Genomic DNA, 51,551 nt, shown 5'->3' on the forward strand with positions numbered 1-51,551 from the left:
GGAAACAGCAGGAATTACCAACGATTGAAGAGTGGCAGACGAAGATGGTGGAATATGCAGAATTGGCGAAGCTGACCAGGAAAATCCGAAAGCAGTGTGATCAAGCTTTCCAAAAAGACTGGGCTAAATTGGTACAATATTTGAAGGACAATTGCAAACAATTAACAACCCTAGCAGGACTCATTTAAAAAGACTTGTAATGACTATGACTTATACCTTCTTATATTTATTTTAAAAATTGACCAAGAAAGATAAGGAGGAAAAGATACAAATGCTATGACATAGAAAGGAAATATGGTAACCACGAGGCAGGAGGGAGGGAAGTTGAACAGCTCATAAGAGCAAAAACTATTGTGAAGAACAAGGATGTATTTAAATATGATAAAATGGGAACTTAATAAAATATCATATATAAAAAGGGGGGAGAAAAAAATGGTTTTACCACATGGCTTCATGTGGACTGAGCCTTGGTTACGATGACTAACCTCTGCAGGGTTGTGCCCCTTTTATGTTTTGATTTCTTCTTCCTCATCAGTCATGCCATACACAATTGCATAAACTCATCCCTAGGAATCTGAGGAACAGAGTACAGGAGCAGGTAAAGTCACCACCAACAAGGGGTGAATAATATAGGAATGGCATAGAGCTGAAAGACCATGTCTAGGCATCCCAAAGGACAAGGCAGTTACTTCATAATATCAAACTATGCACAGAAACAGGATACAATCCTTGTATAACATCACTGGGAGGAGCAGACAGCTGGTTACAGGTGAGATTTGATACCAAACAGAACAAAATTTACTGAACTCAACAGTGCAACAAGGGGAAGCGAATGTTCTTGCAATGTCAACTCTGCCCCTCAGGGGATACATCTCAGGACATCACAACAATGACAATTTCACACAAAAGTCATTTGAGAATATTGCAAGGTTCCTATTAGTATTGCCATGAGTAGTTCTGGGGAACAAAAAAATACAGCCAGATGCAAGAAGAAAAGCCTGCTCCGAGGAGCTTTAAAGAGGGGAAGGGAGGCCTGCAAATGTAATGCACTAGGGAAAATGTCTTCAGAATGGGAGTTTGGCCAACATGAGCTGTTGCAAAGGATGCTTACGCTTTTGATAAAGATGCTCTGAGCTGCTTCAGTAACATTCTCAACACATCAACAAGTCAGGCTAAGAATAATGTTGTGACAAGTCTGAGAAAAAGGCAACATGAGGGCCTTGTAAAAGAATGATTCACCACTTAGAGGGGAAAATCAGCACAGGCTGAGCATTTCACAGCTTCCAGCACCTTGAACCATCGTGAACACCCTTCCCAGCAAGAGCTAGATTCAAGTCAGATCAAAATTGCTCCCTGCACAGATTCCTCTTAATCACTTCTTTGCTCTTGAAACACTTGTCATCTTCATCATCGGAAATGACAATTCCCCTGCAACAGGAATGATTCTCACCTCTCCAACTGAAATTGTTGTTCGTCCCAGCAATCAACAAGCATTGGCTCTCTTTAGCTTCCCAACTGCCGTGTTGCCATGCCTCTAGATAACCACTTGTAAGTATTCCAAGGCTGCTCATAAATTCAGTGTGAAAAGAAGGCAAAGGACAATTATATGCTTTAAAACTATCCACTATTAGCCCTACTCAGAGTAGACCCATTGAAGTTAATGGACCCAATATTATTGTGCCCATTAATTTTAATGGGCTGTATTCATAGGTGACTATGGGGTTGCGGCACTCATCTCACTTTCAGGCCAAGGGAGCCAGCATTTCCTTCCTTGACCCAAATAGGAAAGATGATAAGGTCCTATGATCCTGAGATGAAGAGAGAAATTTCTTTTTTATTAATTCTCTGTACATTATGATTTTGTAAGTTGTTTGTTTAATTATTTTTGGTCTGAAAGGGCTACCAATGCACTAAACAAGATGTATACTATAATAAAATGCAATAATAAAACTCAGCCTAAATTAAGTCCCTTTTACTTTCCCCACTCTCCACTAAAAATCTTTGATCTCTAGCCTTTCCTTGGGAAAGGTGCTTAAACTCCAGATGATAGTGAGCCCTTTCTGCATCTTTCTCAGCTCTGTCCCTTTTTGAGATGGGACAGCAATAACCTTAAATTACATTCTATAAAATGTTGTTCAGAAGGCACATAAGCAGAAATTTTGCTTTTTTTACTGCTGGTGTTCCAGAAGAATTGTTTCACCCTGTTTAATTGGAGAAGATGGTCTCAGCTACTGAGGCATCCTCAGCCTCAAGGCACACAATTTCTAGGCAACAAACCTGTTCAAGGTGCTATTCTCGGTGACTTTCGGCTGCTTATATGGTAAAAGTTGTGCCTTCTGCCTGCTTGTCCTCCCCTGCGATATGACAGACGAAGAAAAAGAAGAACGAGGTCTCACAAAATAATCATTCTTAGTGCTTAATGCATGTGTTGGAAGTGTGATCATGAGCTCTGGTTTCATCCTCTATAATAGTTACCCTCTGCTCCCACTCCTACACTTTGCCTCCTGTTTGCTATTGTGCTGCAGAAACATCGTGCTCAGCAAATGGGCTGTACAGAGAACCCTCCATTTTCCTTAGAGCTGAAATGCAATTGCTCCCGAAACTCTCTTCTCAAAGCTTCATTTGGTGAATTTAGATGCTGAATGTTCTACATAAAAAATGGTATCTGGCAAAAGGTCCAACTACCCCATAATCCTGTTTCCAAAAATAGTCAGATGTGCCACAAAGCCCATGAACAGGAAATAAAGGCACCCCTTTCTGTTTTTTACTCCCCAGTAATGGTAAACAGAGATATCGGTTTTTGAAGCTGGAAGTTTCATTTAGCTGTGAAGGCTATTAGTCATTGGTTCATCTACCCTCCATAATTTGACTTTTTAAAGCCATATTTTCTGAATGCCCTGGTATTTTCTGACTATTTGGTATCTGGTATCCTACAGGGATGTGGGTGGCGCTGTGGTCTAAACCACAGAGGCTAGGGCTTGCCAACCAGAAGGTTGGCGGTTCAAATCCCTGCAACGTAGTGAGCTCCCATTGCTCGGTCCCAGCTCCTGCCAACCTAGCAGTTCGAAAGCACATCAAAGTGCAAGTAGATAAATAGGTGGCAGGAAGGTAAACGGCATTCCCATGCGCTGCTCTGGTTCGCCAGAAGCGGCTTAGTTATGCTGGCCACATGACCCGGAGGCTGTATGCCGGCTCCCTCGGCCAGTAAAGCGAGATGAGCGCCACAACCCCAGAGTCATCTGCAACTGGACCTAACGGTCAGGGGTCCCTTGACCTTTATCCTACAGTTGCTGCTTCTAACATTTGACAATACGGTGACAATTGCTGAAGTGTCACAGCATATAGTATTTGATCTCATTATGAGATGCTTACCAAACAATCAAGCCAGGGTTAACTCAAGACATTTTGCTCCTTAGGATGAAGGGGGAAAATCACACACACTCTATGCAGAAGCCAACATGAGCAGCAATTGTACCTTTCTTCAACACTGGTTTCTTCACCACGCCCAAGGGCAGCAGGCTTAAGAAGTGCAAGGAGGGCCATTAAGCACACACCTTTGGTCCTTCAACATTTCTGTCTCTCAGCCTCCATGACCTGAGGCAGCTGCCTCACTTTACCTACTTAGCAGAGCCTACCTCTTCTTCAAGAGGTGCCAACAAGTCCCTCTTAGCTTCTGAGGCAAAATTTCACATTCAGCTTCACATTCACAAGACAAATTTTCATCTGAAACTTTACGTTGAAAAATCTGAATTGTGAATTTGGAAATTTCAGTGTCTTTCAAACAGCCATGTCTACGCACTTCAGCTCAGGTTTCCTGTTTTTCAAAGGTGTACTTGCCTCTCGTACCTAGTGAAATAATGTGCTTAGGGAGTGGACATTCCACTAGAGATAAGAGGGTTTAAAACAGTCATTCCACCTCTTCAGGGAACAATGGGGGAAATAGTTTTGCATTAGAGCAGTGATGGCGAACCTATGACACGCGTGTCAGACATGACACGCAGAGCCCTCACTGCTGGCACGCGCCCCATTGGCCCATTCGTGCTGCTGTTGTTGTCGTCCCCCCCATTTGTTCTCCCACTCCTCCTACAGCTTGTCTCCGCTACAGCTTGTCTCGTTGTTGCTGGTAGCCAGAGATTGTTTTTTAACCCTTTCTGTGCTTCTTTTCTGGCGCGTTGGCAGACTGTGTTTGGGTGTAACAGAGTTCGTTTTTTAACCCGTTCTGTGCTGGGTTTTTTGGTGCTTTGGCAGACTATGTCGTTGCTGCGTGTTAGTTCCAGCGAAGGTATTATTTGTCATTTATTTTTGTTCTCTTCCCCCCCCCAAAAAAAGTGCAGCAGCTTTGGGGCACCCCCCCAAAAGCAAAGCAATGTTTGCACACACCCCCAAGAAACCTCCAAAGGTTAGCAGCTCCCCCCAAAAAACTCAACAACTCTGGGCACTTTGTGATAAATAAGGGGTTTTTGGTTTAGTTTGGTTAAATAATTAGTTTTTGGTTTATTAAATACAGTTATATATTACAATTATACATTTTTGTTATTTAAGCTATAAATATCGTGAAATTGTTGTTGTTTTCTTGATGTGACACACCACCAGAATTATGCTCGGTTTTCTGGCAAATTTTGACACACCAAGCTGAAAAGGTTGCCCATCACTGCATTAGAGGGTAGGGATATAATAGCAGTTTTATATTCCATCACCAAATTACAGTTTCTAGAATTCCTTGAGGAAAGCCACAACAGCTGAACTGGTATAAAACGAATATACACTTGGAGTGTAGATGTACTCTCAGAGCATAGACACAGAAAAGTAGTACCCAAAATATGGAAACAAACACAGTGGCAGACCTCAACAAGTATTGTAAAACTATTAATGGTAGCCCTGGGCATTTTGAGGACATGTGATTTTCCACAGCGCCCTGAGCAAGTGCTCAAACTGTATTTTTGTGTGTCATGTTGCCTAAGGGCTGACTAGCAGATACAACAGCAGATACAGGTCTATGAGCCCCAGTCACTGAACTGCTGCAAAACCTATTAGGAGAGGTCATGATTTGCAGAGGAGAAAAGGTGAGGGGGCTTTTTCACCTTCTCCTGCCACCTCCCACCCACCTACAGGGCCAGAGTCACCACTGGACAGCATGAGGCAGATGCCTCAGGCAGATTTGGGGTGTCACGAGAGAGATGCAAATGGTTAGTTATTTAATCTGTTATAATTGTATTTTTACAGCCAGGGGAAGTGTTTGTGGGATTTTCTTTTTTCCCTCAGGTACCGAAATAACTTTGCTCGGGGTTATGCAACTTGACGTGGTGGGAGGGCAGGGAGCCATTTTTGGCTTCCCCTCAGGCATGTTTTGCGCCTGACCCAGTTTTATCTAATATTCCCATCCAGACACATTAGCCACACTGCAGGGTAGAGAGTCTGAGGGAGAGTTTCCAGGGAGGAAAGCAGTGGGTGCTACACCCCACACTTGCCACTTCCCATGAGCCAAGTTCCACCACACCACCATTTAGATGTTTGCTAACAATTGCAGTCCCAGATTTCAGTCTACTGTGAAACTTCTAGTTCAGCCCTGATCTGTTCTCTAACCCACTTTCTTTTGAGTAGAGAGACTCAGCCAAAACACCTTTTTGCATAAGTAATTGAGGAGACTGAGTAAAATCAGACAGCATTCAAATGAGTGATTATGCAACAGTGTCTACTTTTCTGCTCCTAAATTTAGTTTTCATAGCAGCATATAATTACATTACATCCCTCTCTGTAAAAAGCAAACCAAAACAGTAAGAACTTAATCATTGTTGCTTGGCTTATATCAGAAGCCTTATAACAAGGAGAGCATTTTAGATCTTTAATAGCTTCTTGCTAATTCATCCTTTCAAATAAAGAAAGACGGGGAAAACAAATGAACAGTAATGGGGAATGTACTAGTACCTACCTCAGCCTTCACCAGCCTTTGCAGTTTTAGACCACAGCTCCCATCCAGCCATGCTACCAGGGCAGATGGGAGTTGTAGTCCAAAACATCTGGATGGTGCCAGATGATTGAAAGCTGGCCTACATGACTTGCTTCATTCAAACATTGGCAAAGCAGTGTGGGAGCAACTTGGTCAATTCAAAGGCCTGGTTCATACATGCAAATGGATGTCATGAACTGGCAGGACAACAGGGAGGAGGAAGAGGATCCGGGCGAAGGGTGTAGCCGGGACTGGGACATACCTGGGCAAGCTGGGGATGGGGAAGGAGAGGTTGGTGTCAGAAGTACTCACAGGGTGATAGAGGATCACGAGGGGATGGGGAATCAGAGCAGCAGGACCTATGAACACGGCAGGGTCTGAGGCATAGGGAACAACAGGCAGGGTGCTCCAGAACTCTGAGGCAGGCAAGGGCCCACAGCCAGCTCACTAGCTCTGGGAGGAAGTGTGTGGTTTCTCTGCTGGAGTAGGCTTGAAACAGGTGAGGATCATATGTCTCATCAAGCCCAGATGCTGCAATCAGCATGCAAAGGATAAAGGGGCAGTAGAGTTGAGGTGTTGTGTCTGCACAGCTACCCATGTTGGTGGACCTCAGTTTGGCTGCAGCAGGATCTCTGTGGGACTGCTACGGTTTGGACTTTGGATATGTGGATTGTGGACTGGAGACTTTGGATATGTGGACCCTGGACTGGAGACTTGACATACTGACTTGCTGCCAGGTAGGCCAGGGGTTCAGGACAATAGATCACTTGTTTTCTCTAACCTCCATGAACAGCAGCAGAAGGTATGGAAGATACATGTGCACAAACAAAAGTACAGGCAGCAGTGCTGGTCCATTGAATCCAAGCACCCTTACCCCCACAATACATTGATAAGAACTATCTAAAAGTCACAATGTGCTGAGCTAGTTTTTGAGTTTCACAGAACTCTTCCTCAGGCTGGGTATAGGTAAAGGGCATGATACAACCACCATCTAAAGATTCAGAAAGGGAAAGATCTCAAGCTTTGTCAAAGCATGCTGAGATAAAGAATCTAAAAACAAACAAACAGTGAATTGTATCTCACAAAAAAAACCCAAAATATGTTGGAGATGACGTGAGATGGTATGAAAGGTCTACATGGGATGTTTTAACTGTGAAGACCTATTGATAAAGGTGATTTGCAGCATGTTACTGCCACCATGTGGTAAAAATGCAAGTGTGAACTAGCCCAGAAGTCATTGGGGGAAAGCTGGTTCTCCAAGCCATTAATGGTGACATCTCCCTGTCTCATTTTCCCTTCCCCAGTTTCCTTCCAGGATGAAGGCATGTCCCTTTCCATTCTTCTGGATAACAATTTTCTGTGAAACTTGGGGTAGGTGGGCAGGACACAGTCCAGTCCTATGCACCACTGCTCTAAGAAATAAGACCGGGCACAATTTCGCAACATGATCCAGAACATGGCGCTAGGTATTGTGGTGCTGTTACACCATAAAGTGCAAGTGTGTACCGTGAGGAATGGGGATTCGGTTTTAGACCCACACCCGATGTGATGTCTTTTCTTTTCAGTAAAGGTAAAGGTAAAGGTACCCCTGACTGTTAGATCCAGGCATGGATGACTCTGGGGTTGTGTGCTCATCTCGCTTTACTGGCCGAGGGAGCCGGCGTTTGTCCACAGAAAGTTTCCAGGTCATGTGGCCAGCCTGACTAACCAGAGCAGCACACAGAAACGCCGTTTTAACTTCCTGCCGGAGCGGTACCTATTTATCTACTTGCACTTTGATGTGCTTTTGAACTGCTAGGTGGGCAGGAGCTGGGACTGAACGGGAGCTCACCCCGTCGCGGGGATTCGAACCACCAACCTTCTGATCGGCAAGCCCTAGACTCTGTGGTTTAGACCACAGCACCACCCGCATCCTTTCAGTAACACGTCGCAAATAGTTGTGTGAGAAGAAAGCTCAACATACCGCTACTGAAAGGAAAAGACTTGGGGATGGGGTGAAGAATTCAGTCCTCCTCCTCAACTTAGATATGAGCAAGACATTAATAGGACTGTCAAATGAAGGTATGGACACACGCCCCCTAAAATGCATTGCATTTGATGTGATATGAGTCCATATAAAATTTCTACCAGAAGTGAACCACTTGTTCATGTGGCTCATCATCTGATGCCACAGCCATTGCCCAGTACCTGCATGTATAAACCAGCCCTCGTAGGAGGGCTGCTAGTCTCTGAGCAGCTGTGGCAATGATCTTCACAACTGATTTTTGACAGTGTGTAATATTTTTATGGAGATTGTTTGCCTACCACTGCTTCGCAAAGCATCTTGAGTTTCTTATTGGTATTCACAGCACTTGCACAATGATGTATGGTACAGAAGATGAGTTTATCGCTTGCACTTTACTCTGTCTTTACTCATAAACTCTGTATTTCATTCTGTTGCAGTCTTTTGCAAAGAGCAAATAGTTCTGTTTATACAGATTGCTCTGTACCTAACCCAGTCCTCTGTGTTGTCAATTCACCATAGTCAAGGGACTGTTATATTGCCCCCATATGTAAGTGGTGTGTCTCTTAAACCCAATTATTACTTGTTTTATGAGTACTTAGTAACTTATACAACTATAACTTGTTTATGAGTACTTAGACTACTTTATATTGTTTTCTTATCTTATAAACTGATCATATAGTTTTATTGTGCCTGTTGGTGTTTATTGTGCCTAGAAGTGCTTTCATTTGGGAAGGTTTTTCTAGGGCAAGGCATAGTGATGGATTATTTTGATCTGGGCAAAGTTTTGAAGGCCAGAGAAATCAGCAAACTAACATGCAGATTTTTTTTCCCAAGAGCTAGTAATCATGGTAGTTTCGTGTCATTATGATTAGCTTTCCAAGAATCATCAGGCTGGCATGTATTGGAAACAAAATACCACATTAGATAGACATTTGGTTATTGATGTCATTAGTGCAGAACCGTAGATGGATGTAAAGGCACCACTCAGAAGAATGGGCAGCTCCATGGGGTTTTTACACTAGCCACCTTTTTGAAAATAATTCTTCAAGCAATCACCCCTCCCGTTTTCTTTATATGGTGTTGTAATTAATCATTTCAAGAGTTTGAAGACTTGTCTGTCTGGCTTTCTGTTTTGAGCTACAGATCAGTACAATTACCTACAAATTGATTTAGGACAATCCAATCTCCTCTCTAGTTCTTTGTAGCGGCTCCCATCTGATCTGTACAGGGCCCAATTTGGCCCAAATCAGCCTCATTCCATTTGGGATTTGGCCAAATCTGGTGGACAGCCCTAATAAACAGCAAGTCACATTATACCAGGTCAGATTATTTGTCCAAGTAACCTCCTATTGTCTGTCTGACAGCAGCAGCACCCAAGGCTTTCAAGCAGAGAGAGATATCTCCCACCTCCAGCTGCCCACTCCTTCTTGGAGATGCCAAGAATGGCCCTTGGGATTGTTTGCAGGAGAGCAAGCAGATCTCCTTTAGCATGGAGTTAAGCAGCTTCAGCATGGCCAGAGAGGCCATCTCCCACATCATGATAAATCATGTCTCCAACACTGTCTGAAAAACCTTCTGTGAGTAACATAATGAGTAAGGGCCTGGAAATTAGTGCTTCATTCAGCAGATGGACAGCACCTCAGTGATGAGCTGTTCAGACTGAGCAGCCCAGTCAGAACCAGCAGCTTTTAAGATCATATGGGATCCTTCTGTTTCCTTGTTTCATCTGAATTGTGTTGTACTGGTAGTAGCAGTAGTTCACCTGCAAGCCATCACAGTAGCAAAATGGCCAAACTTACTGCTAAAGTCCTCAGCTCAAGACTGGCCACCTTTCATTCAAGGACACAAACAAACCAGGCAGATCATCATAAATGCTAATCATTACTGGGTATCAAAAGTCTGTAAGGGGCTTGAATTTTCCATTCCCACTGACCTGTACCCAGTGCTTTTTTTCTTTTCTTTTTTAAAAAAAGTTCAGCGGTGCTCTCATTTTGACTCAAGAAAATCACCATTTCATAGTTCAAATCGGAAAAAATAAATGCAGTAAATTGACAAAAGTACAAAAACCGTGCATTACACCGGGAAAGGAAATGAAGCTGCCATTGAAGATGGTAACAGCAAAACTGACCAAACACTGAGCCAGATTCCAGCTCCTACTTCACACATTAAACACTCGCTTCCATCTGAGACTCAGGAAATGAGGCCGCCATCAGGGGTAGCAAAGGAATTGATTATTTACCATGCTATTCGACGGAACTGACAGTTTACCGTTCTAGAGAAGAAACTTAAAATTTTAAAAATTTTAGTTTCTTCTCTCATTAGATTCACAAAATGTTTACCCGTGTACCCCCAGAAAAAAAGCACTGCCTGTATCTAGTTCAGTATTTTGCGATGAAGGAGGTTTACTGAATTCAACAGTTATATCATTCCCTTATGCAATCATTTTTTCATGACTGAGTTCAGTTGATGTAGATTCCTACCTGACATACCAAATGCTGGAGAACAATTCTGAAGGACATACTGCACAGCAGTGTGTTGTTTTTAATGGCCAAGCTCGGCTCAGGCTGCTCCGCTCCAAATGGCTCCCCTGTGCTAAGCCATGTATTAAGTTGAAGCCAAGGTGATTCTGAGCCGAACTTGAGCCACGCAGAATTGAATCTGTAGCGGCACTCTTAGATGCCTAGAAAGCCTTGACAATCCCAGAGATGAGAATTTGACAAAATGTAATCAAAATTGCCATGAAGCCACACATTGTGTTTTAGGGGTGGCTTTTTGTATGATAATTACTCCGATGTTTCCCTTTCTCTTAATGACATCTAAAGAGGAAACAGGCAGTGCTGGAGATTAAGTAATTAAGACGTATTAGAAGCATTTAAAGTACAGGGTCATAAGGGAGAGGGAAGAGGGAAGCTGTGGACTGACTGTATGTCTGCTGGAGAGTTATAAAATATTCTCCTTGCTCACAGCTTGGTAGCTGTTAAAGGGAGAGCTTCACAGACCGTGTGCTCTTTATTATCTCCAGTCTGGAAAACTGCAGCATCCATGGGTAAGTAAAACTCATGCTAAATTAAGAAAGCAAATTCGTATTTCATATATGAGAGACATATATAGATATAATGTAGGAACTGCAACAAATGATTATTAAGTGTGTGCATGTATTTTGAAGGGAACCATTTCTTATACATACCCTCCTATTATATGCAAGGACTGGCACATAGTGAATTGTTACTAGGTGATTAATCATCCATCTTTTAATTGCTTTAACTTTTAAAAGTTAGCTTTTACTGAATCTCTTTTTGAGAAATTGAACAAAATGCAAGATACCTTTCAAGCAAACAATTACCCCTTTATGTTGCTGGAAGGAAACGCAATCTGTAACATTTTCTTGTTCATTTCTATCTATAGTAGCACAGTGGAACCAAAATAGTTTCAAGCACGTATGTCCTTAACTTTCAGCCCCACCAATGAATCAATTAAAGCTGTAGCCGATTAATCTACTGATTAAAGCTTGCACCTGTACTTATCTCTGAGAATCTGTCACCTTCAAAAAGCAGAGTGCCTGGTAAAAACCCATTGCATTTTACAGAAAATTGCCTGCAAGTCCGGCAAATGTAATAGATCGTGCTATTTATAGAAGGCAAGCAACCTAGATGTTACATGCAGTATGTTGGGGAAACTAAGCATAGGAAGCTGTCTTATACTGAGTCAAACTATTGGTTCATCTAGCTCAGTTACTGCCTATACCATGGGTAGCAAACATGATGCTTCCCAGATGTTGTTGGACTACAAATTACATCATCCTTCATCATCCTTTGACCATGCTGGCTGTGGCTAAATGGGAGTTGGAGTCAGATATATAGAGAGCAAGCACCATGTTGGCTACACTGGCAACAGGTCTCCAGGATTTCAGACGGTGGGTTTCTCTTATACCTGCCTGGAGATGCCAGGAATCAAATCTGGAACCTTCTGCATCCAAAGTAGATGTTCTGCCACTGAGCTACAGCCTTTTCTATCCATTTGGAGGAGGGTCACATCAACAATCACAATGAAAAAGCTTGACTGACCTGTTGCAAGATATTTAAATACAGATGCTCACAATATTCCAGACTTGGAAACCTAACAAAAGCCAACCCTAGGACACTAGATGCAAAGCTCACACACAAAGAGAGAGCGTGCCCCAATACTCATTGCTTTAGCATGGAAAGTAACTTTGTTTTCTCTTCTGTCTTCAGCACTGTTTCATTTACATAACAGAATTCTCTCCATTGCCAAGTCTTAAAATTGGCTCCTTATTTCAAAATCCAACTGTGCCGCTGAAAAAGATATGTGAAAACATTCGTTTCCAGCAATTACAAGTTTCACTCTGCTTTGTATGTCAGTTATGGTAGAAAGAAACAGAGAATTGTAGAGTTGGAAGCCATCCTGAGGGTCATCTAGGCCAACCCCCTGTGATGCAGGAATATCCCCTGGACAATGAACCCCTGCCTTGGTTGCCAACCCAAGAGTTACACGTGGGTATATATTGTACATTTCCTGCAAGTGTGTAGGAGTTTTCAATACGTTGGGTAAGTATGTAAGAAGAATATGTTTGGAGTTGGCGGCCAGGAGTAGATGTGGCCCTTGGGGGTGAGGAAGGTTACCTAACCTTGACTTAAAATACTCTGTGAAGGATTGACCTCAAAAACTTCACAAGACTTTCTTCTGAAGAATCTCCAAGCTGATGTCATACATTGTGCATATTTTCAAGCTACTATTTTTCCATGCGCCACCTGGGTCAGCGGTTCGAATCCCTGTGACGGGGTGAGCTCCCGTTGCTTGGTCCCAGCTCCTGCCAACCTAGCATTTTGAAAGCACGTCAAAATGCAAGTAGATAAATAGGAACCACTACAGCGGGAAGATAAACCACTATTTGGGCCAGCACAAACCACTATTTGGGCCAGCATCGAAAGCACGTCAAAGTGCAAGTAGATAAATAGGTACCACTACAGCGGGAAGATAAACGGCATTTCCATGTGCTGCTCTTGTTCGCCAGAAGCGGCTTTGTCATGCTGGCCACATGACCTGGAAGCTGTACACCAGCTCCCTCGGCCAATAACACGAGATGAGCGCCGCAACCCCAGAGTCGGTCACAACTGGACCTAATGGTCAGGGGTCCCTTTACCTTTACCTATTTTTCCACATTCCAAAATGCTTCATCCACTTCTATCAGATGAGAGGTGTGATGCTATACTGCTGAATGACAGATCGGTATGGCATGTAGTGGAGATGGAGAGCACGTATGGTGCAGTGGTTCAAGTGCTGAACCTAAATCTGACATTGCAGGCTTCAAATCCACAGGCAGACATAAAGCTCATTGGGTGCACTATTTCCCAGCTTAGAGTACCTCATAAGGTTGTCATGAAGATCCAGGCCTTAACTATCAATGAACAATAACAAAATAAACTCCACAGGTGTGCTAATAATAGCTACCTCTGAATAGCTATTGATTCCTGTTAAGAACGATCTGAAAGAGTTGAAATGGATGCAATTTTCATATGAAGCTGGCCTTGCACTGCTTAATGATACTGTATTTGTAAGAACTGCTTAAACGGGGTTCCCTTTTACAAGGGTCACTGCAAAGTCATTATTGCTATAGAAATATATTTTTAGCCTCATTACACCAGATACGAGAGACTATCTTTTCCCCCCTTATTCCTCTGTCTGCCTATCTACAGCCTTCTGCTTTCACTGTACTGCAAACCACTTCAAAGTCCCATAGGCGACATCTTCTCATTATATTCTCCCTGTTCAGTCATAGTTTTAAAGGAGGGTCTGCAGTGTGATCATCCTAGGAGAATCCACATTCCAGTTGTCTCTCGTGAGCTGTTTGGTTTGCATTGCTCTGAATACATGACTATTGAAGGACATTCCTCTGCTCCAACGCTTGCCCCAGTGCTTCTCTTAATTCTCATTTTAGGTTAATGCTCATCCTCCTTTACCCTCTCTCTTGCCTCCAACTGGATACCTACTGGACCCAAACCCACCTGGGCTAGTCTGAAGCATTACTTTTGCATTCTACAAGATGCATATGATTGCCCTTCTCTTCAGCCAGGCACACATTGATTCTTTTTCATAAGGATCATTTCAATGTGGTGCCTGAATAATAATAATTTTATTATTTGTACCTCTGCCCATCTGACTGGGTAGCCTCTCCTCTATAGCATCTGAAAGCACTCAACACATGTATTGGACCTTCAAGTTGAGAACTCTGATATATGTGAACAAGAAGCATATAGTGTTTGAAGTTAACCCACGGATGCTCAGCAAATGAGGGTATTCTTAACTTGAGCATCCTGCTAAATATAGGATTCTTAACGTTTTGAAGATGCATCTATATAGCATTGGCTTGAAATGAAAGAACAAACCCTACATCTCATGTAGGAGACAAATAGTTTCCTATTTTATTATTGGAAATCCTACTTCCAATTTTCTACTCATAAATGTGAGTACAGTTTAAAATCTTTACATTTGGAGATACAGTATCCCCCTTCAATCAGCCTTCCCACCAACAATTATTCTTTTCTCTCCTGTATCTTAGTTTTAAATCATAACAAGCTGATCTTACATCTGGCCAATGTCTTTCAAAGACTTTGAAAGTCATTGTGCATATGGTGTTATTCCACTGAACCAATCACTAGGGAAATAACAACACCTGGATTTTTTTTCTTAAGCAAACGGTGTATAAACTGAATGATTAACTCAAGGTTCTTGCTATTTGTAAAACTACAACATTTGAATCAAGAGGATGGTTGCCTTGTATTTTCATAAAGAAGAAATGGTGTCTGAACCAGGTTTGGATCACAGATGGAGCAAAAATTATGCATGTTTGCTATATTTGTATAAAGTTATCATTTGCAGAAAATCTGGATTTGGTTAGCATAAAATTTAGACTTTTTTTAAAAAAATGCTCAACATATGTGTATACTCATATATTCCATACATCTTTACATTATTTTGTTTATGGTGAATTAGATGTTTCTGGGAAGGAGAGCAAATATGAGTAAAATTTGTGATTGGTCTTTAAATGACACACACGCACACACGCACGCACGCACGCACAAACACACACAAAACACCCTACACACAGTAACCTCCCATGCTTCTTTAATATATGGGTAACATCATAAACAAACAATAATCACTTATTTTTACCTTCTGAACAGAGTCCCTGAATCTACACCTGGAACATCTCAGATTTGATGGAGGGGACTCCGAAGGTGAAGAACAGATTTTCAAAAGTCTAGATGGAGTTCTTCAAGCTCTGGCTGAAGATAGTTAAGTATAATTGAAATACGTTTTATGCTGGTTCAGCCCAAGCCTTAGTGCTCAACACAGTAATATTTAATGACAACGTTATTAATATAAGCTTTTTCTTTTCAAATCTGAAGGCCAGCTAGATATTGCTGGGGTTCCCTGAGCTGCCCTGTGATTTGATGTCAGCAGCACACTGCCAAGTTTAGGATAATCATTGGCATTTCTGCTCCATACCGTCTCTTCTCTGCCTGTGTTCTCTCTCATTTCTCCCCGCCTCATATTCTGTTGCATCTGTGCCTACCAGCTTCCATTCTCCCCCACCTGCTATTTGCCCCTTGAGACACATGCTGAAAGCTGAAGTCCTGCAGTATCAGATGTGTCAGACAATGCCTGCCTCTGTTCGCTACTGTTGGCCGCACCTGCTTCCAATTGTGCCCTGTTGTCTGTCTCCTTCCAATTTCCCCTCTGTTGGGCACATGCTGAAAATGTGAGTGAGCTCTTCCATCATATATGGGTGTCAGGCCAGGGCTTGCTATTCTTCTGGCCACCTGCAACCTACCATCATCTCTATCAAACTATGCCAAGCTTTGGCTGACTCTGCAAATTGTCTTGCTATTGTATCTGGGCTGCTGCCAACATTAAGCCCCATTCCTGTACCAATCTTTAAGTTGTTGTGCTAAGCCGCTCTGGGGTATATCCTTATTGTAGAAGTCAGGGAATAATAACCTAGGGTGCCTACCTGCCAGCTCCCCTTGCCTGCTGCTTCTCTTATTGAATAAGAGAGATCCTGGTGGCCACTGTGCCCACATATGGCTGCTGTCCACCACAATTAAGAGAAATAAAGGCTGTGCCCATGGATTCCTGCTTGCCTTGGTGAGAGAGGTGCCCAAATGCTGTTGCCTGCTTGAGACAGTGAGAGAGAGACTGGTCATTGTGACATTGAGCTGATGTCACCTGCCTGCCAGGAGAGGAACTGGCCATTTGTGACATTGTGATGACAGTTATCTGCATCACTTTTCTGCCTACCAGGCATTTCTCTGAGTGGGAGTCATTAAAGCAGGCATCCCCAAACTTGGCCCTCCAGATGTTAAGGGACTACAGTTCCCATCCTCCCTGACCACTGGTCCTGTTAGCTAGGGATGATGGGAGTTGTAGGCCAAAAACATCTGGAGGGCCGAGTATGGGGGTGCCTGCACTAAAGAGCTAGGAGTCCTCATTGGAGGATGATAAAGCATTAGAGAACCAATGTAAGAAAAGTTGCAACTGTTACCACTGAGAGCAATGGGAAACTAAAATAAATTTGAAAATAAAAACATTACCATTTTTGTATTCCTAAAACAATCTTCTCCGACCTGCCCCCCCCTTCCAGATGCATTGGACTCCAACTCTCATCAGCCCCAGGCAGCATGGCCAATGGTCAGGGATGGTGGGCATTGTAGTAGTAGTAGTAGTAGTAATTATTATTATTATTATTATTATTATTATTATTTATTATTTTTACCCGACCCATCTGGCTGGGTTTCCCCAGCCACTCTGGGCGGCTTCCAACAGAAAAATAAAATAATCGATTAAATATTAAAAGCCTCCCTAAACAGGGCTGCCTTCAGATGTCTTCTAAAAATCTGGTAGCTGTTTTTCTCTTTGACATCTGATGGGAGGGCGCCGCCACTGAGAAGGCCCTCTGCCTTGTTCCCTGCAACTTGACTTGTCGCAACAAGGGAACCGCCAGAAGGCCCTCGGTACTGGACCTCAGTGTCCGGGCAAAACGATGGGGGTGTAGACCCTCCTTCAGTCCGACAATACCTGGAAGGTACTAGATTGGGGGAGGCCTTAAACATCTCATCCAGAATCTTTTCTGAAATGGAGAAATTCTGCAGGCAAACAGGTGTGAGGAGAATCTCCTGAAAGTAAAAAGTTTGAAAAGCACTGGCTTGTGGAAGTGTTGGGCCTTAGCTCAGTTACTTAACTCAAGAAGAAAAAGAGGTGATACATACACAGGCTCTCGACTCTAATTTCAGCACACATTAGCCTCAAATAAAACCCTTAATCATGTCAACTAATCTGACAGACACAATAACTGAGAATATCAGCCATCTTTTGGTAATTTGTATTTGTTCCCTGGGAAATAGAATACTATTGTATTGTATTGTATTGAATACTTCTTGGTAGTTAGGGAGGCTTAGCTGAGGCAGTTCAATTATTTATTGTTAACTGCTTCTTAACTTATGCTTCACTGAGGTGGCAGCAGCTTATTTCACTTGTCAGCCTTCGCCAAGCAGCTGTCACCTGCTCATCAGAGGAGGGAAGTGTTTTGTGTGGTTGCCATAACGACATAACCTGGCCTTAAGGGTGGCAAAGTGTGTGCAGCACGAGAGCAACCATTTGACAACTTTCATGTCAGAAAGTGCCACTCATAGCAGGCCTCAGCGTTAGCTGTACGGTGGACACATCATTCCTTCTTGCAGTGGAGCCAAAACAGGGGGGACACTGCCTCTTCCTAATGTCTAAAATTTCATGAATGTTTTCCTGCCCCTCATGTGGTTGGCACATGTTGATGATGTCATTAGTATGCACCCGTACTGCCAGCTGGAGGCTGCTGACAGTGTTGGATTTCAGGCATTTAGGACAGTTCAAAGTTAGTGCAAAGTGGTGACGTCATCGCTCCAGACTATGTTATGTATGCTTATGGCCTCAAATTCAAAAGCTTACCTAAATCCAGTGCCCAACAGTGGCCAGAAATGATCTATGATGTAATGGTAGAAGAATATAATTGCCACTATAAGGTATTTCTAATGTACTGTATTCATACAAATACCACCTGCAGTAGAGTATTGCCGCAAGGAGTGTTCTGTGTTTCAGCCAGCCAGGTGTGCCTCCTTAAAGGATACTCCATTCCATTCCACCTCCCCTTGGTTTTCCAATCGTCACACACCCCACCTCAACAACAGACAGACACTCAGGGTGCCTCTGGACTGTTTTGCAGGAGACTCAAAAGCCTACCAGCGAATTAAGATTTTCCAATTAAAGTGGATTTGGTGCCCATTTTCAACAAACCTGCTCCCCCCCCCAAAAAAAAAATAGCAAAGTGACGGGGAAAAGACACTGAAAAGTGTGAGGCAATAACTGCTTGACATTATCTTGTATTAACTGCCCAGTAAACGAATCAGAATGAATACTCACTACATAGCTAGCATTGTATAACCTATTATTGTGTTTTTTGGATATGCTGTAAGCCGCACAGAGTGGCTAGGGAAACCCAGCCAAATGGGCAGGGTATTATTATTATTATTATTATTATTATTATTATTATTAATTGTTGTGTGAAATGAGCATTCAATCTAATAAACAGGTTGTCTGAAATGACCACAACATTATGTGGCTACTGATCATAGTCCTCCTTGGGCTGTTTGGGGGGAGGGGTTTGCCAAATATTATTTCTATGTCTGCAAACCTTGGGGTTCCCCCGCCAAGGCTGCTGATGTCCACCCTTTATTTCTCAGGCCCACTTTGACTACAACCTAAGCAGCTGAGTTCAGTATTAGGACTGAGACATGTATGTCAGTGTTTCTGGCTTTAGCTGAACACCACCAGCGCCCTAGTCATCTCAATTTGCAGTTTCTTTTGAGGCACAGAGCTGCAGTGAAATGGAAAGAAAAGACAACCGGTATCTATCATGTTGATGGCCTCACTCAATCATGATGTGATGGTTACAGAGCAGTTACCACTTTAGGTGGCATTCCTGGGGATGGATTTTTCTGTGGGATACAGTGGCTGCGGTTGCCACCCAGTTCATCAACTAAGCACACACATGCTTAACTTACATATAATCCGATTGAGTCCTCATTTCTAGCTGAGCAAGCTCATATCTGGTAGAAGCTGTTTACTGCTTAACCAGCTGAAACTGATTGAAGGAAGCAGACGATGAGAGTAGCCCTTCCTAAGAGACAAAGGAGAGGGGTTTTGCTTTGTTTTTAAAGACAAGCCCACTCTTCTGAGTCAGCCTATCCAGGTTTGTGTCTGAATTCTCTGGGGGTTTCCACCATAACTGAATGCCATTTAGATTTGATAACGCAGCAGGAGCCAAGTCCTAATTGGGTATATTACAAACTCTTGCTGCTAACAGCATACACTCCAGCTGTCCCTGTTTACCAAGGACAAACCTTATTTCCTTGTCCATGGTGAATCACTGTCCCTATTTTGACGTTTAGAAATGCCTTAAAATATTCTGCTATGGTGGGTTGCTGTTCTTTAAGTTTAGATACGCCTTCCTCCGTCAAGGGATCCAGTCTCTAGTGCTTATGCATGTAAATATACACACATGAACGAATGTTGTGCACTGCTTGTCATTGGACATGTTTCAGCAACAGAGCTGCAGTTGGGATGGTTGATAAACTATTACAGAAAAATTATAGAGCTTTTCAGATGGTGGTGGGGAAGAAAGTAGAATTGCAACAGCTGGCTCCCTGATAGCCATGCATTGATTTGAAGATTCCTAACCCAAATTTATTCATTTGAGGGTCTGGATAGAGCCAACACATATACAACTGCATTGTTACCAAGATGTTTGCTTCAGCTGGAGCTATGTGGAATTTGGTAACCAGGGAAGGTCCCTATGGGGTTAACCTGCATGAATTTCTTCACATCCACAAGTAGCAAGTTATGATTGCCTAATTGATCCCCTGGAACCCAGTAGTATATCGAATGCAAGCAACATGCCCCTGCGACTTGATTTTATTCCTGTGTCATGAAACTAAATTGGCGTTGACTCAAAAACTCATCATCTATATCTTTTGATATATGATACTCATGACCATGCCAGGAATTTTCATGGAAAGGTCCTTTCAGATTCAGACTTGGATTGTATGATAGGGATAGGTGTTTCCTATAACTGGGTGTGTACATTTTCCTCAATTTCTTCTGCTTCTTAGAACCACTCCAGAAGGCTGTTCTCCACTGCTCTTTTTCAAACATGAACACCTGCAGGAGCTGTCTTCTCTAGAGTCCTTTCTTGCCTCCTTCTTTTCTTCCTCTTTGAGCCATGTTTGGTATTTTCTTCAGGATAAGTCAGAAATTTATGTAGAGAGGCACTTTCTAAAACAAGATGATTTTTATATGGTTAAACTAAGAGGGCTTGGAGCAGGTATTGCCAACCTGCAGCCCTCCAGATGTTTTGGCCTACAACTCCCATGATCCCTAGCTAACAGGACCAGTGGTCAGGGATGATGGGAATTGTAGTCCAAAACATCTGGAGGGCCAGAGGTTGGGGATGCCTGGCTTGGAGAAACCCAAAATAAAAGGCAACTAATTACAGCAAGGCATATTTGACTCAGCCGGCATAGGCAAACTCGGCCCTCCAGATGTTTTAGGACCACAACTCCCATCATCCCTGGCTAACAGGACCAGTGGTCAGGGATGATGGGAATTGTAGTCTAAAAACATCTGGAGGGCTGAATTTGCCTATGCCTGGACTAGGCTGTCCAAGGTCCTGGAGGCCGATTGGGTCCATAGGTAAGAAGACACCACTGACAGTTGTCTCCATCTGTATGCAGGGACTCTGCCATAACCAATAATGTGGCACCTAATGTATTTGTGAAAGTACTTCTCTAGGTTACAGAATTTCTTTGCTGCCACCAATTCCTGAGAGCTTCACAATTGCCTAGTAATTCACCAACCAACTCCTGTTTCCCTCTGTTGGTCCACAACTGTCTCCCCTTTAGTTCACCGTCCAAGTGATAGGATCCTCCAGCCAATCAGAGTCCAGTTTACCTGGTTCTAAGCCCCACCTACTGAATCTTAAATCAGCCTCTCTGCTAGAAGCTGCCACCTAGCAACCACCTCTAAACACATTTGTAATGTTATAACAATATAAGGTCTAATGGCCTTCACATAACTTATTGTATCTTCCTTTAAAACAATGTATGTGCAATTCTCTCCACATGTCAAGTGATGGTCCTATTTTAAATCACCTCTGCAAAAATAAAGTTCTTAATTTGGACTCAACACAAGCAATAAAATGGTAAAGAGGATTGGAGATCAGAGGTGGCAAGCCCCCTATACTCACCCTCCCAAGCACAGCTGAACAGGCTGTCACTCCCTTGCAAGATGAAGACTGACTCCCTTGCAAGGAGGGCTGCGATAAGCAGCTACAAGGTGCCGTTACTCCTTTTCCAGAAGGGCTGTGCCCATGGGAGAGGCAGCTACAAATTGGGAAAGCTCAGGGTCACAAACCCCTATGACATGCCACGCCTGAATAATACACGAAGCTTGTAGTGTAAGATAAGAAAGAAATACGTGCACAAAGGGGTGGGTACTAGGGTATAAAGGATTGGAGCACCTTTTCGTAGGTGTGCATTGCTGTGAACAATCACACATTCACCTTTTGCTCTGTCCGGCATTGCAAAATAAAACTCTTTTCTCTAGAAGACCCCAAGTGTCGTTTGACTCCTTCCCCTTTCCTTGGTGGCACGCTGGCTGGACCAGCACCCAAAAGGTGCTTCTGAGCACTCAAAGTGCTACAGTTCCTTCCTCCATTTTTATCCTCTCAACAACCCTGCGAGGTAGGCCCAAGATCACCTGGAGAGCTTCCTAGCTGAGTGGGCTTTTGAACACAGGCTTTCCAAAGCCATTATCGATCCACCCACAGGAGATGAAGAGGCCATAAAACCAACAGTACTAGCAACAGATTTCCGCCCCCCCCATTTACTGCATTGGTTGTGCAAAATTATTTCCTTATAATCCAAGTCAGAAAGCATTTTCAGTGGTGGTGGGAGCAGCATCAGCTACAGTTTAACCCAGGCATCCTCAAACTGCGGCCCTCCAGATGTTTTGGCCTACAACTCCCATGATCCCTGGCTAATAGGACCAGTGGTCGGGAAAGATGGGAATTGTAGTCCAAAACATCTGGAGGGCCGAAGTTTGGGGATGCCTGGTTTAACCTGAACGGACCCAGTTGGCAAGACTAAATGACCAGGACCAAGGCAGGGAGAAAGAGTTCGTTAGCACACACCTCCCTTAGCCAACTTGTTTCAATCCACAATCTATAATTATACCAGTTGGATCATACGGTGGTCATCGTTCCTCCAGGTTACGACCTGGCAGCCCGAGTTTCATATTGTTGAGAATCCCAGTTCCCCTGCCCTTTAACCTGGTCATGTTTTGTTTTTTTATCACAACAGAACACAGGACCTCCAGCCTGATTGCTGAAAGTGATGTTTTGCCAGCTTTTGCCAGACTTCTGCAGAGCAACCCACTTTGTGCAGCAAAGGCAGCTGAGGTGCTGGCAGAGATAGCTAAAAACGGTACATTGCATGATTTTTCAGATAGATTTATCTGTTTGGGATTCCTGGACACCTACAATGTCACAGTCTGTTCATTAGCACCACAACAGTGAAACTTACAGCTGCCTTTCAGAACTGCTTGCACTCCCTCATAGATGACAGGCTGCCATTAAAGGGAATCAAACTGCTTCTGGCATTGTTGTTTTTCCTTTAAAAGTATAGCTATTTATTTGCCATTTGCTTCTGGCCAACAGCAGCTCCCAATTTGAGCATGCCCCTGGCAAAGTGCCTTCCAGTGGGACCCCTGCTATGCGCATGACCCTCTCCAGAGTTCACTGCAGGGAAGGGGCTTATTCTGTAGCACAGAAGAGGAACAGGCTGTTCTCTGCTTTTTCTTCTTTAACTGGAAGAAGAAGAAGAAGAAGAAGAAGAAGAAGAAGAAGAAGAAGAAGAAGAAGAAGAAGAAGAAGAAGAAGAAGAAGAAGAAGAAGAAGCTTCCCCCCAAAGTCTCCTAGATGTTATGTCAGCCTGAGACATGGGTGTCTGTGTACAAAAACGCGGCAGGCACTATTGCACCTGCACAATGCTCTTAACTGACACAGCAGCTGCAGCATTGTGGGAAATCAAACTGAAGGCCACTAACTACTAACCTTGGACCTCAGTCCTCTCTAGAAGAGGCACGTGGGTGGGCAGGTGTCAGTGTGGAATGCCCTACCAAGGCACTATAACTCCTGAACCTGCCTGTGAATGGTGCCTGCTAATATGGGATCCATATATGGCTCGCCCAAGGATTGATGCTTTTGAATTATGGTGCTGGAGGAGACTCTTGAGCAGGCATCCCCAAACTTTGGCCCTCCAGATGTTTTGGACTACAATTCCCATCATCCCTGACTACTGGTCCTCTTAGCTAGGGATCATGGGAGTTGTAGGCCAAAACATCTGGAGGGCTGCAGTTTGGGGATGCCTGCTCTTGAGAGTACCATGGACTGCAAGAAGATCAAACCTCTCCATTCTGAAGGAAATCAGCCCTGAGTGCTCACTGGAAGGACGGATCCTGAAGCTGAGGCCACCTCATGAGAAGAGAAGACTCCCTGGAAAAGCCCCTGATGTTGGGAAAGATTGAGGGCACATGGAGAAGGGGACGACAGAGGACGAGATGGTTGGACAGTGTTCTCGAAGCTACCAACATGAGTCTGACCAAACTGTGGGAGGCAGTGGAAGACAGGAGTGCCTGGTGTGCTCTGGTCCATGGGGTCACGAAGAGTCGGACACGACTAAACGACTAAACAACAAATATGGTTCTGAACTGTGTCATGTAAAAAGTTGCAACCATGTTGGTTTCTTCTTAGAGATTTCCTGAAAAGACCAAGTTGCAGGATCAACTGAAGCTCTGGGTAAGGTCACACTTCCTGCATGTAGGTTACATCAGAGAGTGGACCACATTGCTGGATTTGGAAGATGATGCTCATTTCTTGAGAGGAGGAGAGGAACCCATTTTGAATTGCAGGCAAAACAGCCAATCCTTGAGAAGAGCCCACAAAGACATGAAATAGTTCAGCCCTCTTCACAAGCTTAAGAACATCAGTGGACGCTCAAAGCATCGTAGAGACTTCTTGACACTATGTGTCCCATCCCACTAATGCATTGGGTTCTCTCAACCAACTTACCAGTTCACACTATTTGAAGAGGGGGGCAGTTTTAAAAAAGAGAAAAGCCTAGTTTTACAACAGGGGCACATGTACGCTTATGCCTCTTTCAGTAGTAATTGAGTATGCTTAGGGGCCTGTCTGCTTTTTAAGTGAAACAAGAAAAATGAGATTAATGTTAAGATGTCCAAGAAATATCTGGGTAGTTAATCCAATTCTCTCAGATTAATTAAAAATTGCGTTCAGAGGGACACTTGTCACTTCTTAGCATATATTAATGAGCATAATATGAGTTTCACCAAATTAATCAAATTCAAAAGTATGGACTGCTTCCCCCCTTAAAACATAATATGGTGATGTGTTAGTGGGTTTGCTTTTATCATTCCCCAGAATTCCCATGTGAATGAGACCAAAATTAGAACATTTGTCCCAGTTCTCATGGCTTTGCTGTCATCATAGTCCTAACTGAAACCTCACTTCTTTCAATTTTACAATGCTTGCTTACAATATTGGAATGATAGGTGCATATAGCCTCTGTCTTCTGTTTGTGCAGAGGAGATGAAGACCCACTGTATAGATGCTGGCTTGGTGCCAATCCTGATCCCATTATTGGACAGCACAGACCAAGAAATGTTGCTTCATGTGGGCAGGGCCATTGGTCGTATCTGCTACGATAACAGTAAGTAAAAAGGTTTACGTTTATCAATAGAAAAGATGGGGGTGCGGAAGTGCTGTGAGATTTAAGCTCTTTATTCAAAGAAACCAAAGTAGTTCAGGCCTAGTGATCACAGCAACTCTTCCCAATGAGGCAGCTGTGAGGACTGAAAGTCCTTGCCTCTCCACTGCTCTCTAGGGCTCCTCCACCAGTTCCTTCCCCAGAAATCTGAGCTACTTTGTCTTGTTTCTCTTTGCTCTGACCTCTTCATTCCTCTCCATATTCGGAGAGGAGCTGGTCACAGCAGGAGGGGAAAACCCTCCAGCTTCTTCAGCATCCTGACTCATCTTTGCCTCTTGGACCTCCTCTCCACCCTCCTCTTCTGCCTCCGAGTCTGGACTGCTCTCTGCCCCAGCCTCTTCCTGCTCACTCAACCCTGTTGCCTCTTCAACTTCCGACACCTCCTCTTCTCCCTCTGACCACCCATCGTCATACCACCACGACTTCCCTGGCTCTGGGCCTTTTTCCCATGGCCGTTTGCTTGGGGCTTCCTCTGCTAGTGCCTCCCACTACTCCTTTGCATTCAACCCGACCATGACACATAGTCCAGCAACTCTACCTGTTAAGTATGTTCCTGATTGTGTCTTTCAAACTAGCTGCATTCAATGGAAATATTTTTTCCCCTTATGCATTGCCTGTTTTGCCCCTTGATTTATTTATTTTGAAATACCTGTCTCTTACCTTTTAGTCCAAAGGCCCTCGAGGCAGCTCACAACATCAGCTCAAACAGCATAATGTACACTCAGTAATAACGAGAAAGGGTCATAAAAAGAGTGCTCAGAAGGTATTAAGCCCCTCAAAGAGGTCGCTCCTAGTTCCTAATTTTTGCACTTGTCTTTTCCAGATGACCTTCAGGAGCAGCTGGTGGGGGCGGAGGTGATCACGTCACTGGTCAGGATAATGTCGGACTATCCCGATAATGAACCTCTTGTCCGTGTCAACCTGCTGGCCTTATCCAACCTTGCAGATATAGGTGACTCTTGCACTGCAATTTGCTTATGCTTGTATTATGCTTTTGTCTCACCTGAAAGGGCCTTGGCTTTAAGCCTCACCCAGCTCTGTTGCATATGTACTCAGAAGCCCAACATTTGTGGAGCCAAAGAAAGGAGTCTGTTGTCAACATGGCAACACAAATGTGATGTAGTCTGTCACCCACTGCACTATATACAAAATGTTTTAACAGATAGCTCCGTAAAATAACCCCCTTCTCCCCTTCATCTCTAAAGCTTTAAATGAGGGGTTGACCTTTTTTCTCTTGTTGACCTGGAGTCCACACAACTGGTAACATTTCAAGGAGGCACCTTGCAGAATCAACACAGTGATTTCTCATTTCTACTCAAATAGAACTTTCTTTCATACAGAGATGATGTGATTCACAGACATTTGATCTTTTATGCAGACACTGCTAAACAGGCCCTTAGCAAGACCAGAGTTGCAGAAAATTTGGTACGTCAGCTGCGGGCAGCAAACCACCACGAGAAGGTAGAAATCATCCTTGAGGTTCTTCAGACACTAGCAGAGAATGGTAAGCTACCTTGGGGTGGTTTCACATGCATTTATGCAGTTATCTAAGCTGTTTGTTTATTTAATCAGAGAGAGAGGGAAAGCATTTTGATTCAAAGGCATCTTTCAAGCAGAACTGTTCAGAACCCTGTCAACTTGTATGAGAACAAAATTATTTTTTCTTCCTTTCTTTTTAATTCAGCTGTTGATAGAAGCATTTGACCCACTATCCAGAAACTTAATAACCTCTAAGAGCATTTTAAGCAGGAAAGCCAGCTTCTGACATTCTCATCCTAGAAATCTGGGGACTGGGTCTGAGTGCAAAAACTTGAAAACCAACCACCAGACAGCCCAAAATGTATGTTTAACTGTGTATTTTTAGGGCTGGTTCACACATTGTATCTGGAAAACATGATATGTTGGTTTTAAAACATCAGTTTTTTAATGATTTTAATGTACATGGTATTTATTTTGTGATATTTGTGTAACCTGACCTGGGAGCAGGGTATAGGTACAGATAATAAATAAAATGATTGTAAGGAACAACTGCCAAGATGGATTTTCCCTGTGACATTTATCTGTGTTGCATACATGCCTTAACCGTGTTACATATTTGTCTTGTACAATGTGATGTCATGCTAAAAACATAATGTGAGGTGAAGCAGCAATGACAGTGAAGATAATGGAGGGATGCAAAAGAAACAGGTACCCAAACCGCAGCGTTCCTGTATCTTTGGATGCATAACCCAGTGCAGGTCCTCAGTTACTCGCATTATATATTAAAAGCTCCCAAAGCCTTTGTTTTGATGAGATCACAGTAGACATTAGCCATTGATTAATGCAGCATGGTCAACTTCAATTAACCAAATTTAGATTAATGAAATAACTTAAGGGAAATGTCACAGTTATTCATATCTGTAATTCCAAATGTTAGCCTGCCCACCAACTCCCTCCGTTTGTTCATTCATAATTAAATGGAAACTCTGTCCTGATTTCAACCAACAGTCTGCTTTTAAGTCTGTCTCAGTATTCAAGGCAGTCGAGATATTTTAGGGTGATTAAAAGCAAAAACATAAAACCCAGCTACAGTAGTAAGGTTGATAGTTGTCAACACAGTCATCCCCTTTACTCACACACAAGACAAATATGCAGAGGACCAAAAGGGCAACTTAGCATGTTGTAGTCTCAAATCTCAGAGTTGTGGGTTTGAGCCCCATGTTGGGCAAAATATTCCTGCAAGGGGTTGAACTAGACAATCCTTGTGGTCCCTTCCCACTCTACAATTCTGTGATTCTATATACCTGTCCGGACATTGATCCCACAAGAACTGGCATCAACTGAACCACCAAGCTTCTGGCCAAAGGAGGGAATTGCAAGCAGACCAGCTGCACCAGCAAGGAAGCTTTCCGAATAGGTCATAGTGACCCAGGTGATACTCCCTGAAGCTTTTGGGTCAAGATTGCTTATTGGTCTGAGCAACTAAGAGAATCTGCTCCTGCTGGTGACGGATCGCCTTTGCTTGTTTCACCTACCTTCGTTTCACCTCCAATTGAGTTAGGAGCAGGGCCAGGCGGTACCAAAACCATGTGGGCAGAGTCGGTTACAACCTCTTCATTTAATTGTCACCCAGTGGAAGGAATGGCTGGAAAAGACTCGCGTAATTGGTCCTACCCATGTAGTTCCAGTATGGACATATGCACTGCACCACAGCACTGTAGATAGATCTGAAGGATATTGCACTGTGGGAAATCCATGCTAAACAAACAAACAAACAAAATTATTTGTACCCTGCCCATCTGGCTGGGTTTCCCCAGCCACTCTGGGCGGCTCCCAACAGAATTAAAAGCACAATAAAACATCAAATATTAGAAACCTCCCTAAACAGGGCTGCCTTCAGATGTCTTCTAAATGTCAGATAGTTGTTTATTTCCTTGACATCTGGTGGGAGGTGTTCCACAGGGCAGGCGCCACCACCGAGAAGTCCCTCTGCCTGGTTCCCTGCAACCTCACTTCTCACAGGGAGGGAACCACCAGAAGGCCCTCGGAGCTGGACCTCAGTGTCCTTAGTGTCGTACATTTAAAATATATTCAATGCACGGCTAAAGCACATAGCTTCCCCACAAAGGATCCTGGGGGTTGTGGCTTGTTAAGAGTGCTGGGAAGTGTAGTTCTATGAGGGGGGAACTAAACTTCCCAGGGTTCTTTGGCGGAAGTCATTTAAGTGTTTTTTAAAGTGTGTTGAATATGCTTTTAATAATAATACTAATAATAATAATAATAATAATAATAATAATAATAATAAATTTTTATTTATACCCCGCCCTTCCCAGTCAAGACTGGGCTCAGGGCGGCTAACAACAAAGGCCAAGCTCTGTCTTGCAGCCCCTACAAAAAGATGACAACTCCCTCTGGGCCCTAGTCTCCTGAGAGACAGTGTTCCACCAGGTCGGGACTAGTACTGAGAAGGCCCTGGTCCTGGTCGAGGCCAGTCTAACCACCTTGTGACTCGGGATCTCCAGTATGTTATTATTTGTGGACCTTAATGTCTTCTGTGGGGCATACCTGGAGAGGCGGTCCCGCAGGTACGAGGGTCCTAGGTCCTAAGCCGCATAAGGCTTTAAAGGTCAAAACCTTAAAGGTCAAAAAAGGTCATGGTATGAGTCTGCCCTTATAAGTTGTTTGATGGTGGAGTGATAACAGGACGTGCAATAAAATTCAATATAACCATATCTAAACCAGAGGTAGACAACATGGTGACCTCCATATGTTGTTGAGCTTCAAGTCGCATTTGCCAGTGGTCAGGGATGGTGGCATTTCAACATCAGGAGAGCACCATATTGACTACCTATGGGCTAAGTGCAATGAAAAATCTGCAGCCTGAGATGGGAGACTTCACAATGCTTTTCTGACTGCTTTATTGCACAGTGTCTACCCAATGTTATTGGACAAGAGAACACAGAGATTCACTCAAAGTTTTTATTACACAAATCACACTTGTCTGAACAGGCCTTTGAGACCACCTACTGCTCTTCTAGGGTTCCCTCTCCCTTGTTTCCACATTTGCTTGGCACATGTGTCTCTGCTCATCTGAAAGTCACGTTCAGGGAATAAGCCTTCCTGGAACATGAATGCTATGGGGAATTCAGATGCACTGTTGGTGGGATCTCTTCCCTCCGTGGCTCTGGCTCTGTTACATTGGAGGACAAGCTGCTGTCACTCGAGTACAACTGACCCCAAAATAGCACTTTCTACCAAAATTCACTGGAGCACAGCATTAAACAGTGGAGTGACTGCCTAAGGGAGGGAGCAAGAGAGATGAGGTCTGGGCTTTTCCAGGAAAATGTGTTTGTACTGAGAAAGTAAAACAAAAGGTAATTTCAAGGTAAATTACTGGAGGCTTGTCCCAGAAGGAAGGGGGAGGATGAAAGATATGGAGGAGGGAAGGAGGGAGGGAGAGAGGAGGTGGGCATTGAGCCAAGAGCAACAGCATCCTGATGTTTCAGTGTCCAGAAGGAAAAGGAGGGGTGTTGAAATGGTGAATGCTGATAAGTTGGAGAGTCAGAGAGAGAAGAAATCAAGGGGACTGTAATTGTATACCTGTACTTCCTTATGATCTCTTTGAGAACTCTTCAAAGGGAGGGGGCGCGAGAGCTTTCAACATGAGGGAATCCAAATTAAGCCGAGCTTTTCTGAATAAGGGGTGCTTGACTCAAGATGGCAGCATTTTGATGCTAATTGGAAGATGGCATAAGAGTCCTGGGCTCTCATCAGCAAACAAGTGATAAGTGATGTGAAGTCTTTATTGAATTAGCAGAGAGATTTTGGCTTTCAAGCACCCCAAGAGCTTCTAGACCAGTTTGCAAACGACTCGGATGCACTCTTTTCCATTTCAGTAGGTGTTGCTGGGAACTGTAAATGTACTCTTTTCTTAATAGACCTTTGTCAGCAAAGTAGAGGCCGGAGAGCCAAATTTGGTAGTGTGGAGACAGGTTTTTAAGATGTGTTATATTGACCCTTCCAACCTATGAATCTTCTTTTGGTTGAGTAACAGACACACTACAAAGGTTATCCCAGCAGCATGGGTGCAACTTCTCTATGACTTTTCCCCCTTACTATACCAGTTAAAGAATATATCTATGCTACAGAATTATATTAGTTTAATAGTCATTCCCTCTTGCCAGGGAACCCTGGGTATTGTAGTTTGGGGCAGACATCACTAGGCATCTCTGATAGAGAGCGTTCAGCATCTTCACCAAACTCGAGGACATTTGTGGCAGCTCTATAAAATTGATACATGTAGGTATGCCATAAGAGATCACATGGGAAGTTCCTGTATTGGGGTCTCCTCCACATAGCATGACCTTGTCCTTCTCACACAATCTTACTTCATATTGTTATGAGTTTGTGGGTGCCAGACCACCCTGGATCTGACAAATGTTAAAAGCTAATCAAGCCAGGCCAGCTTCCTGAACCCTGGATTTTGAAAGTGTTAAAATATAAACCAGGCTAGCTTCCTCATAAGGTGATCACCATGTGTGTGTGCGTGTGCGTGTGCGCGCGCAGGGCCGTCTCAAGCATGTCGGGCGCCCTGGTGCCCTGGTGCGGAGATTGCTCTGGCGCCCCCCTGCCGGCCCGCCCCCCCCCTGGCGCCCCGCACCACCCAGCCTACCCCTAGAGCCGGCCCTGTGTGTGTGTGTGTGTGTGTGTGTGTGTGTGTGAGAGAGAGAGAGAGAGAGAGAGAGAGAGCCATTAAGGGAAAGAAAGGAAAGGAGCTCTGTGTGAGACAGCAAGTGTGTGGGAGCCCTTCTGCAATTTTAATATTCTATGATTCTTCTGGCCTGTGGTTAATGAGAAGGACAAAAGCCAGGATTTAAAGCAGAGTTTGCAGGGAAGTGACCTAGAAGTAAAGCAGCAAACTGGAGAGAGTTGTAGCACAGTGTTTGATTTCTGTTTGAATTCAAGGCTGTCTTTGGGAGAAACAAAACCCTTTTGGAGTGTTAATGCTATGAACCCCTCCATTGTTCAGGTTGTATACATTTGTAAATAAACCATATGCCATAAAGACACCACAGTCTCCGCTGTGCCTCATTTCCAAAAGGAAACACAAACCCTGGGTAAGCTCCTGCAACAGCATGTTATCAGGATGGGATGTAAATCATAGTGTGAGAATGAGCCCTCATTTGTCTGTGGTTACCAACACTCGGCAAGAAGCTTTAAACATGTTTCTTTATGATGACTTCCGCAGATGCCCTAAAATCTCAGTTGGTTGAAGCTGGAATTCAGGAAGCCATAGTTGAGATCCTGCTGAGGCTGCAAGACAGTTCCAAGCCAGAAGATGTGTGCAGCTTGAAGGCTGCGTCGGATCTGATTGTGTCATTGCTACTTGGAGGTAAGAATGACCGAGCCCAGGGAGAGCGAGTCCAGATGCACAAAGCAAGAACAGCTGCAGGAGGCCCATCTGCTCCGGTGCTTCCTTTTCCTTGCTACGGATGCAGCTGCGGTCTGCCGTTTCCAGATTCCTAGGGGGAATTTTCCACCACAGATGGCTTTTTTAAAAACGGAGACAAAAAGCAATCATACCCTTGTAGTATGATTGTGATGCTAGTGTTCGCCCCTGCGTATATACAAGTTCGCCTCGGGCATTTAAGGGCTAGTCAGCTAGCTGTTGGCCAAAGGTTGCAAGAGGATGATTATTGAGTCAGCATCTCTGACATTCTGTGTGGCTGGGTGTAGAACTTGTGGCCCTAAAGATGCTGTTGAACCACAACTCCCGTCAACCTCAACCATTGGCTGTGCTGCCTAGGGCTAATGGGAGTCAGAGTACAATAATATCTTGGAAGCTGCAGGTTTCTCGTCCCTCCAGGGGAGTGAGATGAAATTATTGGAGCCTTTTGTAATACCTGACCTCAAGTCTATATAAGGTTGCTTTTAGCTTATCTGCTGTAGGTTAAACTTAGCTAATCTGACACGGGTAATTTTATCAGAAGAAGAATTTCATTTCTGATTCTTATTGTTTCGTCTAACTAGATAAAGAGAGGAGTCTTGGCATCTGTTCCAAATATAAACACTTGGGAATTACAGTTAATTCTTTTTATGGTTACAAAATTGTAGTAATGACTGCAGACAGAAAGCAATCTGTGTAAAATAAGCATCCAATTAATGATCCGGTTGTTCACTTAATATTTACTGGTGGGGATAGTGAGGACAACAAGTCACTTATGTTAATGAATTAGGCAGGTTGGGGTTGTTTTTGTTTTTCTTATTGTTGCTTTTTGGTCACTCACATTGACTTGGGAGTGAGCTGTGTCTTACCTTCAACATATGGAGGAAGTTGAAACCAATTCTGGCTTCTCTATAGTCCACTGTGGTTGTTATAAATGTTATATTCAGTTTCATTTCTACAAAATGCCTTGAGTGAAAAGAGAAGAAACTGCGAGCTAGTCCCTTTTGCCATCCGGAGGCAAGCTGGTGACTTGGCATTCTTAGCATTCTTGGCCTGCATTTTCTTCGGCCCTTGTGTTGCTTTGCAAAATGCATATTCCACAGGAACTTGGGATCAACCTTCTTCAGAGATTCCTCTCTCTCTGTTCTGGGTTTCTTAATGCCATTTCTGTGCCACTTGCAAGACTGGCTGCATGTGGCGTCTTGCCCACGGCTTAAACCTGAACCTCCGCCACAGCTCAGACCAAAACTGGAAGAGCCACAGTCCACTGTTGTAACATGCGCAACATTGTGTTAGTCGTCCACCTGGAGAGCTTGCGGACTATCCTTGCTGGCAGCAACTTGTACTAACAAACACATTTCTATGTGATGAAGGAAAACGACAGATACCATGCTGAATATTTTGGTGGTAGCATGAAGATACCTTCTCCCACATAAGGGGCGGTGGACCTGTTTTTCTCTTGAGGTCTGCCTATTCTTGAGAATAATCTCTCAGGGGTTGGGTGGTAGTGGTAGCTGGGCCTAGCAGTGAGCATGGCCAGAGACCAAAGTGGGCAGTCCACCTCTTCTCTCTTTTTTCTTCCCTCCTCTTCCTCTTCCCCCAGTGGTCTGCCAAAGAAAGGACAGTGAAGGGATCACTTGCAGAGGGTGTTCCTTCGCCTCCTTCCATCTGTTTCGTTTCTCCTCATTTCTCAGCTCCCATTCTCTCCCTCTGGGGTCCCCACCACACATAAAAATTAGGGCAGCCGCCACCTGCAGCTCTTAGGTGTCAACTTTCCCAACCCTGCTGTCTTCCTTGCTATGTTGAGAAGCACTGTATTTCTATTTGAATTATGTTTATCATTATTTGAGTCAATTCATACATGGAAATCAGGATATGCAAATATTTGTTCTCTTTTTATTATGCATTTCCTTGTTTGTGGTGATGTGTTAGCCGCCACCCTAACATCACCTGACCTCCAGTAGCTACCGTATTCACAAGAGACATCAGCTACCAGGCTATACAGAGAAGCCCAGAGAGGTGCTTCTCTTCACAGCAGTAAACAAAGCTATAATAATCCAGTCAGTAACTCTCTGCTTGTTGTACTACAGATGAATCCATGCAGCAGCTGTTTGCAGAAGGGAATGGTGTTATCTACCAGAGTGTTGGAACATGGCTTGCATCCAAGCACACCCAGTTACAGCTGACGGGGGCTCTGGCCATTGCTAACTTTGCCAGGAATGGTAAACATACCTATATACTTTATTTACTAGAATCATTTTATCCCGCTGCTCAGCCCAAAAAAGTTCCCAGGATGCTTTTCTTAAGATCAATAAAAGCAATAATTCATTTGGCGATATCCACTTGTGGCAGCCTGCTCGCACAACATTCTGCTAGCAGAAGCTTCTGTTTTTAGCATAGCGCAACAGACAAATCCATTGGGTGTCTTATGCTTGCAAATGATGGCATGCAACTTCTCTTATTATTATATGCTGTCGACATTTAAGCTACCGCTTCCGCAACCACATCAGGTCTCCAGCTTCTTGCATGAACATTACTGAATTAAAAATCTGTTGATCAAAATGCAGGTTTAAAACACACACACACACAGAGAGAGAGAGAGCGCAATAATAAGATCTTCCCCTTTGCTGTTGAAATTTTCCACAAATCATGCTTTTGGCAAAAGCTCCAGGTACCTCTAGAAGGTTTAAAAAGGAGAAAGGGTTACCAGAACTGATCTACAGCTTTACTGTTGTCCTATATGAAGTATTGTTATTAAAATCTTATTTTGATGTTTTTTGTTTTTATTATGTGTCTTGTGTTTTACACACACACACACACACACATATATAATATGTGTGTGTGTGTGTATATAATGTGTGTGTGTGTGTAGTAATTTCATGTTGTGAACCGGCCTAAGATCCAGGGGTATAGGGTGGTATACAAACTTAAGAAGAAGAAGAATTAAGTCGGAAGTTTATATTATCAGCTTTTTTTCCTTCTTCAAGACAGCAACTGTTTGCGGATGGTGCAGCTGGGAATCGTACAACAACTTCTGGACCTTTTGGAGCAACATGTGGAAAGTGGAGATGTCTCTGTTCAACATGCTGCCCTGAGTGCTCTCCGAAACCTTGCTATACCAGGTACAACAAAAAGCCGCACCGCAAATTATCTAACTGAACAACTACAAAATTAAAATTGAAGTTATGCGGTAGGGCAGAAGTGGAATGTGAGAGTGGGACTCTCTATTTCCTGGACCCTGTTCCTTGTAAAACTCTGTCCATCTGTTATCTTTGGTGAGAGGTGTTGAGAATGCCTTGAAAAGAGTTTTCTCTGCAAACATATGTGCACTGGATTTCTTCAGATTCAGCCACCCACCACCACCACAGTGGCATGTAGATGATAAATCCCAGGGGTGGGTGGGGTGGCACATTGACATCATCACACATACTGTGCATGTAAATGCACATCAATGGACACAAATGCAGATCCAATACTTTCTTTCCATTGAGAACTCATAATCTGCAAAGGAGGAAGACTGTAGCCCCATAGTTTATCACATACTTTAGATGCAGAGAGACCTCAATAAAAATATGGGCATCTCCAGATAAAAGGATCAGGTATCAGGTGTTGGTGGGGAAAAAATGTGTCCCTAGAACCCTAAAGAAACAGCCAACTGAGAATAGACAATACCAGGTTAGATTACGGTTACCAGACGTCCCCGGATTTGCAAATCTGTCCCCGGACAAATTCCGTCCCCGGAATGTTCCCAGATTTGCAAACCTGTGCCCGGGAAATGTGGCAGCGGCAGCCTCAGCTTCCCGGAGCCAGCCTGGTAGCACAGTTGGCTCTGGCTGCCACTGCCTAAGGGGAACCGGGGATGTCTGGTGGTACAGATCTCCTGCCCCCTGCCCCCTCTGTTTTGACTGATGGGGGAAGCTCGGGAGTTGCGGGTGGGCGGCTGTTGCCCGGGCACAAGGCACGTGGTTTCTCTGCCGGGCAAGGTGCAAAGCCCTTCTTTCACACCCTGTGAAACATAAATGTGCAGTTTTTTAAAAACTGGGCAATGGCGTGCCACCTGCCCTTGACTCCCGAGCCTCCCCCGATCTCCTTCCCCCTTCCCCCTTTGTTTTGACAGATCAGGGGACGCTCGGGAGCCGCGGGCAGGCAACCATTGCCCAGTTTCTTAAAAACTCTGCGCATTTATGTTTCTTAGGTTGAGAAAGAAGGGCTTTGCAGAACCTTTATACCAGGCATCCCCAAACTGCGGCCCTCCATATGTTTTGGCCTACAACTCCCATGATCCCTAGCTAACAGGACCAGTGGTCAGGGATGATAGGAATTGTAGTCCAAAACATCTGGAGGGCCGAAGTTTGGGGAAACCCGTGTGAGAAGTCACTTGCGTGGACTTGCAATCAGACAAGGAGACACCGAAGTAAGTCTTACCACTTCCTCTTTATTGTAACGCGTTTGCAAAGGCGGGCTCCACGACCTGGGTGGTGCGAAGAGCCCCGATCCACCCATAAGCTGGGGCTTATAACCCTATTGCTGCCGCCCCTCCTTAGAGGCTTGGCTTACAATCTATCTATCAGAGAAAGACACATTTCTAATACATTAACCAATCTACACTCTCTATTCTAAAGCTAACCTTATTAGGAAGCATGGGCTATACTTCCTTATTTCTACTCTAATTTAGCTGACACGGCATCCTATTCTATTCTAACTTAGCTGACAGGCATCCTGTTCTATTCTAACTTAGCTGACAGGCATCCTGTTCTATTCTACTGAGTTCGAGACACATCCTGTTCTATCACTCACTCTCACAATCCCCCCTCTTTTTTGTATCTTGACTCGAACTCACATAATAGGTCCTGGTAATCTCCTTCCTCTTTTTTTTCTAGACTTCCTTCTGGCGCACCTGTTGGGAGGGGCTTATAAGCCTGCATTAGCATCATTATGCGAGGGGGGAACTGCCCTATCCATCATTCTTTCCATCATTGACTGTAAGCATTGTAGCAAGCGGGGCATACAAAAGCAGAAAAGGATTAAAGGGTTGCACTTCCCCGTCGAACAATCGGTGGATGCTGCTCCTCTAGTCAAATTTATCCCCTCAGGTCCCTTATAGGTGGGCTGTGTGTGGACTCCCTCCGTATACCAATAATGATAGGAGCCACCACCACCACCCCATATTGCTGCCCTGGATGTGCTTGAACAGATATTTCCGTTCCTGCAGATAGGACTGTCCGTGATTCCCACACCAAACTCCAGCTCTCCCGTTAGGTCCCTGGCCCTTATCTATGGCAGCACAGGCATCAAAGCAAACCACAACCTTGCCCTCTCCCCTCGTTGTGTTATGCGCTATATATCCTTGTCGATTCTGGGCTATTTTGAACATGTTACTCCTCTGACTGGCTTTATTGGCGGTCCCGCCCTTGTATCCATATATATATATATACTGGAAGTTATGGGTCCCACAGCCAGGGGCTCATAACACTCTGTCTTATTCCCTTTTACTTTACACCTATAGTACTGAGTTTGGTTATGGACACAAGGACTTAATTGCTGAACACATTCTGGGGCCACATTATAATACATCAAGGTCTGTGTGACCTTACTGCCTGTTCGGGTTGCTTGAATGCATTCAGTGCACTGGGGTTCAGATTGAGCGGGGATGGTCGGAAGGAACAGACAGAACAAAGCCAACACGCCTGGTGGTATTAGGACGCCCCTTCTTCTTCCACATATTCAATCCCTTTCATGCCAACAAAAATAAGTTATCATCCATGTCAACAATCCCGTACATACCACCCCCATCCACCAATACCAATGATTCCAGGGTTCTTCCCACATCCTATACCCTTTTACTCAGAAAGAATGGGGCTCTTTCGGGGGACAGATACTCCAATGCCTGCCGCACTGTTGGACTCTCTGCCAGCTCACACTGGACCTTTCCTCCTAATGCTATCTTACAATGTTGAAGGATGATGTCTTCTATGAAAACAATGTTACACTCTTCTGTACAATGCACACACAGCACACACCCCTCACAATGTGCACAACAACAGCATTCGAAAAAGCACACACAAGTACAGAACAAACACATTTGCTTTACAGTCTCGGTGTGTCCTGCTGGATCCTGGTTCCTGATTTAGTGAGTGTCACTTTCAGCGGGTTGTCTGGACTAGTCGTCGCCGTCCAACTTTCAGGTGGAGCTCTTTTTACCCGATGGTAGTGGGTCCACCCATGTTCCCTGGTCCGCACTGCTGATTCAGTTGTGAGCAGGACCTGGTATGGGCCTTCCCAGCTCGGGCTGAGTTTCTCCATCCGCCAAGCCTTTATCAGGACCAGATCCCCAGGTTGGAAGCTGTGCTGTTGCTCCAAGAGTGGGGGCCGCTGTGCTAGTATGCCTTGTCTGTGGAAAGATAACAGAGACTGGGGCAGTGACTGCAAATATTTCCTGGTAAACTGATCCCTGAATTCAATTTGAGGATTCCCTAGGGCAGCCAAGTAAGGGTGGCCCATCATCATTTCAAACGGGGACAAGCCAGTATCCTTCCGAGGTGCCACCCTCATTCTTAACAATGCCAGTGGAAGGTTCTGTGTCCAGGGCAACCCATTCTCCAGATACAGTTTGGTTAGGTGTTTTTTTATTTCTCCATTTGCCCGTTCCACTTTCCCACTGCTCTCTGGGTGCCAGGGGGTATGGAAGTTCCAGGTGATTCCTACTGACTTCATTACCTCCTGCATTGCCATTTGGGTGAAATGAGTTCCCCTATCTGAATCCATTGCTTCCACTACTCCATAGCGGGGAAGGATATGCTCTAGGATAGCTTTGCTGACCACCTGAGCCGTGGCTCTGCGGCTAGGGAAGGCTTCAACCCATCCAGTTAGGTGATCTTTGAACACCAATAAATACTTCTGCCCTCCCCTTTCGGGCAGCTCGGTAAAGTCTACCTGGACTCTCTGGAATGGCCACACCGCCAGGGGCCGCCCACCTCTCTCGGTCTTCCTTGCCCTTGCCTTGTTAACCTTTTGGCATATCAAACACTTCCATGCAATGGCATGTGCCATTGGCCACATGTCCCTACTCCAATACAATGGTTTCACTAGATTGATCATTCCCTCAGTGCCCAAATGGCTTCCCTCATGTATTTTCTCCAATATATTCAACATAGCCGATTTTGGAAGGACTATCTGCCTCTCTGGAGTTTCCCATCCGTCTCCTTTCCTTTCCCATCCCTCTTTTTCCATGTATTCCTTTTCCTTCGGGGTGAAGGCGAGATTCTTTAAGTCCTGCGGATCCACAACTGGTATCCGCAAAATACACTGCTGAATCACTTCTTTCCTCGCTACCCCTTCCGCTGCCTCCCGTGCCCTGAGGTCTGCCCAAGCATTTCCCTGTTCCTCCGGCCTGTTTCCTTTGGTATGAGCTAATATGTGCACAATGCCTACCCTTCGAGGCCCCATCAGAGATTCTAACAACCGCTCGAGCAAGGCTACGTGTTCGATCTGTTTTCCATCTGCTTTGATGAAACCCCGCTCCCTCCATGTTCTACCAAAAGTGTGTACTACTCCCCAAGCATATCTTGAATCTGTCCATATAGTCACATCTAACCCTACTCCAAGTTCCAATGCTCGAGTCAGGGCCATCACCTCACACTTTTGTGCGGACCAGGTATTTGGTAAGGCCCCAGACTCAATTATTTCCCCATCCTCCTTTACCACCGCATATCCTGATTTCCTTTTTCCTTCCCTCACATAACTTGTCCCATCCACAAACCATCTTTCTCCGGTCTCCAGCGCCTCTTCCCTCAAATCTTCCCTCACTTTGGCCATCATCTCTATATCCCTCAGGCAATCATGTTCATCTGGTTCCCATTCCTTCCTTTCTCCCCTTAGGAACTCTGCTGGGTTCAAATTCCTGTCCGTTCCTATGGTGATATCGGACCCAGTTCTGAGTATCCCCTCATACTTAACAAGGCGCTTATCCGTCATCCAGGTAGGCGCCGCCCCTGTCATTACCGCACCTATCTGATGTGGGCTGTGTACTATCAACGCCCCTCCAAAGGTTAGTTTCCTACTCTCTAGGACTAACTCCACTGCTGCTGCTGCTGTTTGTATGCATGAGGGCCACCCTCTTACTACTGGTTCCAGAGTCCTGCTTAAATAGGCCACCGGTTGGTAGCGCCCCCCTCTCTTCTGGGCAAGTACTCCCACTGCCGCTTGGCCCGCCGTCGTGACATACAAATGGAATGGCTTTTGGAGGTCTGGGAGAGCTAATACTGGTGCCTCTATTAGAACTCTCTTTATCCCTTCCCACCGTTCTACATCCTCCTCCTTCCTCTGGACAATTGCTTCTGATTCCCGGAGGGCTCCTTGGGTCTGCGTCTCCCAAGCTCCCCACCTGGGATTGCCCTCCCCCTCTGTGTCCCCTGTGCTACTGACATGTGGTGGTTCGGATCTGTGGGAGAAAGGAGCGTGCAGTTCCAATGTGCGGCCCTCCCCTTGCATGGTGTGCATAAGTGCCTCCGCGTTTTGGGAAGCAGGAGTGTCCTGCCTGGCCATCAGACATTTTAACCCCTCCCCTCGTTCGGGAGCCCGGGCTTGCTGTGGCACTGTAGACCTCCTCTTCTTCCTTTCTTTCTGGAACCTCTTGGCTGCCTTCTCCCTCCACCCTTCTGTCTAGTGTCTTTTGTGTGATTTCCTCCCCCTCCCTCCTGTCAGCGTCTTGTGTTGGATGTGTGTCACGTCCTCTGAACCTTGGGCTTTCCCTGAAGTGTGAGAGCAAAGACCTGTGACCCACGGGATGGACCTTTCTCGCTGTAGGTACTTCCCCCCTGAAGGTGACAGGGTTGATCTGTGTCAGAACCTTGAAGGGCCCCAGCCTTCTGGGTGCCAGCTTCTTCCCCCTTCCTCCCATGGGAAGGCCTTCTGACCACAGCCAGACCCTGTCCCCTCCGTGGAAGACCTTCTCCAGTCCCCTGTGATGGTCTGCCCCCTCCTTGTAAGCCTCATTGCCCCTTGCCACGTCTCCATCCAGTTGTTGGTGTACTGTCTCCCTCCTCTCACCCCATGCCTCAATAGGTGGTCCCCCAATCTCCCCCTCCCCCTGCTCTGGGAAGGCTCTGGGGTTTCGCCCAAGACTGGCCTTACTGGGTGTGAGCCTCGTGAAGACATGTACTGCATGCCCCTCCTTGGGGTTGTCATGATATTGCCTGAGAATCTTCCCTCTGAGGGAGTCCTGGGGCATATACCAGGCATCATTGCTAAAGAGTAACCCCTCTTTCTCTGCAAGCCCTTCCCCTGCCCCCTCTCCCTCCTTGCTCTATGGGTCCTCCGTGGTCCCAAACCAGGCTCCTGAGGTGCCGGTCTACCTCCTTTCCAGCCCCTGCTGAAGCTAGCTCCTCCCCTGCTTCCCTGCTACCAGCCTGGAGCTGAGCCACCAGGACTCTGCAGAGCCCTGGACCCGTCTTAACCCTTCCTGTTTCGAATCAAATAGTATTTCAGCTGTTTTATCCAATATGGATCGGTCTCCCCATCAGGATTCCACCTATATTCTCCTCCCGGCCCTATGGGATATTCTGGCCATATTACCCGACAAAGGTTTATCAATGCCACTTTGGACAGTCCCTGACTGTATGGCTTGATTTCCTTTTCATCCCACTGTAACAGTACTTGTCCCAACGGGCTATTGGGGTCAATGGGATCCTTGTCCCTTGTCCCTGACGTTCTTCTACACGTACTCTGTGCCTTCCCCATAGCAAAATGTCTCTCAGTCACTCACACAAACGCACGGAATCGCCTGGCCGTTTCCCTCGCGGGAGGACGGAACCGCAAGCTAATCCTCTCGCCGGGTCCCAGGGCCCCGGTCCACACGCACGCGTCCTTATTGGAACCTCTCTTTCGCCCTCAGAGACAAAACACGCTCACGCCTTTCCCAGGCTCCCTCAATACTCACCCCTTTCAGCTCAGTGCCACTTCCTTCGGCTAGTGAACTGGCAGGCGTCCCTGCAGGGCACAGCAGTCCCAGACTGCGAGGCTTCCCTGGCTTACTTAAATCGGTTCTCCGTCGTTCAGCCCTCGGAGTCTGTCACCACGGGGTCCGGATAACAGGTCCCTCCGAAAAAGAGCCGGAGTGGCGCCGGACCTTCTTCCAGCACCCCGCCGCGCAGACCGTCGAGGGCCCCACGTTGGGCGCCAAAATTGTGAGAAGTCACTTGCGTGGACTTGCAATCAGACAAGGAGACACCGAAGTAAGTCTTACCACTTCCTCTTTATTGTAACGCGTTTGCAAAGGCGGGCTCCACGACCTGGGTGGTGCGAAGAGCCCCGATCCACCCATAAGCTGAGGCTTATAACCCTATTGCTGCCGCCCCTCCTTAGAGGCTTGGCTTACAATCTATCTATCAGAGAAAGACACATTTCTAATACATTAACCAATCTACACTCTCTATTCTAAAGCTAACCTTATTAGGAAGCATGGGCTATACTTCCTTATTTCTACTCTAATTTAGCTGACACGGCATCCTATTCTATTCTAACTTAGCTGACAGGCATCCTGTTCTATTCTACTGAGTTCGAGACACATCCTGTTCTATCACTCACTCTCACACCTGCTTTATACAATATGCATGTGTGCTTGGGCCCAGGTTTTTTTGCCTCACCATCCCCACTACTGAATCCCTGTTGCTACTCAGCTTCAAAAAAAAAAGGGGGGGTCCCCTGGATTCATTGAAAAAAATCTGGTAACCATAGGTTAGATGGATGAATGGGCAGCTTCCTGTCTTTCTTTAGCTTAGATAGGGTGCATGAATTGCAGCTATTCTGAAATATATACAATGAGAATCCTTTACTTTTCAATGGGAAGTGATTCCTGTAATGAAGACAATTAGGCAGAGAAGAACCCTCAACAATGTTCAATAGCAGCAAAAGGAGCAAAGGTGGTGATTGCTAGAATGCATACAAATGTCCCCTTTTATCTTTAAAATGTTGGAGAGTGTGATATTTTGCTCAAGAAAATATTGGACTAAAAATAGGCTTTTTGTGGTGGCAAACTCATTTGGCACAGTACCCATCCATTTTTCTTTAGTTACATTTGGTTTTCATCACTGTCTGAAGGTGGAGGTGGTCACTTCTAAACAACCTGTTTATTGAGCATTCATCCTGAGTTTGCACAGAGTTTCTATGCTCTCCATTGTTTGTTAAGCATTCGTTTAAAAAAAAAATTGTACAGAGGTTATACAGCTTCCCATCAGTCGATTGTTACCCCACAACTTTTAGTCCACTTTCCTACCAGTTTCCTTACTGCAACATCCTTTTTATATCTATAAAAAAGGTTTGTTGCAGCAGAGCGCTTTTATCCACTTTAGTTGTGCAAACCCAAATTTGTACAGTACAGTATACAATTGAATCCCTCCCACAAAATAGTGACAGCTGAGAAGAAACCCCAATGTACCAGAAGTGGTTTGCTTTGATGAGAAAAACATGTAAGAAAAAAGCAACCCTTTTTCCACCCAGTTGGTTTCAACCCCATCCTTCCTTAAAATCACAGAATTGTAGAGTTGGAGGGGACCATCGGGGTCATCTAGTCCAACCCCCTACAATGCAGGAATCTTTTGCCCAATGTGGGGCTTGAACCCATGACCCTGAGATTAAGCATCTGAGTCATTCCAGTACCAAAGCACTCTCTGTTATACAATGCGCACAATCTGGGTCTTTCGCTGGAACTGTATTCCCTGTTGATTTGCTAAAATATCATTATTATTTTTTTTTTAAAAAAGAAATACGCAAAAACACAGCCACAGATGAAAAAGTCAAGTTGAACATGAAACGAAATCAATTAGAAACAGTATTTTTAAAAATGTATGGGCAGGCGCAAGGGGCCTCATTAATTGATTAAACCCTCAGAGTCCTGCCCAGGGAGCTCTCTTTGAAAATCATTCCACACTCGAGGGCCTACAGTCTGAACTTTCTGCTAGCGAAGCCCAAGGAAATTACAAACAAGTTAATTAGCCATCAGATTCCCAGCACTCTAAAGTTGCCAGCAAGGGATGCCTGCCCGCTGCACTTGCCCTAGGCTAAGAAGAAAGCAAGCACGCAGATTGTCCGGAAATTGCTTGGTAGGTTGCATATACATCTCTTCCTAGGGAGGTTTGCTCTTAATTATTACCTGGAATTGCTTCACTCAAGGAGCCTGGTGTGGGGAGTTGGGGGGAAGAGAAACATGTTCAGGAATGGAGAAATAGGTATATATCCTATCAGGTGACGTGTATTTTGATCTTGAAGGAAAGATTATGACCACTGGGATATTTCCTGATCTATCTTTCTCAATAGTCTTTAGGTACAAGTTGTCAAGCCACCTATAGGTTCTGTATCGTTAAGAGTGGGAGTTAAACTTTTGACTAGACATCATCGTCTCCATATCTGCAGTGGCAGCTGGTGACTTTTTGCACCCTTCCCTAAACATATCAACATGTGCATGGCACTCTTGCACAAGCGTTGGGAAACACACGCAAACCAAAATAATGAATGCAAAGGTTTAAAATATTGGGTTGTTGTTGTTGTTGTTGTTGTTGTTGTTGTTGTTTTTGCTTCGGGTTGCACAGAGAACATTTGTTGTGGCTGTTTATTATCATTCAAAGTCACTTAATTTATCCAAAACCAAAAACAAATTTCCTCCTAAAATGGAAAGAGATAGCAGCAGATATATCTGATTTTCCAAAAGAGACAACTGCTGGGCAGAGGGCTTTCATCAGGAAAATGACATTGGAAAAACAGTCAACCTCCCCTCCCCTCCTTCTGTGCCATGGTCTTGATCTGAATTGGGCCCACCTGAAGCTGTAATTTGTGGCGCATGCTGCAGGTCTGTCAGCTGGAGCTTTATTCAGAGAATTAATCAGTTTAATTGTGGGCTGTTTGTGGGATTTTTCTGTCCTCGCCCCCTCTTGATTAGGGAGGTCTCTGGACTTGTCCATAATGGCAGAGCTGTTACTGCAGCCCCTCTAAAATGGTGGATTCATGCTGGATTTGAATTCAGACAACTGCTATACCCTATTCCCCTTTAATTTGGGCTAATAAAAAGTCAGTGTGTGGATCAAATGAAACACAATGGGGTGTTGAATAACTGTTTAGAATGTTTTCTGTTCTCGAAGTCATGTGCTTTCTAAATGAAGTCCATACTACTTGGCGATAAAAATATTTTAAAATATTGGTATTAATGAAATCTAGATCTAAATAGGGTTTTTTAGCAGGCAATCCAAAACAGTTTGTTCAAAGAGCTGCTGTACACCTTGATTTTTGTAATGCACTGACTACGATTCATTCTGTGGCCTTTAGTAGCTTAGCAGCAACTTGTCATTCAGATGTTGAGATGCAGATCACCAATCATAATTCCAATCATTTTGTCCCATTTCCCAGTGGCTAACAAAGTTCAGATGCTGGACGAAGGGGTTGGCCAACGTATCCAGATGCTTTTGAGGTCGGAGATGCCTCCTGTTCAGTTTAAGCTTCTTGGGACACTACGAATGTTGATGGACGGTCAAGGTAGGAGAATATCAAGGGCTTTCAAGTTAGTCCTTTAGGATTTGTTTGCAAACTGCATAGCAAACAAGGGAACCATTGTTATGTGATGATCAGGAAAGTGTTCTTATCGGTATGGTTAAATAGAGTTCAGAGCATCAGACCAATGACAGAAGGGCATTTTTGAATGCAGATTTTAAAATAGTCAATGGATGCGATAACTGTCAAGGTATTAAGTTGTATGATAAACAACCAATTCAATGCAAAGGAGAGTGAAGTTTGAGGGCTATATTCCAAGGACAAGTGTTTGGAAGTAGGCTGCAAGGGAGTGGCTCTATAAAGGCTCACATTTACATTGTGTCTGTGTTCCATTATGAGCAGGCAATTTCCCATAAGCAGATGCCATCCTTCACCTCACACAAGAGAACTCAAGAGCGTGTTCTCCCCGGATCCCACAAACAGCCCACGCACAGCTATTGCTTAACTCCCATGAAGAGCTGCCTTCAACCTCCATCAAAATTGTGGCCAAGGACAAGCAAGAATGCTGGGTTATGGAAGTGCTTTGAAGGAATCGAGATTCTAGAACAGGCATCCCCAAACGGCGGCCCTCCAGATGTTTTGGCCTACAACTCCCATGATCCCTAGCTAACAGGACCAGTGGTCAGGGATGATGGGAATTGTAGTCCAAAACATCTGGAGGGCTGAAGTTTGGGGATGCCTGTTCTAGAACAACCAATAGTGGCAGTATTTGACTCTTGTCCAGGCAGAGGTTCACCCTCACCCAGAAGTATTGGTGTGCTCAGGCCAGGCAGAACCAATGGGATTCCTGAAAGGATAGTGCTCTTCTGGAAACGGAAAGGATAGACAAACCAATGCAGAAATCTTTTGCCCAACCTGGGGCTCAAACCCACAACCCAGAGATTAAGAGTCTCATGCTCTGCCGACTGTGCTGTCCCATTGCAACACAACCTGAGCCTATGAAGGAGGGGTTCACAGCATTAACACCCCAAAAGGGTCTTGTTTCTGCCTTGGATTCAAACAGAACTCAAACAGTGCTCTCAAACATTGCTCTGACTCTCCGGCTTGCTGCTTTACTTCCATGTCACATCACTGCCACCCATTTGCTGTCTTCACTGAGCCCCTTCATCCCCCCCCATCACCTCACCAGGAAGCTATCTTGGCTATTTCTTGGAACTAGAAGGCTTGATTAGCTTTTAGCACTTGCTGGCTCCTGGGTTGAGAGAATTTTGGCACACAAACCCTCAAGCTCATAATATGTTTCTGTACCTAGCAAATACAAGAAAACCCCCAACTTCTTGCTAAGATTTACCCTTCCATGGCAGTGAGCTCAGAAGCCTCCCACCTTAATTGCCGTCTGTTCTATTTACCCATGAGCCAACATTGACCTTAATTAACTCAGCACAATACACTACCGTGAACATGTGTCTTCTAACCAGTCCCTGCTAAATTAGTTGATTGCATTATCTAGTGTAAATTCATTACCGTGACAATCACCGGGTGTGTTGATGCCAGCAGAATTTAGAACGGCAGGTTCCCCATTTTTAATTATAGATATCTGAACCCTTGGTGTTAATCGTTTTTCAGCAGCACCAACACAGAAAAGGGGTTGCTTACCAACAGCAGTTCTCATATTCGCACCTCTCACAATTGAACCACCCATTATATGTGCGGAGCCATGAAATTTCTTTTGAGACAATTGCTACCATCTATTTCCTAAAACTAGTGCCAATTTACGCATGCAGATTTATTAGGTTGATGACTAGACCTTTTGAATGGCAACTGGGGTTGGTGCGAATGGGCTAGATACAATTCCACAGACAGAAGTTGCCTTTTGTCTCACACAGAATACTTTCTAATAGGGTATTATTGTTCTTGCATTCAGCTGAGTCTTCAGGGTTTGGGTCGCGCATGTACATCTATCCATAATAATAATAATAATAATAATAATAATAATAATAATAATAATAATATATTATTATTATTATTATTATTATTATTATTATTATTATTATTATTTATACCCCGCCCATCTGGCTGGGTTTCCCCAGCCACTCTGGGCGGCTTCCGACAGAATACAATAATCTATTAAACATTAAAAGCTTCCCTAAACAGTCCCTTAATGACTGCAATGTCAAACAATTTATTTACATTTGTGAATATCACAGTCCAGAGATAGATCTTTGTCAAACTCCAGCACCTCTCCAACACAATACCTTGAGAAAGACAAGGGACAATTCAAGTGATCAAATTAACCTCTGTTATATAACTGTGATTGGCTTATTAAGAGTCCTAACAAAAAATGCTATGCCACCTGCCACATCTTCCTATCCTGAATGCACATTTTCCCCCGTTTAAAAATGTTTTCTTTGAGATTATATGCATGTTCTGCCTGTTGTGCTTGTACTGTGATGGCCCATCCGCAAACTCAAACCATCACATTTGATGATGCTGGCACCAAGTGGTAAATACGTATAACTCAGAAACAAATAAAGGCTTTAATCACCCAGGCGTACTCCACCTGCAGTTGACAAAGTAAAAGAGGGGAGAATTGCCGGCTGCTTCACACAATATTGCTCCAATCTTTGTCTTTCAGCTGATGCAGCAGAGGAACTGGGCCAGGATCCGGTGCTGCTCAACAGACTGGTGCAATGGTGCAATTCAAACGACCACGCTGGAGTCTGCGGAGAAGCAAACCGACTGCTTGCATCACTTTTGCGTCACAGTTGTTCTCAGGTATGAAAGGCGTCGGGTTTGATCCATTTTCAAGTCTCATCAATTCGTGCTTTGTATTCCACTTTGAAAGTGAGAGTTGCAGCACAGCTTCTATGCTGCCTTTGATGAAACAGGTTCTGGGAGCATGTTCGCACAACAAATTCTCAACGACTGGCAGTGGCCCCCAGAAACTCTTGTCTGGAACAACTGCTTTTGACTCCCCCCCCCCTTATTTTATAAGAGGACAAATTCAAAAAATTGTTTTGCCAACTACCATATAAAAAATTTCAAAAGTAGGGGGTATGTAGCTTGGCTTTTGAAAAATAGGGGGTCCTCAGATATTAACTACCGTAATTGGGAATCACTGGCCAATGCTTTTTCATGCCCACTGTTCTCAGGCAATGAAATGGATTTATATATTGTACACAGGAATCACAGCAGTATTAAGAACAGCCACTGCAAGTGAACTTACATGATGTTCAGTTGAATATATATAGCTACTTCAGAAGAGACTTTCATCTCCAAACATTTGGTGGGGAGGGGCAACTCTGAGCTTCTTACTTGTACAAAGACAAAATTCTCATCAATTTGCGAGCTGCCATGGAGTCTATTATCCAAGTGCTATCCATAACCACTTCTGTTCCTAATTGCCCCCCTCCTTCAAAACAAAATCCTGGTTCACCACAGACTTCAGCAATCTCTTGTTGTTTTGTAAGCAGGAAGTTGTCAAAGCCATTCAAGAGGCCCAGGCAATGAAGCACCTGGTTTCTATGGCAACCAGCGAACATGCCATAATGCAGAATGAAGCACTGATTGCCTTGGCGATAGCTTCTGCGGTCAATTTAGGTATTCAAGCATTTATTTCCTAGATGTTGTTCTTTAAGTGGGCATTCATTCAACGAAACGTGGGCCATTCAAAAGAGCCTGATACACTTACCCAGGCTTTTATAGATAAAGCTGTCGGACACTTTATCCACTTCCTTTTGACTCTTCTCGGAGGAGCTGGTGCCACCCAGATTTCCTGGGTGGAAATCTGAGCAAGCAGAGGATACTAGGAAGCTGGGGTGAGCTAGATTCAAGTTAGTGAGGTGAGCTACTTACTGTGCCTGAGCTGTTTACAGGACGTGCTTAGCTTCATCGTCATGGTGTAATGGAAGAGGAAATTTATATGAGAAACGTAGAAATAAATCCTATAGAAATGGGGGTGGTCTCTGTGGAGCTCAAGTGATTCTTGATTTCCCAGGGCTTGAGAAACAAAGCTCTACTGACAAGTCATAAACACCCATGGATGTTTCTGATGTGAAAACTTTGAAAAGGAGCAGTCTGTTTTAACAATTACAGGAAATTCAAGATTAGCCTATTTGTATATTAGGTTTTTTTTGGGGGGGGAGTGAGGGAATCATGTCTACAAGCAGCAAGAGATTTTTATTTGTAGCAATTGTTTGAGGGGGAAAATAATTTCAATTATGTTAAACATTCATCTCCTTTGCAGAAATCATCAAAGAGACATTTAAAGAGGCCAAGCTTGTTCAGAACATACATAAACTTCTCCAAGATGAAAGCACAGGCCCAGAGGTGAAATATAATTCAATAGGTCTGTTGTGCAGCCTCCTGAATTCAGGTAATTTCAGCCCAATAAGTATGAATCAGAATTTGTCACAGCATGACGCGAGAGCATTTTATTTTGGGAAATTTGCAGCCGCAGCACAGCATGGATGTGTGGGGTAACAATATAATCTCTCTGCCCCCAGTTGGTTTTCAATATGCACAAAATCCACAAAGTAAATTAAGATCATAAAATGGGTAATGATTCAACTAAATATGGCTTCCGGTTCCACCTGCCTTAATGGAGGCAGCCCCCATGACAGCGGGGGGATCGTCGGCAAACAAAGAGGACAGAGGGTAAATCATCCTTGCAAATTCCCCCCAGGGACAGGGGCAATGGGCTTCACTCAGTTCGTCTCAGTACCTGGCTCTTGCTCCAGCATGGAATGTGGGAGGCAGGGAGGCGCTGAGTGCAACAGCACTTTGCCTGCCGAAAACCCTCCTACACCGCCATTAAGAAGCAGAGGTTCTCAGTTTAATTGGATCTTTAATTGGCTTTAAAGTACCGTCGTGTGATGGGAAAGGGTTGCAGCAGCATACTGTGGAATATACCAGCTACATGGATCAAAGTTTTGAATTGAGATAAGATTATCTTCGGTCTGAGAGTCGGTTGGGGAGAGAGAAGCCCAGGGTTTGTTTACTCTAAGCTTCTTTTATATCTTCATGATTCGGCAACCCTTTCCGGAATAAAATATAAAAATATATTTACAAGTGGGGAAAGGACGTTGGAGTAACATTGATATTAACAAGCAAAAATGGAAACTGTGTGTGATCTGAAATGAAGAAGGGGGGGGGAGCTCAAGTATGACTATGTTGGTAAGACCGAGTAATTCCCCTCACCTCCATTTAAAAAAAACAGACAACTGAGACAAAGTCTTAGTTAGGTGAATGCTTTACACTAGCCATGCAATAATGTAGGTATGCTTGAAACACCCTCCCAAAATAAAGGAAAAACAAAAGAACTGGCAAAAATTTGCTATTCCCCACCAGAAGCAGTTACCTGCATTCTCTCAAAATATTACTTCAAATATTGCTTCACCCCACACAAAGAAACACAAGGGGGGCTGGGCCGCTGTCAGGATTGCATCCAGTGCATTAGAGTCGCTGCTGTTTCATAGTCAAGGAAGCCAAATTGCAAGGTGAAGCTATTATATACTGTACTACACTGCTTGCTCAGTCTTTACTTTTGCAGGCTATTCCGCTAAAATATGTTTGATCTCCTTCAGGTGACCTTCGGAAAGAGGCCGAAGAGGACAAGATGAAAGAAACCCTTGAGAAGCTCTGTGGCCACATCAATGGTAATGTAGCCAAACAGGCGCTAATGGCGGTTCAGATACTGAATGAGGAGCACCGCCTCTTTGAACCATAAATGAGGATATCTACTTAGTGCTCAAAACGTGCTACTGCGGTTTAAGTACTGACTTGGCTAACAAGCAGTACAACAGGTTTGATCTGTTGTGTCCAAGCATCCAAGCAAAATATTGCTAGAGCTGGTGTTTTGTTTGCTTTTTAAAATATATATATTGAAGGGCCTTGGGTGATGGGGTTTTTTTGAATAGGATGTTAAGGCAAATGATATTCACACAAGCCTCTTTCCAAGTCCACAACATCATCACCCCAAAACACTAAATCCCATTCTCCCTTGCATTCCAGCAGAAATGACTCCACTAAACTCATTTGTTTTAACTCTGGAATGGTTATCACAGATCGCCCTCTCATCATGTGCAAATACAATATCCATCCATCGTGGGGAAAGCACATGTACTGCCAAAGACTATAGAACTTCAGAATATATATTAATGGAGGAATTGCATCTTTGAGCATTTGGAAGTTTGGTTGCTGCCTACTCAGACATGCTAGTTTGTAACATATAAGCCATTCTGGTTT

The 51,551-nt window shown here is 44.4% G+C and overlaps 1 protein-coding gene across 1 annotated transcript; it reads left to right on the forward strand.

The window, feature by feature from the left end:
• The first annotated feature begins 24,721 nt into the window (after positions 1-24,721).
• LOC118096502 (rap1 GTPase-GDP dissociation stimulator 1-like) lies at positions 24,722-51,033 on the forward strand. Its single transcript, XM_035138418.1, has 11 exons — positions 24,722-24,847; positions 25,728-25,856; positions 26,283-26,408; positions 31,632-31,775; positions 33,920-34,051; positions 34,817-34,951; positions 45,225-45,350; positions 47,941-48,080; positions 48,779-48,905; positions 49,552-49,680; positions 50,891-51,033. Exons 1-11 carry the CDS (start codon positions 24,727-24,729, stop codon positions 51,031-51,033), a joined length of 1,452 nt encoding a protein of 483 aa, XP_034994309.1. The 5' UTR covers positions 24,722-24,726.
• Positions 51,034-51,551: the final 518 nt, after the last annotated feature.

The sequence above is a fragment of the Zootoca vivipara genome, chromosome 5 (assembly GCF_963506605.1).
Source record: "Zootoca vivipara chromosome 5, rZooViv1.1, whole genome shotgun sequence".
NCBI lineage: Eukaryota > Metazoa > Chordata > Lepidosauria > Squamata > Lacertidae > Zootoca > Zootoca vivipara.

What these genes read in the sequence shown, in the direction of transcription:
- LOC118096502 (XM_035138418.1), top strand. Translation starts at nt 24,727, where the DNA reads ATGAAGACCCACTGTATAGATGCTGGCTTGGTGCCAATCCTGATCCCA. An exon ending in ATCCAACCTTGCAGATATAG is followed by an intron (nt 25,857 to 26,282) that starts GTGACTCTTGCA and finishes TCTTTTATGCAG; the next exon opens with ACACTGCTAAACAGGCCCTT. An exon ending in AGCTTCTGCGGTCAATTTAG is followed by an intron (nt 48,906 to 49,551) that starts GTATTCAAGCAT and finishes TCTCCTTTGCAG; the next exon opens with AAATCATCAAAGAGACATTT.